The sequence below is a fragment of the Indicator indicator genome, chromosome 35, assembly GCF_027791375.1.
Source record: "Indicator indicator isolate 239-I01 chromosome 35, UM_Iind_1.1, whole genome shotgun sequence".
NCBI classification, from domain to species: domain Eukaryota; kingdom Metazoa; phylum Chordata; class Aves; order Piciformes; family Indicatoridae; genus Indicator; species Indicator indicator.
Window position 1 is genome coordinate 3593200 of NC_072044.1, and position 68582 is coordinate 3661781.

The 68582-nt window shown below is 50.0% G+C and overlaps 3 protein-coding genes across 4 annotated transcripts in view; 2 read left to right on the top strand and 1 right to left on the bottom strand.

Moving 5' to 3' along the window:
* Nucleotides 1-452: 452 nt before the first annotated feature.
* Nucleotides 453-8820, top strand: SLC45A3 (solute carrier family 45 member 3). The gene is made up of 4 exons (XM_054395944.1): nt 453-600; nt 875-1708; nt 3795-4060; nt 8359-8820. Exons 1-4 carry the CDS (start codon nt 453-455, stop codon nt 8818-8820), a joined length of 1710 nt encoding a protein of 569 aa, XP_054251919.1.
* Nucleotides 8821-39575: 30755 nt separating this feature from the next.
* On the top strand, nt 39576-45543 carry ELK4 (ETS transcription factor ELK4). Of its 2 annotated transcripts, none has more exons than XM_054395865.1 (5): nt 39576-39603; nt 39732-39958; nt 41703-42626; nt 44443-44559; nt 45445-45543. In XM_054395865.1, the coding sequence occupies exons 2-5, from the start codon at nt 39752-39754 to the stop codon at nt 45541-45543; spliced, it is 1347 nt and encodes a 448-aa protein (XP_054251840.1). In that variant the 5' UTR covers nt 39576-39603; nt 39732-39751. The 2 variants fall into 2 exon arrangements, with proteins under 2 accessions (XP_054251840.1, XP_054251839.1); XM_054395864.1 differs by lacking the exon at nt 39576-39603 and having other exon boundaries at nt 39752-39958; nt 41703-42104; nt 42225-42626.
* Nucleotides 45544-59533: 13990 nt separating this feature from the next.
* The window catches only part of MFSD4A (major facilitator superfamily domain containing 4A), a 23275-nt gene continuing 14226 nt past the window's right edge, over nt 59534-68582 (bottom strand). The window contains exons 4-10 of the mRNA XM_054395824.1: nt 66812-66980; nt 66035-66150; nt 64698-64871; nt 62806-62953; nt 61816-61886; nt 61268-61388; nt 59534-60137 (exon numbers count right to left, since the gene is read on the bottom strand). Of these exons, the coding sequence (XP_054251799.1) occupies nt 60073-60137; nt 61268-61388; nt 61816-61886; nt 62806-62953; nt 64698-64871; nt 66035-66150; nt 66812-66980 (864 nt within the window). The 3' untranslated portion in view covers nt 59534-60072. The remainder of the gene's footprint in view (nt 60138-61267; nt 61389-61815; nt 61887-62805; nt 62954-64697; nt 64872-66034; nt 66151-66811; nt 66981-68582) is intronic.

Below are 68582 nucleotides of genomic sequence, written 5' to 3' on the forward strand. Positions count from 1 at the left end.
AGGTTTGTGTCTTTTGACCCTGCTGCTCTCCCAGATATCCTCTCTTCATTCTCCCCTGCCTGGAAGCCTGTTGGGCTGGGGACTGTGTCTTTCAGGGCTGAGGACTCTGTGTGGTACTTGGCTTTAACTCTTTCCCCTGCCCTGGTCCCCACAGTGTCTCACAAGCTCTCTCTTCTCTCAGACCACAGCATGTGAGCAGAAGGAGAAGCCTGGAGTGGGATCCCTGCCTGGACTCAATGCTGCCGGGGCCACATCTTGCAGTTAAGAGGAAAAGGAAGAAACATTTCATTCAGCAGTGTTAAAAATGGGAGACAGCATCTGTCCAGCAGCCCAGGAAGGGAAGCTCCAGACCTTGCCCACGGAGCATCCCTGGAAGCGTCCCAGGTGGAGTGACACAGCCCTGTGTCACTGAGGGGTGTCAGGGCAGCATGGCTCAGGGGGCCTGGGGCAGGATGCTCTTCCACAACAGAAAGACCCAGCTCCTGCTGGTCAACTCCCTGACATTTGGCCTGGAGGTGTGCCTGGCTGCAGGGATAACCTACGTGCCACCGCTGCTGCTGGAAGTGGGTGTGGAGGAGAAGTTCATGACCATGGTTCTGGGTAGGCAATTTTTTGTTTTCCTTTCCCCCCCCCCCGCATCTTGGAGGGGCTTGTTTCAGCCTTTGAGCCTGGAGGGCAGGGGCAAATAAGGACCTGGAGGTTTGTCCTTGTGGGGTGGTTGCAGAGCTACTCTTCTCTCAAGGGCAGCCTTGTGTTTGGAGGAGGGGGCTGTGACCCAGTGATGCTTCCTGAGGTCTTGAAGCATCCCAGAGGTGCATACAGAGCAGCATCCTCCAGATCTGTCCCCCTAACACCTCCTCTACCTCTTTACCAGGCATAGGACCTGTCCTTGGCTTGGTTTTCGTCCCGCTGATCGGATCTGCCAGTGACCACTGGCACAGCAGCTACGGCCGACGGAGACCTTTCATCTGGATGCTTTGCCTGGGAGTCCTGCTGAGCCTCTTTGTCATCCCCCATGCCAGCAGCCTTGCCAGCCTCTTTGCCACCAACCCTCGGCCTCTGGAGATCGCCTTCCTCATCCTGGGCATTGGCTTGCTGGATTTCTGCGGCCAGGTCTGCTTCACGCCGCTGGAGGCTCTGCTCTCAGACCTCTTCCAGGAGCCAGACAACTGCCGCCAGGCCTTCTCCCTGTACGCCTTCATGATCAGCCTGGGGGGCTGCATTGGCTACCTGCTTCCAGCCATCGACTGGGGTGGCAGCTTCCTGGCCCCGTACCTGGGAGGGCAGCAGACCTGCCTCTTCAGCCTCCTCGCCGTCATCTTCCTCGTCTGTGTGCTGGCCACGCTCTTTGTGACAGAGGAGGCAGCTCCCCAGCCAGATGTTCTGGATGGCCCAGCCTTGAAGGATGCTTCCCCTAAGCCCTCCCCTCCTGCCTGCTGCTCTTGCCAGCCCTCCAGGAGCTCCTGTCTCCTGCAGGCCAGGCACACGGTGCAGGCTGCGAGGAAGCTCTGCACGCTGGTGCCGCGGCTGCACAGCCTCTACTGCCGCATCCCCAAGGTCATCCGGCGCCTGTTTGTGGCTGAGCTCTGCAGCTGGATGGCCCTCATGACCTTCATGCTGTTCTACACAGACTTCGTTGGGGAAGGGCTGTACCAGGGCGTCCCCAGAGCCAAGCCAGGCACGGATGCCAGACGCCACTATGATGAAGGTGAGAAGCGACCCAGCTCCAGCTGCCCTCAGGCTCCAGCTGCTCTCAGGCTCCAGCACCCATTCCCCAGCACAGGAGCACGGAGTGGGAGCTTAGGAATGGGCTCAGCCCTGCCAGGGATGCAAACAAAGGTTACAGGCAACCAGATTCTGTGCAGATGGAACAGGAAGAAATGTTCCCCCGTGGCCCACAGAGCATTGCACAGTGAACCAAGCAGGGAAACTCCTCTGGCCGCCAAGCAACCCAGCACAGAGGCAGATCTGGCAGTGCAGCCCTGGCCTGGGGCTGAACTGTTAAGAGGCAGAACAGGCTGGCAGGTTGCAATGCTGAACAGGATGGATCCGGCTCTCTCTGCAGCCTGTGCTTGCTGCTGCCAGCTCCTCTCACTGCTCTTCCCTCCTTTTTCAATGAGGGGTGAGGATGCTCCCCCCTTCTTGGAGAGCAGGGCTTGGAAAGGCAGGACATGCTCCATAGCAGTGAGCTGGGCTTTGCCTCATCTTCCTTGCATGCTGCTGTCAGATTCCCATCTCACATCTGGTTCTGGGCAGCCCTGGAGCAGCTCCCCCAGTTATCAGCCCTCTCTCCAGTGGTTCCTGGCAATGGAACAGGTTGCCCAGGGAGGTGGTTGGGGCCCCATCCCTGGAGATAGTCAAGGTGAGGCTTGACAGGGCTCTGGGCAACCTGATCGAGTTGAGGATGTTCCTGCTGACTGCAGAGGGGGTTGGACTGGATGAGCTTTGGAGGTCCCTCCCAACCCAGACCATTTTATGATTCTAATGCTCACCACTGGAGCCTGTAGCTTCCACAACCACCTCATGGGGTACTGCAGCACATTCCCTGTTTGCTGCTGTTCCCTGCTGTCCCATTTTGGGTGCTGGGTTGTGCCAGAGCCTTGGCTTACTGCCCAGCCCTTCGTTTCCTCTCCTTGATCTAAGTCTTTTATTCTTGGGGGGTACCTTCCTGGCCCTCCTCTTCCAGCCCTCTGAGTTTTGCACTGCCTGCCTGGGTGAGCTCTGCAGCACACTGCCTCTTTGTGCTGGGTGTCTGTTTAACTTAGAGGCAGCTTAATTATTAGTTAACACTTGCTCTGTATAGCTTCCAGCAGGTCAGGACTCCTGTCAGAGAAACAGATGTTGAGTAATGATCCTTGCTCCAAAGAGTTAATGGTTTTAATTCCCTGCAATCTGATAGATCTTTGCAAGGGGGAAGGTCCTGATTGCTGCCGGATACTGCCCTGGCTTAGAGGATGTTGAATGCTTTACCTTGGCTGCAGCACAATTCCTTCTGCCTGTTGTTCCGTTGCTGCTTTTGGCACCTGTTGAGCACAGATCCTGGTTCATGAACAGGTGACAGCTCCTGGGTGCAAACAGCTCCCAAAGACCAGAATATCACTTGGGTTCTTAGCTCCCATTGCCCCTCTGGTTAGACTGGGGTGCTGCTGGTGGAGAGTGGGAGCTGCAGCCTGGCTGGTGCAGCCCTGGGAGATGTCAGGGATGCTGCTCTGCTCCTTCCAGAGGTGGCCACAGAGGTGATCCAAGGGCTGGAGCAGCTCTGCTGGGAGGGCAGGCTGAGGGAGCTGGGGGTGTTCAGCCTGGAGAAGAGAAGGCTCCAGGGAGACCTTAGAGCTGTCTTCCAATACAGGAAGGGATCCTCCAGGAAAGCTGCAGAGGGACTTTTCATGAGGGTGTCTAGAGATAGGCCAAGGGGAATGGTTTGGAGCTGAGGAAGAAGTTCTGCAGTAGGAAGGTGGTGAGATTCTGGCACAGGCTGTCCAGGGAGGCTGTGGATGCCTCCTCCCTGGGGGTGTTCAAGGCTGGACAAAGCCTTGAGCAGCTGAGTCTAGCTGAGAGGTGTCCCTGGCCATGGTGGGGAGCTTGGAGCAGATGATCTCTGAGGTCCCTCCCAACCTGAGCCATTCTCTGATTCCTCACCCAGCCTTGTGCTTGGCAGGGCTGCTTGTGGCTGTGCCACACTCTCTGAGCCCCCACTGAGTGGAGGTGGAAGGAGCCCCCAGGGTGGTTGGTTGGCTGTGGGCAGCCTGTGTGCAATCAGGGCTGTGCCTCTCACCACCTCTGCTCACCTGCAGGTGTCCGGATGGGTAGCTTGGGCCTCTTCCTGCAGTGCATCACATCCATCTGCTTCTCGACAATCATGGACAGGATGGTGAAGCAGTTTGGGACCCGGGCAGTGTACCTGGCCAGTGTGGTGTTCTTCCCCCTGGCTGCCTTCGTCATGTGCCTCTCCCACAGTGTCATCATCGTCACCATCTCCGCTGCTCTGACAGGCTTCACCTTCTCTGCACTCCAGATCCTGCCCTACACGCTGGCATCGCTCTATCATCACGAGAAACAGGTAGGGATCTGCTCCAGAGCTCAGGGTGAGGACACCTTGGTCAGCCACTTGGAGCTGGTACAGTCAGACCAGCCCCTGGAAGAGAAAGCTGTGCCTGTGTGCAAAGCTTTTCCACATGTGCCTTGACTCCAGGCTGTGTCTTCCTCAAGTGCTGGGTTCAGTCTGGGGACATTCACTCCAAGAGGGACACTGAGGTGCTGGAGCAGGTCCAGAAAAGGGCAATGAGGCTGGTGAGGGGTCTTAAACACAAGTCCTGTGAGGAGCAGCTGAGGGAACTTGGACTGTTTAGTCTTCAGAAAGGAGGCTGAGGGGAAACCTCATTGCCCTCTACAACTCCCTTATAGGAGGCTGAAGTGAGTTTAGCCTGGAGAAGAGGAGACTGAGGGGAGACCTCATTGCTCTCTACAGCTCCCTGAAAGGAGGCTGGAGCCAGGTGAGGGTCAGTCTCTTTTTCCTAGTAAGGAGTGATAGGACAAGAGGAAATAGCCTCAGGTTGCACCAAGGGAGGTTTAGTTTGGATATTAGGAAAAAATTTTTCACTGAAAAGGTCATCAGGCACTGGAACAGGCTGCCCAGGGTTAGAGGTGGAAGCACCATCCCTGGGAGTGCTTAAAATACGCTTGGATGAGGTGCTGAGGGCCATGGTCTAACAGTTGTGTGCAGGGAGGTGTTAGGTTGTGGTTGGACTCGATGATCTTAAGGTCTCTTCCATGCAGGCCATTCTGTGGTGATTCTGTGATTCTCTGAGGATTCATCTGGAGGAGATAAGAGAGTTTGGCATCTCCTTCTGAAGGCATCTCCAGCTCCCCACAAGCAAGATGCACATTTAACAAGCAGGGAGTGGGGAAGGTCCTAGAATCCTAGAATGGGTTGGGTTGGAAGGGACCTTCAAGATCATCCAGTTCCCATCCCCTGCCATGGGCAGGGACACCTCCCACCAGCCCAGGTTGCTCAAGGCCTTGAACACCTCCAGGGAGGGAGCATCCACAACCTCCCTGGGCAAGCTGTGCCAGTGTCTCCCCACCCTCACTGGAAAGAAGATAGGAGAGATCAGCTAGGACTGGTGTGCCAATGGGGATGGGAAACTGCTACAGGTTGTTTATACCTCTGTGTGCATTTTGCAACCAAGCCACATCTGCAGCACTGCCAACCCGAGGAGCTAAACCCCTCCATCATTTCCAGCCCTCAGAGGTCCTGCTTTCCAATCCCACCCCCCATAGCATGAGAGCAGTGAACTGAAAACTGAGATTCTTCCTATTCCCCTCGCTCCCAAGGAAAAGAAACGTTGTGGGACTCGCCACACCAAACACAAAAGCTGCTGGTGGTGTCCCACAGATGTTAGCCCTGTGGAGAGGAGTCCTAGGAGGTTCCTGAGTGGCACACTGGGTTAAGAGGAGTCTCTCTGGAGCTGCAAATGCAGAATTAATTTGTGGTTGGGGAGCAACTCTTTCATCCCAGCGGCAGGCGGTTCGCTGCGCAGCCGGAGAAGAAGGAGTTCTGACCACAGGCATCCAGATGTTCACATTCAACAAATGCTTCTAACCAAGCCATCCCAATTTGCACCAGGCACCCCTGTAAAGCAGGGGGAGGAAGGAATGTTCAGCTCTGGGATTTCCCATGGACAGGATAGCAACAGAATGAAAACCAAACCCCACAGGCTGGGAACACGCCGCATGCCCAACTGCCTGCCAAAAGCTCGATGGGGAAACACTCCTAGACAATGAGGTGTGGGGTTAGAGCTGCCTTTAGTCTCTCTGGTGCCCTAACTGGGTAGTCCCTCCTCCTTTTACCAACTCCTTTGCAGCAGGATGCAGGGAAGACCCCACAAGAAGTAAGTCCTTCAAGATGCCTTTTGCAGAAAGTGCTCCTCCTGCCCTGTTTCTCTTCTCTTCTCTCTTCCTGTTGAAATCTGTCATCAGTTTTGTTTGCCTTTCCTCCTTCCTGCTTCCTCTCTTCCTTCTCTTTTCTTTTTTTTTTTTTTTTTTTAAACTTTAAACACTCCTCTTGAAGTGAATCAACAGAAGGGGCATCCAAAGTGGCTTCCACGCTGTGCAAGACGGTTGGTGCAAGCCTGCAAGGCCACCTCAAGCTGGAGCTCCTTGCTTTGCACAGGGCTGTGTAAGTCTCTCTGTTCTCCTGCATGTCCTCTCACCTTCTGTGGCCACCAAACCTTGCCTGTAGCAGGAGGGAAAGGACCTGCATGTTCTAACAGCACCTGAAAGCTTGGTAAAGGTGAGATGCATGGTGGGCACTCACAGCTTCTGCAGGAGGTGAAGCAGGGCTGGGTTCCTCATTCCCACCACTCCATCAACTGCAGGGGGAGAGGGAGCTGCTGACTGAGGCACCAGTGGCTCCTGTGGTGAGGGAGATGGAGCTGCTGACTGAGGCATCAGTGGCTCCTGTGGTTGGATCCTGTCTTACTAGGGGTGATTTTAAAGCCTAAGTTCTCACTAATCTCCCTCCCACGAGTGCTGGAGCCACTTTCTCTCTATTTAAATGAGTACTCCACACCTAGTATCCAAACAGCCCTGCCAGGATGTGTCTCTCTGAAGTCCTAGCCTGGATCACTGTAGAAACCAAGAAGCTGTGGCAGGGACCTCCAGGGCAGCTGAGAAGGCTTCTGGGAAAGTCAATGTCAAAGAGGAAGGGCTGGAACTGAGGGGGACATCCTGGTTTGGCTCACACAGCCCTTTCTGTGCTGGGCTTTGAGCTGCTTTGAAGTCTGATGGCAATTGGAGAGGTGTGGGAGGATTTCTTTTAAGCTCCATGTAAGATAAATGATGGTCCTGGAGTGATGCATTTAAGCATAAATTCAGGAGCCTTGGCAGAGGAGTTGAAGGATTTAATGAGCAGCTGAGCAGAGCCCAGGTAAAGCTTCTGGGAGATGGTTGCTTTGGAGTGAAATTGTTCTCCTCAGGTTTCTCTTCTTCAATAGAATTCTGGAAACTGTGCTTCAGCTCTGTAGCCATGGGGCAGCAAGGACAGAGAATACCTGGTGCTGACATACACCTAGGGCAGGGCTGGGTGGAGCTGGGTGGGTGCCAAGACTGCTGAGAGCTTTGGGATGGCCTGCAAGGGAGAGCAGGAGTTGCCCACACTGCTGCACCAGCCCTTCCCTCCTCTTCATCTGTCTCCAGGTTCCTCCTGTAAAAGGAAGGGTAGCTCAGGCAGCTCTGCAGCTAAGTAGGGTGCTCCTGGCTCTCAAACAGGTGCTGGTTTGTTTGGTTTGGGTTTTTTTTCCCCCCTTTTTTATTTCCTTTGTTTGCCCAACCTCCCCACACAGATCAACGTCTCCTTCGTTATCTGCTCTGCCCTGTGCAGTGGAGTTTTAAAGCTGGAGCTCTGCAGCAGTTTTGCTCTCTGCACATCACTGCCCAGGATTTCTTGGCCTTAATGTGGAGAGCTCTTTGATCCCAGTGGTCTGTGTGAGTGCTGCTCGAGTGAGCTGTGCCCCAGAGATCTCACAGTTAGAGAGGAGAGAGGCAAAAAAGGGCAAGAAGAAAAAGATTTTTCTCTCCCCCCACCCCCAACCTTTTTCTAGCCTGAGTGAGAAGGCTCAGGTCAGGCAGATGAAGTAACTCAGCTGAGGTCATGCATGCAGAGTCTGATGCAGAGCTGAGAAAAGAGCTCTTTCCTGAGTTCCCAGCACTGTGTCATCCCAGCTGGCGTCACTGAAGTATCTCAGATATTAAGAAGTGGCCATGCATGCAGGGCTCTGAACTGTTTGTCTCCCCTCTGGGCTCTTCTGTAGGAGAGCAGAGGAAATCAGCCTTTTCTAAAGGCCTCCCTGCCAGCCAGAAGTTGCCTCACCAGCATGGACATGCTGGGAGCCTCTTCTCTTCTTCCTTCTCCTCTTCTCCTCCAGCCTTTAGGCTTTTCTGCAGGAAGAAGCCAAAGGGCAGAAGCTCTTCTTCCTGCTCAGCTATTTGCACTGGAGTGAGCTGTTTGACCTGGTGATATGTCCCAAAATGGGCTCTGACCCTTTCCTCCTGTCCTGCAAGTGTGCCTCAACTGATTGCAGGATAGGATGAGCTGTGGTTGGTGCCCAGATTCCCTTGGCACCAAGTGAGGGAGTGACAACCCAGAGCTCAGTGTAAAACGCCTCCAAGCAGAGCCAGGGCTGGCTTTGGGCAGTGTGCTGAGCCCCCAGAGCTTCAACACAACAAAAGCACCACTTGGCTGGATTTCCCCAGTGAGTCAGGGTTGCTTTGAGTCCCATGCCAGCTGGGAAGAGCCAGGCTGGCTCCTGGACCCCACCTCACCTGGCCCAGCCTCACCTGCCCTCCTCTTTCCCCTAGGTATTCCTGCATAAATATAAGAGCAAGGAGGAGGAAGTCACAGCTCGACTGGACAAGAAGTCAGCCTTCTCTAAAGGCCACCTCCCCAGCCAGAAGCTGCCTTACCAGAATGGACATGCTGGGAGCCTCTTCTCTTCCTCCTCTTCCTCCCCCTCCTCCTCTCCTGCAGCCGCCGGCTCGGCTCTCTGCGTCAGCTCCTCCTGCGACGTCTCTCTGATGATGATGGGAGGAGAGCCAGACTCAGTGGCCCCTGGGCGAGGGATCTGCTTGGACCTGGCCATTTTGGACAGTGCTTTCCTGCTCTCTCAGGTCGTCCCCTCCCTCTTCATGGGCTCCATCGTCCAGTTTACGCAGTCAGTGACTGCCTACATGGTGTCAGCTGCTGGCTTTGGTCTGGTGGCCATTTACTTTGCAACCAAAGTTGTCTTTGACAAGAGTGACATGGCCAAGTACTCAGTGTGATGTGGGAGGCACCAGGGCAGCACCTGACACAACGAGATGTGTGTGGATGTGTGTGTGTGTGTGTGGCCACTCGTGTGGCTCCTGCTGTCCCCAAGCCGCTGCTGTAGCCCTGGAGGGGTAGCTGTGGGGCTGGGAGCAGGAGAGGTGCAGCAGGGCTAATCTCAGGTGTGAATAGGAGGCAGCAGGGCATTGCTCTTCCAGCCTTCAGTGCTTTTCCAGAGGTGCCTTGATCAAAGGAGAGCACTGCACAGCCAGCACCAAAGGGGTTAGAGAGGGGACAGAAAGGAAATGGACTTTTTCTTTGATAAGGGGTGAGGCTTCTGACCAGAACAGGGAGAGGGAAGAGATCCTTGGTTCTCCTCTTCTCCAGTGGAGCTGCATCCTCTTAGAATCAGTCAGGGTTGGAAGGGACCACGAGGATCATCCAGTTCCAACCCCCCTGCCATGGGCAGGGACACCTCACACAAATCAGGCTGGCCAGAGCCTCATCCAGCCTGGCTGCAAACACCTCCAGGGATGGAGCCTCAACCACCTCCCTGCACAACCCATTCCAGGCTCTCACCACTCATGGTGAAGAACTTCTTCCTTACGTCCATTCTGAATCTCCCCACTTCCAGCTTTGTTCCATCCACCCTAGTCCTGTCACTACCTGAGGTCCTAAAAAGTCCCTCCCCAGCTTTTCTGTAGCCCCCCTCAGATACTGGAAGGCCATAAGAAGGTCACCTCAGAGCCTTCTCCTCTCCAGACTGAACAACCCCAATTCTCTCTTCCCCAGCTCGTTGTGGGTTTTCTTTTTCACTCAACTTCTTGAGCAATACTTCTGCAAATAGGACACTGGGAGGAGATTTCCTTTGAAGAATGTGTGTGGCTAAGGTTTGGCCAGGGAGCACAGGGGGTGTCTGTGTGTGCACACAGGCTGCCATCCTTCCCCACCTCTCTTCTGGCTGGGAGAAACCGTTGAGGAGAAAAGTTACTACGTCTTGTTTTGGAAAAACAAGGTTAGGCCCAGTTCCAAGAGGTGACTGAGCTTTTACCTATGCACCAATTTGCATCAGCTGGAAAGGACTTCTTAACATTTCTCTTCTTTTAATGATTGTTTTTCGCTTGCCTCACACAGTTCTCAGTAACTCCTGACCTCTCCCTCCTCACAGCTCCTGCCTGCAGACTCTTGTGCCTCTTCCAAACTTGGCCCCCCTGAAGGATGCTGCCATATCACAAGGAAAATCTCTTCTCAGAGGGTTTTATGTCCTGTGACCATGAAGTCCTGATCATTGAGGGTCTCTTCCAACCTGATGTTCTACTAGGAGAACAGGAGGAGCTCTCCTGCAAGGCTACCAGGGAGCAAATGTGCCATGCCTGAGGTCACTGCTGTAGCAGGGACCTAGCACTGGTGACTGGCTCTGTTTACCCTCAAAGATGTGTCCCCAAAGCCACCTTCTACAGCAGACTTTTCCTTCCAGACAAAAAAGGCTTTTGTTGTGTTTCCAGACTGGCAGGAGGGCACCTTGCAGAGCATCTGCAACCCAGTACCTGGCATGGTGGCTGAGTTAATACATTGCCCAGATGCTGCGATCAGCATCATAAAGAGGAGGTGGGCAGGACAAAATGTGCCCACAGCCACCCTGGTAGCTGCTGACAGGGCAGGGTAAGCCTAGCCATGGGTGTGCTGGGCAAAAGAAGGAGCAGGACAGGAACTCTTGATGCTGTTGTGCCTGTGGTTTGCTGATCCAGGTTACACATTGATTATGTTACACTTGTTTGGGCTCCTTTCAGTTTATTTTCTTTCCAGGCAGGAGTTCAGATTCTTACTGGGGCACAGCATAAACACAGTTACCTGTTAAAGCAAAGTGCCTCTTGCTCACGTGGCACTGGGTGGCCCCAGTGCTCCTGGATTTGTTCCCTTCTTGTTTTTTTTTTTTTTTTTAGCTCCCAGATATGAGTCACCTTGCACTGGTGGAAGAGTGGCTGCAGCTCTGTGTCCTTCTGGCCAGTCCCATTCCCAACAGGAGTGAAGCAGCTGGAATAATTCTGCTGGTGGCAGGTTTCTACCAAGGGGAAGTCAAGGTCCTGGCGTACAGGCAGCACTTATTAGACTTTGAAATGATCCAAACTCTGCCCACAGTGTGTAGAGGGAAAGCATGAAGTGGTCCTTTGGAGCCTGCAGAAGAAGTTCACCAGTCCTTAACTTGGGTTGGTCTAAACTGAGTGGTTGTGACTAACTCCTGCAGAGGTGTGTGGGCAGTGAGATGCACTCAGGAGGTTCTGCTGAAGGGCAAAATGTTGCTATTTTTGCAAGGTCTGGTCAGACTATTCCTTGGCATGGAAGCAAGGTCACTCCCCTGCTGTCTGCAGAGGGGCCCTAGGAGGGCTTCTCCTAAGGATTTTTTTTTTTTTTTAACATTTCTTTCCCGTAAAGGGTCACTGGTTTGGGTTTATTTCTACTCAAATTATATGTCTGCCAGCCTCCCTTTCCCACAGCAAGGTTTTGTGTGCTGAAATGCAGCTGGTTTGGGGATGGATTTGGCAGCTGCTTAACCACCTACAGGAAGTTCGGGGTTTTTTTTGTGTGTGCTTCCTACCCTGATCTCTGTCCACTTCAGGCTTCAGGAGGAAGTCATTAAGGCCAAATGTTATCACCAAAGGTGGGATGATTCTTGGCTTGATGCTCCTAGTGATCAGTAACCTCTGACCTGAGCTGTTGCAAACAGATCCCTACCTGAGTGCTGAAGAATCCTTTAGTCTTATTTTTAATGATGGAAAAAATATGAGGAACCTTCCCAGACGGAGCCTGCTCCATTGCCAAGTGCTTGTGATAATTGAGCCATTCACTGAAGTGCCTAAAGAGTGCTTTCCACACCGAACTTCAGGCAGGGGGGGGCTGATGATAAAAGCCTTGAGTGCTTCATTACAGACATCCAAGTGATAAAGCAGCGAGCTGGAGCTGGGGGGAGGTAGCCTTGGTTTGGAACATGACAGAAGGCATCTTCTGGTGCAGATGAGCACATCCCTCACACTGACAGCAGGGAAATCACTCCAGGATTTGACCACATCATACAACTTAGAGGGGTACAAGCTCTTCAGAGGCAGTTACCAGGAGCTTTTCTCTTGCAGCTAGTAGATGCACTTCTGTTTTCTTCTCCTGGGTGAATCGTGCTGGCCTCTCTTTCCCTTGGGGGAGGGGAGGATTTGAGTGCGGAGGGTTTGAGTGGCACAGAGGGGAGGAGGGGGAATGGCTTTTTTTTTTTTTTTTTTTTTTTTTCTGTGAGACTGGTGTGAAGCTCTAGGTCAGGGAAGGATGTCTGGATGCTGTTTGTTCTTTGGAGACCGTATGCTGTCTGCGAGGTGTTCGTGGTTAATTTATTCAGTAGAGTAAATATTTTGTATACGACGTCAGAGGAAGGCTTATTATAAATTTATATGAAAAGGAGGAAATTAAAGGTGTGGAAACGGGACGAGGATGGTGTCTGGGGGCTGAACGCGCGGGGCGGCCGCTGGGTGGCGCCAAAACAGCGGCAGGGTGGGGCTGGGCGGAGCTGAGGGGGCGGGGTTAGGGGCGTGGCCAAGAGTGGTTGGGCGGAGTTAAAGGCGGGACCGGAGATAAACAGGGCGGGACCGGAGATAAACAGGGCGGGACCGGAGATAAACAGGGCGGGACCGGAGATAAACAGGGCGGGGTCTACTCTAAAAGGGTGGGGCCGGGGGTGAGGGGGTGGAAAATGATTGGCAGGGTCGGCTGTGGATGGGCGGGACTGGGGCGGGTCCGACTATTTATGGGCGGGGATACATGAGTGGTCCAAGTTACGTGGGCAGGGGTTCGGTGTGTGGGCGTGGTCATAGTTGGGTGGGTGGGGTCAGGGGCGGGGTGCGGAGGGTGCCCGGCCGTGAGGTTCAGCGCTAAAGGGATGTCCTGGGTCCTTACCGAGCCTCGCCCTGCGTTGCGGCACCTTCTGAGCGCAAGATGTGTCCTGCGGAGGGGCTGCCCAGCACCGCCTGGGGACGGGGCTGACTCTGCCCCCACCGTGGGGACCGGGAGTGCGGAGCCGCCTCCTGCTCCCCGAGCCTTTAACGAGTTCCTCTGTGAACATCCCTCTGAATCCACCAGGTGCTGTGCAGAGCCAGAGGGAGAACTGCGGCCTGTGCTTATCCCCGAGGGCTCCGTGAGGTGGTGCTTCCAAAGCCCTAAACCCTCAGCACCACATCTACGCAGCTTTTAAACGCCCTCAGGGATGCGAACTCAAGTGAAAGGCTGTGAGGCTGAGACACAGTGTAAGCAACACCCAGAGTCGGGGGAATAGCCACGGGCTGCCCTTCCCAGATGACCACATACCTTCATTGTTGTTTTTTTTTGGTTGCTTTTGGGGTTGAAGCCTTACTCTGGTCCAGGAGTTTTGGTTCAGGCTCAAAAGCAAAGAAACTGATCTCACTTTCCTGGGTTCCCAGGGCTTGCTGTGGTAGACAAGAGCATGCTCCAGTCTCTTCTGAGCAGATTACAGCCAGAACCTCCCTTTTCCCTCTCACGGCCTCAGAATTTTCCTTCTGCTTGGAAACATTTAATCCCACACCACCGTCACCACCATCCAACCCTGCAGGTGGGTTGGGAGAGGTGAGGCAAACACGGTTCCTCTGCCTGGTCAGCGTTTGCCCCTTGCTGGGGTGAGAACAGTTGGGTTTGTGCTCCCATGCATTTTTCCATCACAAAATGCCTGGGTCCTGTGATGCCACCTGGAACACCGAGCATTTTAGAGTGACCCTGTGCTCCTGGAAAGCCACCACTGCTGGCAGAGGATGCTCCTTGTGAGCTTTTCTCGTCTGTGGGGTTTGGTGGGGCTCAGCCCATGCTGTCAGGTGCAGCTCCAAGGTCAGAAGCAGAAGACCTCCCTTAGGAAGCCACAAGCTTCCTGCAAAGCCGTGGTGAGGGCAGAAGGACTTCGTGGACCTCCTCATCACCGCAGCAGCACCTGAACGCTCTGGACCCTGCCACAACCATTCCTCCTGAGGTGAAAACCTGTTCCCAGCTGGATGCCAGCTGCCTCCTGCGAGGACTCCACAGGTTTTTCCTGATACGTTGGAGAAATCTGAACTGTTTCCAGCATAAATTAACAATGAAACGCTGGCAGGGTCCGAGGTGGGTCCCGATGGAGCAGCTCCAGCAGTCAGACCGGGGACAGATCCCGGCGTTCCGTGTGCCCTTGGCCGTGCCCTGTGCTGGCAGCCACAGGCGGCCGGCGGCCGGAACTGAGCCCGGGGCGGGGCGGGGCGGAATGGGCCGGGAGCCGCTCCCGTGCTGCGGGAACCGCCGTGCCAGCACGGACCGGAGCCGGGTAAGGGGGTACGGGAGCAAGGAGGGGGACACCCCCTCTGCAGCGCTCCCGAGGAGGATGCCCCACGGAGGGGCGGCTCAGCTCTGGGGGCAAGGGTGGCTTGGGGCAGGGGTGGGCTTCTTCCTTCCTCTCCCACCCGGGGCTGAAGGAAGCTGCAGGGGCTTCCAGCTTGTGCCCGGCTCTGCTCCCCGCGGCGGGGTTGGAGGGCAGTTGTTGTGCCAGGCGTTGCCCACACTCGCTTGTCCTTGGCCAGGTGGAAGCATGAAGGCATCCTGGTGTTGTTGAGGGATCTGCTACACGTGGCCCTGGTCACATCTGGCTTATTTAGCATGTCGTGGTTAGAATCATAGACTCATAGAATTGTTTTGGTTGGAAAGGACCTTTAAAATCATCCAATCCAACCATTCTCCAACTCTGCCAAGCCTGGTGCTAAACCATGGCCCTCAGCACCACATCTCTGCCTCTTTGAAACCCCTCCAGTGATGGGGATTCAATCACATCCTTGGGTAGCCTCTTCCAGGGCTTGACAATCCTCTCAGTGAAGAAGTTTCTTCTAATATCCAACCTAAACCTCCCCTGGTGCAATTTCAGGCCATTTTTTCTTGTCCTACCACTTCTTACTAGGGAGAAGAGACTAACCCCCACCTGGTTCTGGCTCCAACCTCCTTTCAGGCAGTTGTAGGGAGCCAGAAGGTCTCCCTTCAGCCTCCTCTTCTCCAGACTAAACACCCCCAGTTCCCTCAGCTGCTCCTCACCAGCCCTGTTCTCCAGACAGCTTTCAGTTGCCCTGAAAGGATTTGTGAGTCTGGGTTTTGCAGAGCCCCCTGGGTGCATTCACAGCTCTGAGGAGGTTACAGGTTTGTGTTTAAGTCACAAGAGGAGAGTTGTAAGCTGGGCTGAGTTCCCAGCTCCTGCTTGTTGGCTGACCTTGAGCAGATGACTCTTCTCTCCACGCACTCAAACTGCACATCTGCAGATTTCATACAGTAAAGGAATCCTCTCAGGGATCTGGGAAAGTAGGAATAGCGAAGTGGAACTGGAAAATGACACTGACTTTGTCTTGCAATATGCCTCCTTGAAGGCCAAAGCCAGGTCTCTTCTTGCAGTAGCTGATCTGGGATGACAGCAGTGCTGATATGCCTTCTGCAACAGAGCCTTGGGTTGGCAAGGCACTGCCATCTGCCACAGGTATCTGCAACATCTGGCAGCTATGGAGGACACCACCAGGCTACACATTTCTCCTTAGCATCACTCTGGATGGTAGGATACTTCTGTTGCCTCCACATAGATGGGAAACTGAGGACCAGAGCTAACCCAAGGCTCCTCAAGAAGTCTGCAGCAGAACAAGAGACCTTGTTCAGATCTCCTTGGTCCCAAGAGAGCAGCTTAGCCACCAGACCTTCCTGCCCTCTGGCTGTGCTTTTCCTTGTGGTGTTAATTCAACAGAATTCTTCCCCTCTTCCCCAGAGAAGTTTGCTTTTGGGAGGAACCTAGGTCTTTGCAGCCTGTTGGTGTCCTGCATAGGAAAATGGTTAGAATGTGGAGGTTTTGAGCAGAAGACTCTTGAAAAAACACCACTGACTGGTTTTGATGTTTCCTTTCTAAGGCACAGTTCATTTCAGTCAAAGGTTGAAGTTTTCTCCCTTTTTAATTTGGAAATAACCTTGGTGGTGTTCTCTTGCAGGTGAATGAAGACTTCCCCAGCCTCAAGAGGCCCAGCTGAGCTCTTACAGAGCTTTCTGACCCAGCTGAGCCAAGGGGTTTGTGTGGGTAGAGGACGTGGGTCAACAAATGGTCTCTGTGAGTTGCCAGGAGCTGCTACCTGCCCTGACCAGCTCTTCCCTGCTAGAGAGCTGTGCTAGTGCCCTGCAGCATGACATGCCACCATCCCTTCTGCCAGGGCACGGCAGTGAGAGGGCATCCAGCTACCAAGAAGGCTCTGATCATCTCCTTGCAGGCAGCAGCAGCCCCTCTGAAGTCACCTCACTCCCCCTGTCCAGGGCAAAAAGGGAAGACAGAAACCCCCAAGTCACTCTCTGCGAGGCTCACCTCAGGCTGCCCGAATTCTGCAGCAGCCTCTCCCAGGACTTCATTCCCACCCTGGAGGAGATTGAGGAGTTCCTAAGGCAGAAGGCTGAGTTCCTTAAAGATGAAGCAAGTGTGCTTCACCCAGCTGGAGATAAGGTTGAGCTCACACCTGAGACCAGCTTAGGTGGCTCTAAGGGACAGCCTATCCCCAGGGTGATGAGTGGATGGATGGATGAATGGGTGGGTGGATGGATGAGTGGATGGATGGATGAGGGGATGAGTGGATGGATGGATGAGGGGATGAGTGGATGGATGGATGGATGAGTGGATGGATGGATGGATGGATGGATGGATGGGTGGATGGATGGATGGGTGGATGGATGGGTGGATGAGTGGATGGATGAGTGGATGGATGGATGGGTGAGTGGATGGATGGATGGATAAGTGGTTGGATGAGTGGATGGATGGATGGATGGATGGATGGATGAGTGGATGGATGGATGAGTGGATGGATGGATGGATGGATGAGTGGATGGATGGATGGATGGATGGATGGATGAGTGGATAGGTGGGTGGATGAGTGGATGGCTGCATGAGTGGATGGATGAGTGGATGGATGGTGGATGGATGGGTGGACGAGTGGATGGATGGATGGATGAGTGGATGGATGGATGGATGGATGGATGAGTGGATGGATGGATGGATGGATGGATGGATGGATGGATGAGTGGATAGGTGGGTGGATGAGTGGATGGCTGCATGAGTGGATGGATGGATGGATGAGTGGATGGATGGATGAGGGGATGGATGGATGAGGGGATGAGTGAATGGGTGGATGAGTAGATGGATGGATGGATGAGTGGGTGGCTGGATGAGTGGATGGATGGATGGATGAGGGGATGAGTGAATGAATGAGTGGATGGATGGATGAGTGGATGAGTGAATGAATGAGTGGATGGATGATCGAATGAATGAGTGGATGGTGATGGGGGTTATGTGTGGTTGCATTGTGCAGAGCTGCAGAGGCTGAAAGCAGATGTCTGGGACACCTTTCCCAGTGTGCCTGAGGTGGTGTTGTCCATAACTCTGCTCTAGTGTGCTGGTGGTGTTCCACCTGGCTGGCACTGGTTGTCCTGGTGTCCTTGGGAGGTGTGACACTGTGGCTAGGGTTGGAGAAGTGCATCATCATCAGGGATGTCTGTGGAAAGGGGATCAGGAGAAAGGCAAAATCCTGCTTTCCATGCTGGGATGGAAGAGGAGCACTATGGAGAGCCACCAGGATGGACCAGCAGGAGAGCTGCAGGCTCCGGTCAGGCTGAGCAGCGCAGCCCTCGGGTTGCTGACGTCCTTCTTGTGTTTGACTTCTGGTTAATCAAAGGCCAACTCCTCACCACTGTGCCAGCTTCCCCAGCTTTTGCAAACGTCTGGGAGGGAATGAGGTGCTTGCACAAACAAAGAATGAGCGTCAGGAGCTGGAGGTGGGCAGCCTGCCCTTCCTGCCAGCATGCCTCGGGCTGATATTTGGTGCCTGCAGGCTCTTCGCACCTGGGGTGTGCTCCTGCCCTCCTGCTGTCACCTCACTGCTCTTCCACAGTGAGACTTCACACTCTTGTCTCAAGCTGCCCTGGGGCTGGCTTTGGGGAGAGGTGTTGGGTTGTACTCAAAACAAGGAGAAGGAAGTGAGCTCAGCTCTTTCCCCTGCCCTGTGGAGGGCATGTTTGTACAACAAAGAGGTTGTCCTTGGGTCCCAGCAGCCCTTTCAGAGTTATGACTCTGGGGAAGGAAAAGGTCAGGTGTGTGGGGATGGATGTGGTGTCCTGCTCCAAGCATCTTTGGATGAGACTCCAAAGCTCTGTGTGAGAAACACAAACTTGTAAAGCAATCCAGCCTAGTGGCAGCATGGTGTGGCTGGAGGTGTTTGCTGCTGGTGGCTGCTCCTCCCTCACTGCAGTGATCTCAGAGCTCTTCCAGCTTTGCTGAGAAGCTACCACAGGTGACATCAGGAAAAGAAGGAGCAAGGCAGCTGAAAATCCCTGGTTCACTCTTAGCCTGGAATATCTTGGGATGCTTGTGCTGCCCCTGCAGGAGATGCTGCTGTGGAGATTGGAGATGGCTGGGCTAGGGCACTTCCCACCACAGAGGTTCCCTGGTGTGCTGAGGGTCCCCATGATGGCCTTGTTTCTCCTGCTCTTTGTTGTCCCAGTGCTGCAGGACTGTGGTCCAGCCCAGGAGCTGGTGCTGGGGGTTGCTCCACAAGGACCAAAGAGAAGGCTCTGCTTCTCCCATGCCTTTGGCCCCTCTACACAACAAAAATGTCTCCAAAGTGGAAACTTCAGCCTGCAAAAAATGCTGTTTCTGGAGAGGAGAAATGTTCCTCAGGCTGGCTTGGGGTTTGAATTCATTACAAAACCAAGCAGGCCAAGCAGCTGAAGGAAGGACTGCTGGCCAGCTTCCAGCCACAGCATCCTGGGGAACTGACTGGAGGCTCCCCCAGCTGCAAGGCTGCAGCCTGAGGCATGGAGAATGGATCTGCTGGTGGCTTTCCAGCAAGCTGGAGTGTCTGGGTTGTGTGTTTCCTGCAGAACACCTGCACTGCTTCACTGCCCTGCTCCCCAGGCAGGAGAGCAAGGCTCACCACAGAGAGAGCTGGAGTCATGCTGCTCAATTCCAGATCCAGCCTTTCCCCTAAGGTCTGGGAGGGTTGGTTTGTGGATCCCAGCTTAAACTCCTTCATCCTTAGCTCATAAGTGGGTAGGTGTGGATAAGATGAGCAGAAAGTAGCTGCCTGCAGCAGGGATTCTTTCCCCTGTGTGTGTCCAAGTGGACTGTGTCAGACCTGCAACCCTCTCCTTGCCTCTTTGGAGAGAGCTCTCCCCTCCTGGGCAGGGAAGCAGCTTTTGCAGCAAAGAGCTGAAGGTCTGGGTCTGCCTCAGGCAGTGAGTGCCCTCCTAACACACCAGAAGTGTTCCCACCTCTGCCCTGGCATGGCCAAGCCTGACCAGATGCCAGCAGGAAACAGCCTGAGTGCCAAAGCTTGAAGGCTGAGCCAGAGCAGGCAGCTGTGCAGGAGCCTATTTTGGGCTGCCCTTTGCTTTGGTGCACTTTTTGCCTGGCTAGGAATTTACTTCATAGCCTCTTTGCTGGAGGGCTCTCTTTGGAGACCGTACACCAAGATGACTCATGCCCATCTCCTCCTTTTATCTCTTCCCCCCCACACCCCACATTGCTCCTCTCCCTCTCTCCAGACTCTTTCACAGCACTCCCTGCTCAGTTTGGACCTGCCCCATCCTGCCTCCCTCTGCTCTCAGCCCAAGGCAGTTGGGCAGGTTGCATGTTTCCAAAGTGTGGAGCAAGAAGAGCTGTGCCTTATCCCTACTCCAAGGCCCTTCTCTCTTCTCCAGCAGCTTATCTGCTGAGCAGCTCCTGCAGAGACCCTGCTGGGGTGGATCAGCCATGGAGGATGGGGATGGGGGTGCTGGCAGCAGAGACTTGGAGCTCACCTGGTTTGTTTTGCTACTCCTTTTGCACAACCCACAAAGGGGAGGGGAGGGATTTGTATAAAATCATCCACCCCAGATACATATCTCTGGTGCAATGTGTGCTAGAGCCTCACCTGCTTCCCCCTGGGGACTTGGGAGGAATGGTTAAGAGGTTTACTGAAGGCTCAGTAATTACCTGTCCTTTGCTCCAGTGGGGATTGGCTCCCCACAGCAGAAACATTCACTGTGGAAGTAGAGATCACAGCATCACAGAATGGTTTGGGCTGGAAAGGACCTTCAAGATCATCCAATTCCAACCTCCTGCCATGGGCAGGGACACCTCCCACCAGCCCAGCTTGCTCAAGGCTTCATCCAACTTGGCCTTGAACACCTCCAGGGAGGGGACATCTACAACCTCCCTGGACAACCTGTTCCAGTGTCTCCCCACCCTCACTGGAAAGAAGTTTTTCCTAATCTCCAGTCTCAATCTGCCCTTCTCAAGCTCAAAGCCATTGCTTCTCATCCTAGCACTCCAAGCCCTTGTCAAAAGTCCCTCCCTGGATCTCCTGTAGCCCCTTCCAGGTACTGGAAGGCTGCTCTAAAGTCTTCTTGGAGCTGCCTCCTCTCCAGGCTGAGCAGCCCCAGCCCCCTCAGCCTGTCCCCATAGGGGTGGTGCTCCAGTCCCCTGATCATCTTCATGGCTTCCTCTGGACCCTCTCCAACAATTCCATGCCCTGCATCTGTGGCATCAGGAGGGATCAGGACACTTCTGTCTTCCCTCAGCCAAAACCACACTGGAGCTGCCAGAGGTGGCCCAAGCTGCCCTCATGTCACCAAGGCTGCTGGGTTGTAGCTCTGGCTCTCTCTCTGATGGTGCTGTTCAGGGGATGAGGCTGCCTGCCATGGCTTCCCTGTTGGAGAGGTAGGGCTGGGAGGATCTGGTTGCTTTGTGCTGCAAGTACAGGGCTGGCAGGTTGCTAAGCAGTGCTTTTTAAGAACCTAAATGCAAGCAGACAGGAGTTGTAGCAGGGCAGGACGTGGGAGAGCACAAAGAGGAATTCAGGAGCTGCTTCTAAATTTGCAGCTGTGGCTCTGGATTTAGCCCTGCATGGTGCAGAGGCCTCCATCTCCAGCAGCCTCTGCCAGCACTGCTGTGCCCAAGCTGCAGCCCATGTGGAGCTCCTGCTGGCTTCTCATCCTCCAAAATGAGCCAAGGGTCAGGTTGGTTTACAGCACCTTAGAAGTATCTGAGGCCATAGGATTTCAGAATGCATCAGGTTGGAAGGAAGATTTGAGGGTCATCTTGTCCAACCCCCCTGCAGGCAGCAGGGACACCTCCAACCAGATCAGATTGCTCAGGGCCACATCAAGTTTGACCTTGAATGTCTCCAGGGATGGAGCCTCCACCACCTCCCTGGGCAACCTGTTCCAGTGTTCCACCACCCTCAGAGTAAAGAACTTCCTCCTGATATCTGAGGTGGATCATCTGAGGTTTATTTTCCTTTGCCCCAGTAAAATCAGAACTGGATTTTGATTAATTATTCTCCCTTCCAGAGCCCAGCTTTATTTGGGGCAAATTCTTGGTGTAGTTTCTGTTTCTCCTGGTGGTTTTAGCAGCAGAAAGTGGCTTGGGGCAGGGAAATTAAAACAAACAAACAAACAACTGGAGCTTGGAGTTTTCTCAGAACAATAAGAGAAGGCTTTTGTGGGCATGGGACCACACAAGCTGGAAAAGAGGCAAACATTTGGAGAAGCAAAGAGGGTTGGCTGCTAGCCATCAGCTGGGCCAGATCCTGGCCCTGACAGCTGGTGGTGGGAGCCAGGTGGAGAAGGTTTGCAGCTCCATCAGCAAGGTGTTAACCCTTGGGTGGCTCAGCAGCACTTCTTGGGCCTGAAGCTGGAAGCAAAAGGGACAGGGACCCCTTGCTGGTTTGCACGTGCCCCAGGATGTGGTTCAAGCTCCTCTGCAGCTCCAGCTGAGCACAGAACACCACAAAGAATTGGGCTACACCCTGGCCATCAGGTGCAGCAGCTCACACCTGATGCTCTGCTCTCATCTCCCTGCTGTCAGCAGCTGAGCAGGCTCAGGGGGGAGCTCCCCAGAGCCCTGGGAACAGAGGGGTTAAGGGCACAGCAGAGCTTAATGACCAGCAGAGCTCAATTAAAGCAGCTGGACGACCTTCTGCTCCAGAATCAGCTTTTGGAGAAGGCACAAACCCTCTCCCAGGATGGCTGGAGCAGAGGAGAGCATCTCTGTGTCAGGATAAAGCTGATGCTGGTCCTGTGGGGCTCAGTGATCCTCACCTCAGGTGGGATGTTTGATTTTAGGATGGGCTTTGGACAGGTTGCTTGCAGGGATGCACCTTTCCTAGGAGCTGCTCTCTGCTGCCTGTGCAGGTAAAGCATTTTGCTTTCTGATGTTTTCTGGGGGGAAGGTTCCTGGTTGATGTGATAAATTCCCTGGCTGGCCCTTGGGGAGAGGCTGGGGGTGATGCTGTGTGGTCAGCTGTGCCATTTTTGTGTGCTTTGATCCAGGAACTGGGCAGTGGTACAGCAAGGGCTTATCCTTCTCTGCTTCCCTGGAAAATCCACCCAGATAAAGCCTATTTTTTTGTTTTGGCTCAGCACATATGTGGTGGGAGTGGGGGGAAATCAGATCTAGGATTTGCCATCCACGGATCTGTGTTTGTTTTGGGCAATGTTGCCTTTTTTTTTTTTTTCCCCTCTCGGAATTGCACCAATTTCTCCCCTGGTGCAGTTTCACAGCTTCTTGTTAAGAGAGCTGAGCCTGCTGCAGTCTCCTCCTCACCTCTTCTGCTTCACAGCTTGGGCTGTTGGCACCACCAGCAGGCTCTGAAGTGAGATTCTGGGTGTCACTGCCATGGTCACAATGCATCCTGACTTTGCCCTGTGGTTCCCAGTTGTGATGGGGCTGTGGAGTCAGGCCAGGAGGAGAACTAATGAGGTTTTTATTTTATTCAGGATGTGGAAACTTCCCAAGAGGAATTGTGCTGTTAGCAGGAGAAGGGCTGTGTAGATAACAGAGTGGGAACTAGTTTGGCAGCGTTGTGTAATAACCAGAGATCCTCTGGTGCACAGCTTTAGGGCTTAACTTTCCCAAGCACCTGAAACCACCTCCAAGCCTACCTGAGTCAGTGGAGAGCAGCCCTTCTCCCATTCCCTTTCTGCAACTGCATCACTCTGCTGCTTCCTCTGAGTGTTAACAGCTGCTGTGTGCTCTGGGCATGGCCTTTAGTGTGAGCTGTCCCTGCCCATGGCAGGGGGCTTGGAACTAGATGATCCTTGTGGTCCCTTCCAACCCTGACTGAGTCTATGATCTTCTGTTTGGGGAAGGATTTAACTCTGGAGCATTTCCTACAGCAGTGACCTTCTCTGTGTGGCTGCCTGCTGATAAGCTCTGGGCTTGGGGAGGCCAAGGGGAGACCTCATTGCTCTTTACAGCTCCTTGAAAGGAGGCTGGAGTGAGGTGGGGGTTGATCTCTTCTCCCTATAGATAGGTGATAGGGTGAGAGGAAATGGCCTGAAATTGTGCCAGGGGAGGGTCAGGTTGGAGATTACAAACAATTTCTTTCCTTCAAGAGTAGTCAGAGATTGGAACAGGCTGCCCAGGGAGGTGGTGGAGTCTCCATCCCTGGAGGTGCTCCAGAAACCTGTGGCCATGGCACTTGGGGCTGTGGTTTAGTGGCCATGGTGGGGCTGGGTTGACGGTTGGACTCAATGATCCTGGAGGTGTTTTCCAACTGAAACAATTCTATGGTTATATGAAATATCTCCTGGGGAAGTGGAGGAGGCTCATGGACTGGATTAGCCACCCTGTGCCTGCTGAACTTCCCCTCTCCCTCTTATCTTGCCTGGTCCTTGAGCCTGGGGCTCTTGCTTTATAGACTGAAACAAGAAGGTTTTGAAACCAGCACAGATCTGTGGCTTTGGGGGCAGCACCAGCAACCACCACAGCAGAAGCAGAGCTGCTCTCTGCAGAGGAAACCTGGAGAACTGAAAAGCTGAGTGCAAAGAAAAGGCTTTATTAGGTCTGAGACCTACAAGATCATTGGCAGCTTGGGCATGAGAGAACACAAGGATGGGAACTGAGTTACTTCACCTTCTTGAAGGTGCTCCTTTAGCTTCAGCAAAGGCATCTGGTGTCTGTGGGCCCCCTCTGTGCCTTGTAATAGTCCACGGCCATCCTGCAGCATCTTTGGGACCTCTGTGAGGTGAGGACCTCCCACGTGAGCCAAGTGCCAGCACATCCTGGGGGTGCTGGAGGTGGCAGCTCTAGGAGGAGCATTGTGCTTGTGTGGGTTGTGACTGGGGAGGGAAGAAGGTGCTCTGCACCCAAGTGACAGCAGATTGCCTGCCATAAACTTGTCAGTTGATGACTAGCACCATCTAGGCCTGGAAGGCAAACTAGCACTCGTGCCCACTTCTTGGTACAGCTTCTGTAGGGTCAGGGGGTGGTTGGCAGCCCCAGAACCAGACTGTCCCACTGCCCATCCCTGCTGCTGCATGAATTGTGCTGCTGCTGGTGCCCAGCACCCCAGCCTTGCCACAGGGCACTTGGAATGACAAACCCTTCCAACCCCTACCATCCTGTGATCCTGTGAGTGGGGGGCTTGCCCTCCCCCTCTTTCACCACCAAGGATGGCTTAGGAGCTGTGCTGTAAGGCACCAATATTGGTACTTGAAGCCATAGTGATCCAAGAGGGTGTTGAACATTAAGGATTCCTGAAAGCATCTCAAGGGGGAAAGAGAGAGAGAGAGAGAGCAATGCCTGGATTTTTATTGGGGGAAATTTCCCAACCAGGCAGCTTTCCTTGATCTAGAGACAAAACTTCCCCTGGAGAGCACAGCCTCTTGCAAATGAGGCACAAAACCTCTCAGAGCTGTTCTGCTTATTTCATTACTTTTAGATTCCCAGACCCCTTGCAAAGGTCAGCCCTGGAGTCAGGAGCTCTGTGCTCAGGAGCAGGACCTCGTTAGGGTCTCATTAGCTGTTGCATCATTTTCTGGCTCTCTTCCTTGCTTCCCTGCTCCCTCCTGTCACTCTCTCAAGCCAACCACCACGTGATGGCCGAGTCAGAACCTTGCAGTAAAATTTCTCTCTTCTTTCTGCCTGTCTTTCTGCCTGTCTTTCTGCCTGTCTTTCTGCCTGTCTTAACTCAGTGCTTTCAGAAATCTCTGTCCTGTGTTTTCCTAGAACTGCCTTTATCCTTGCCTCAGAACCTGCAAAACCTATTTCTAGGTGCCAGCATCTGATCAACCTTCACCTTAAATTCCAACTGAAATGTGTTTGTGTGACTTTTTTTTTTCTCTCTTTTTTTTTTTTTCTTTCCCCCTGCTGCCTCTTTAAAATGCCTTTGTGTGTGAGCTGCTGGTTTAAAAGGTCTTTACACATCAGCTTTTCCCAAACCCTGCCTTGCTGCTTGCTTGGTTTTTGTTTCCACCCCTTTGCCTGTCCTATATTTTTCCCCCTTGTGATGTCGGCTAGGATAGGAACAAGCCCACGTTGGGTTGCAAGCCCACAGCAGGCAAAGAGGAACAAAGTGAGAGTTCCACGAAGTAGGAAATTCATTATCCCCCTAAAAAAAGGCACTTTGTTCCTCAGGGGAGTTACTCCAGCTGTAGCTGAAGTCCTTTGGATGGAGTGGAGGAGACTTTTGTGTGCTGTCCCTCTCCCCCAGCAACCTGTGCTGCCTTCGGGGTTCAGCTTGGGCATTGTGTCCTAACTGAGTGCTAAGGAAATGTTGGGATTTTGGGGGGTGCTGTTGGATTTGGCTGATGGCAAGTGGAAACAAAGCCAGGGAAGGACCTGGAGTGGTGCTTGGAGATGTTTGCCTTGCAGAACATGTTTGGACCCCACCTGTTTCATGTTGAAACATCAGGTTTGTGTCTTGTGAAATGCTCCTTTTTGAAGCTGTATCCATATGTAAGTCACAGAGAATGGCTTGAGTTGGATCATCTGGATCCAAACCCCCCCTGCCACGGACAAGGACACCTCCCACTAGGTCCTCATGCAGTTTTAAATGAGCACCTGAAGCTAGAGATGCTGCATGAAGGAAACAAGCTGCTGAGAGCAGAGCTATGGCTCACCAGATGGAGAATGGAGATGGCAGCATCTTAAAGCTGCAGTTGCTCCAATTCACACCCACTGGGCAGGCAGGAAAGAGCCATCCCAGTGCATCACTCACCACAGGAGCAGAGAGCTCTCTCCTCAGCATCATCACCCCTCAAGATGAAAGACCACTACAGGTCAGGACCTGTTGGAACAGGGCTGCTTTGCAAGTGAGTGGTGCTGGGTGCCAGATGAGGAGAAACTCAAAGGAAATGTGTGGGGTGCCCCAGTGCTGGAGGTTGGTCATCACCACAAAGGCTACAGCAGCTCTTGGAGAAACCAGCTGCTTCCAGGAGTGTTCCCTGAGCTGTGCAAAGCCAGGTGCTGGGCCCTTCCCAAACAAAGGGCTTTAGCTGTGCTTGAGGTGCACACATGGAGATGCTGGCACACCTCCCAGGTGTGCCTCTGCAGGAAGAATCTGAGGGAGCAGGGGGTTTTTCTTTATAATCCCCTGTGAGTTTTGATTTGGTGTGGAAGAAGGGAGTCCAGGCTCTAAATGGAGCAAGAGGCTGGGAGGGAGCAGAGCAGAAGATGTGAGGGATGGGCACAGGGAAATGCCTGAGCAAAAGCTTGTGGTGTGTTTGCAAGTCTGGCTGTGGAGAGTTGCTGCATCTGAGTCATCTGCAGCACAGCTCAGGTGGAGGTGAGGAGGCTCAATGCCATGGGAAAAGAGCCTGTTGAGCTTCAGAACTTTGCTCTGCTCCTGGCTTGAGCATTCCCCATGGGAAAGTGGACCTGATAAAGTGCTCTGTGGAAATAATGACTGCTGCTTTCCATGGGGAGATAGAAAACAGCACCTGCTTGCATTTCAGAGGGGCTTTAATTCTTTTGAAAGCTGAGGAAACCAACTCTGGACTTTCAGGGAGAATTTTCTTGTGTTTTTTTTTTTTCCCCCCTTATCTTTGCTTTTCTTCTACTCCCTCACACTTTTTTCTTTTTTTTTTTTTTAAGTGGAGGTAGCAGGAACAGAAAACATTCTCTTAATTTCCTTCTAAAATGTGGTAGTTAACTTCTGTGAATAAATAAATAATGGTCAGCATGGTTGAAAGCTTCCTTCCCCTGTCAGAAAACGTGCTCTGAGGGGAAACCCCTGATCTTCCTCCCTGGAGTCATAAGACATTTTGCTCTTTATCTCTTCTCTGATCCCCTGAGACTGTGCAGCAAGTGCTGATCAAGGATTATTCAAAGGCATTGTGAAATGCAACATTGGGTTCCTGAGTTTACAAAAACCTCCTTTCACTTCTCTTGGCGTTGTCATCTAGCTCCAGCTGAAGATGACCTGGGTAAGGATAGAGAAGCAGCATTGATGGCAGCCAGAGCTGCCCAGGATGCACTGGGATCTGAGCCACAACTGTTTTGGGGCTGATGGTGCTTCCCAAACACAACTGTAGCTGTGGTGCTGTGCCTTGTACCCAGGCAGTGAGCAGGATTCGAGCCTGTGAGAAGGCAGCTGGGTGAAATGTGCAGAGCAGACTTTGGACTAAGACAGCTTCACCTTTTACCAGCGCGTGTCTAGGAACCCCAAAGCTGCCTGCTTTGGCATGTGCAGTGTTTGACAGTGAAGTGCTGCTTCAGTTTGTTCTCTTCTCTGCCAATGGGTGGGAATCTGGTGGTGAGGCAGGGAGGGCTGTTTGCTCATGGCAGAGAAGTGGGGGAGAGCTGCCTTCTCAGCGTGCCACCTTCTGCTCCCCAAGCCTGAGCCAATGGAAAATAACTCTGCTCTCAAGCTGGTATGAAGAGTGGGGTTTTAATAGGTATCTATCTCAGGACTGAGGCCAAGGCAGTGAGGAGAGACCTCATTGCTCTCTACAACTACCTGAAAGGAGGCTGGAGCCAGGTGGGGGGAGGTGTCTTCTCCCTGGTAAGAAGTGATAGGGCAAGTGGAAATGGCCTCAAGCTGCACCAGGGGAGGTTTAGGTTGGACATTAAGAACAATTTCTTGCCTGCAAGAGTGGTCAGGAATTGGAACAGGCTGCCAGGGAGGTGGTGGAGTCACTATCCCTGGAGGTGTTTTAGAAACCTGTGGCCATGGCATGTGGGGACAGGGTTTAGTTGGCATAGTGGTGCTGGGTTAATGGTTAGACCTGATGATCTTAGGGGGCTTTTCCAACTGAAATGATTCTATGATCTTAGTACTAAACAAGCTGACTGCAGGGACTCAAGCGTGGGCATGGGCTGCTTTAAGGAGCTTTGGTGTGATTAAAGCTCCTGTAGCCAGCCTGGGATTGCCTCTCCCTCCCGCTCAGGCTGGTGAGCGTGAAGGCATCGTGCCTTTGCTACCAGCACGCTGGGATCAGGTGAGCCATGGCAAAGATCCAGGAGCAGTCGATATCCACAAAGCGTTGGCTGAACCCTGTGGCATTCTGCAGGGTATTCATCCAGGTGGATTTCGGGAAACGAGTGGCCCAGTGCCACCACGATCCCCAGGGAGAGCAGAAGTGCCTGGCAGTGCCTTTCTCCTGGGAAGAAATAATTTTTTTTTTTTTTTTAATGTGCCAGTTTCCTGGTCCAGGGCAAAGCAGTGAGCTCTGCTGAGCACATCAGCACCAGCGAGCACTGACATTGTTGGGATGTCTCTTAGTGAGCTCCAGCCCTTTGCCAAATAACTCCCAGGTTTTGCAGGGTTTATCTCTTTATTTATTTTTTACATCTTTAAATGTTTCTCGAACGTTTTAACGTTCCGCAACTCGCTCCGGCCTGAACCCCTTCTCCTTACGTGGCCCATGCCCTGCTGTTGCCTGGGGTCCCCATGCTGTGCAACCCCACTCCCACCGTGGACAGCAGGTCGAGGGTTCCGTGTCACTCGTGACACGCCACACAAGCGCCTACCGGGAGCTACCCACGCCTGGGGATCCCGTTAGGCCGGGACCGCCGAATCGCGGGGCTGGGCCGTGGGCACATGGCTGCGGGCGGGCGCTAGGCCCTACGCACTACACTTCCCAGAGGGGTTTGCGAGTGGTGGGCAGGCAGCACCGCCCCATTGGCCAGCGGCGCCCGTGATCTGCGCGGGGATTGGTGGTTGTGGGCGAGCGCCCCGCGCTCTTGCGGGGCCGTGGGCGGAAGTGTGGGTACGGCGGCCGCGGAGGCTCCGCCGTGTAGGGGCTGGCGCGCTGCGTCCCGCCATGTAACGCACCGCTGCCGCCGTTCTGCCCCCCCTCCCCCCCGCCGCCTCCGCGCCGCTGCCCTTCGCTGCTCGCCTGGCTCCCCCCGCCCGGGATGGGGGCCTGGCGCCCGGCCCGCCGGGGGGGCGCCCGGCCATGAAGGGCGGCGGGGGAGCCGCTCTCAGCACCTGCCCGCCGCGACGGGACCGCGACGCCCGAGTACCGGCGGGGCTCCTCCTCGGTGAGTGGGGGCGGCACTCCTCGGGACCGCGGCGGCCCGGGCACGGCGGGGGTGCCTTCCGGGTCGGGAGCGAACGGGCTCCGTCCTGCGCGGGGGAGGAACCGGAGGGGACCCTGCGGGGGCTGTGTGGAGGCCCGGGGAGGGGGAAACGGGACTCGGGCCGGGGCCAGCGGTCTCGGAGGGGACCGGTGGCATCTCCGGGAAGTCGCCGCCTCGGGAGCTTCTTTTGGCTGTGGTGCCGCGGGACCTCTCCGTGCCTGGCTGGGGGTGTGTTTGCGGGCGGGGGTCGGTCCGAGTGCGGGGCTGCGCTCGTGTCAGGGAGCCGGGAAAGGAAAGCGACGGCGGTGGCTTTGGAAAGGCTGATAACGCGCCCCGGGTCCGTCATCCGCGGGGTGCCCCACGTTGTTGCTCCCTACTGGAGCCGCTCTTTGCGTAGGGATGGAGGAGAGAAGGGAGAAGCCTTCCCCAGGGCCCCTCGATCAGTTTTGGGTTGCTCAGGCAGAGCTGCGCCGGGCAGGAGGCTTTGGCTGGAAGGGTTCCCTTCGAGCTGGTACCGCTGGGTGCTGGCTGAGCCTCCTCTCTGTGCCGCTGGGAGATGAGAGGCTGGCATCGAGTGGTTGGGTTTTTGTTGGTGGGTTTGTTGGTGGTGTTTTGTTTTTTTTTTTTTTCCTTCCTCACTCTGCTACTGTGTGTTTTTTTTTTTTTCTTTTTTAATCCATGTGTACTGCTCTCTGTGAAATGGGTGGATTCCTCCCCACATCAATAAGGCCATGGAGAAAGTATGCAAATGCTCCTTCTTTATTATTTTGTATGCACGTACAGATACCCACACATACAGGTACACATACGTGTACCTGGGCCTTAATTCCCCAATCCTTACCTTTATTTTCACAGCCAAACTTCTCACAATCCCTATTGTGTAGCTGCCTGGGGCGGGAGGGGAGTGGAATGCAAAGTTTTGGCTTCGTGGTGGTGGTTTTTTTGGTTGGTTTTTTTTTGGTTGGGTTTTTTTTTTTTTTCAGTAGCAGCTCCTGAGAAATCCAGGAATGGTTTTGTAGGCGGGTGCTCAGCTCAGTGGGGGCAGAATCTAGTCATTAGCATTTCTTTATCTTCATCATATTCAGAACAAACACGAGCCCTGCACCAGGCACGGCCTCCCTGACAAAGCTGCATGTTCCTGATTTTTATTTGATTTTATTTTGATTTTTTTTGGCAGCCTGTTTATTTTTAGGGTCTCAGCGCCTGTTTGTAGAGAATAGTTGTTCCATTGTCATAGCAACCAGGCAGAGTGTATTCTAAACATCATTAAAGGAAACCTTCCCCCCCACCCCCTTCTTAAATTTAAGAGACTTCCTTTTCATCGAGTTGGGATCAGCAGAAAACATTTTAACCTCTTGGGTCAGGGTATTGCTCCGTGGTGTGATGCCAGGGACCTGACCCCTCGCTCTTCAGCAGCTCTTCAAGGCTGCTTTTACTTTCAGCAGGCACATTGTGCCTCTCCAAGCTCATTTAATCTGCTGTTGGTAAACATTCCCCTCAGCCCATTGTTGGTGGCAGATAAGGAGGAAGCAAATGTAATCTGCTTAGAGGGGATCTTCTGTGGAAATAAGTATTTTTATGGCTTACTCAGAAACAATCACATCAGTGTCAGCAACCAAGCTAGTAACTGATCAAAGACTTCTCATTTTTCAAGTCTGCCATTCTCTCTCTTAGTCCTAAAGCTTCCCACTTTCTTTTTGGTCTCTTATAAAAGGAGAACTAGAGAAGGGACACTTTCATCACTCTGGACAAGAGGGAATGGATTGAAGCTTGGGGAGGGCAGATTGAGACCGGAGATTAGGAAGAAATTCTTGACAGTGAGGGTAGGGAGACACTGGAACAGGTTGCCCAGGGAGGTTGTGGATGTTACCTCCCTGGAGGTGTTCAAGACCAGGCTGGATGAGGCTTTGAGCAATCTGGGATGGTGGGAGGTATCCCTGACTATGGCAGGGGTTTGCAACTGGATAATCTTTCAGGTCCCTTCCAACCCAAACCATTCTATGGATCCACGAATCAAAGCACAGAAAAGCAGGGAAACGAGGTCTGCAGTCCCTAAAAGCAGCTCCTCTGGGATGTCAGTCATCCTTAGCCAGGGATGGAGGATCAGAGTGACTGTAGCAGCTGGAGGAAGTACGTGGACTGTGCTTTGAAGTCGCCTTATTGGCTGTGTTCAAACAGATTTAAGGCTTTTTTTCTTCCAGTGTCAGGGTGTGCTTGTCAAAACCATCTCAGATAACAAAGCAAGCACCCCTGTCTCTCTGTCAGGGTTTTTGTCTCCTCTGCTTCCAGCAGCTGGAGTCTTCAGCCATAAGTATGATGGAATCCTGATTCCACTCTTCTTCCTGGCTTGTTTGCTTGTACAGAAAGGGTGGAAAGAGTAGAAAATACTCAAAAAAAAAAAAAAGAAGGAAATAGGAGTAAATTGTTTTGGCTTTTGATTCTAACCCCCTCAAACGTTTGCCAACACCTTGATTTCATGTCAAGTAGCTGGAGTTTTGAGCCCAAGAACCCCCAGATTTATTGCAACACTTGTTTTAAGTAAATAAAAAAGAGGCAAGCTTGGAGTGGGGATTAGGCAATGAAAACTCTGGAGCTGCTCTTATCGTGAGGACATCCTCTGGCATTTCCTTCCAAGGAGCTTCCTGCCTCGATAACCACAGCTTCTCCTTCAGAACAAGTTGGTTTTCCTGACCACTTTGGAAACAAAGATGCAGGGAATGCCAGAGCCAAGGCAAACATGATTTAAAGGAACGATCCTGGCTGCATAAGCTAGTTTTGGGTTATCTTACCCCTGACAACACGGAAGAGGGCTCTGGGATGACTAGGTAGCTTAATATTTAAGAAAAGTCTAAATTTTGATTATTTACGTGGAAAAGACGCCACTTGGAATACTCTAAATGAGTCGTGTCAACAGAATACAGCGAAGGATGATACGACCTGCATCGCAGTCTTTTTAATTCCTGGAATATAACTTTAGTTTCCTCTGGGTCACCGTCAAGCTACAACAAGTTATAGTGATAAGTAGTTTCATCGTGTGCAAAGGCTCGAGATGATCCGCGAACACCGCCCTCAAACTAGCTATTCTTAACTCACACAAAGCTGTGCCATGTGGACTCGAAGAAAGAATTATGGATAACCACTCTATAGCGAAGGGTTTGAAATCTTATTAAGGACATCCACCTATTTGCACGCATACACGCTCAAAATGAATCAATCTCGTCTGAAATAAGACAATATCGAGGACGGGTTGAATAGGCGCAGACTCATTGAATTCTGAAACATGGACGTATATGAATGTTCTTGCCATGGATACGTGGTCGAGTACAACACAATATTTACACAATCTAGCGTCAGCCAGCCCCACCTTTAACACGCTTTTGAGCAACAAATCATCTCGGTAGGAGAGAGTGGTTGTTGCATTAATATCTTTTTTTTATAAATATAATTGCTGAACCCACAGACGCGAAGATACATAAGAAACCAAGACACCACCCATTAGACGGGACGTTCTTGCTATTCCTCACAAAGACCCATAAAAAAAGTTCCATAAGGACAGTCTAATCGTTTGAAAGTCGTAAGAATAGGTTTCATGAAGGGAGGTAATCCAAATACGCCCTATACACTTGTTATCAATTGCGAGATAATTATTTCCTCACCACACGAACTACGTAATAAAATGCAACAAGAAATGGGAATGTTAAAATTCATAAAAGAAGGAATTAAGACACAAATATTTCGGAGTAAGAATAGAAAACAATAGAATGAAGAAGATGAGAAGTAATTTGTAGAAGGAAAAGAATAAACTTAAAAGCGATGAAGAGTTAGTGTATATCACATTATAATAAGTATTTTGAAATTTTGAATAATATATAAGAGATATTTTAAGTTTAGAGGTGAAAGTAGAATAAAGATAAAAGATTAGTTAGTAAGTAATATAGATAAACTGTAGAATAGTGTGGAAGTTAAAAAAATAAAGATTAAACATATAAAAGTAAATTTAAGAGAGAAAGCAGAGGTTTGTTTTTGTAGTTTGTAGTGTGGTTGGTGTTGGGGTGTGTGGTGTATTGGGTTTTGGTATTGTTAGTGGGTGTGTTGTTTGGGTTGTTGTTTTTTGTTGTTTGTTTATTTTTTTTGTTTTGTTTTGTTTTTGTTTTTGTTTTGTTTGTGTTTTTGTTTGTTTGTTGTGTTTTTTTTTGTTTTGTTGTTGGTGTTGTTTGTTTTGGTTGTTTGTTGTGTGTTTTGTTTGGGTGGTGTTTTGTTGTTTTGTGGTGTTTTGTTGTTGTGTTGGTTTGTGGTGTGTGTTTTGTTTGTGTTGGTTTGTGTTTGTGGTTGTTTTTGTGTTTTGGTTGTGTTGTGGTGTGTTTGGTGTTGTTTGGTGTTTGTGTTTTGTTTGTGTGGGTTTTGGTTGTTGTGTTGTTTGGGTGGTGTTTGTTGGTGTGGTGTTGTTTTTGTTGGTGTTGTGTTGTTGGTTTGTGGTGTTTGTTTTTGGTGGTGGTGTTGTGTTGGGTTGGGTGTGGTGGGTGTGGGTGTTGGTTGTTGTGGGTGTTTGTGGTGTTTGTGGTGGGTGTGGGTTGGGGGTGGTGGTGTTTGTGTTTGGTGTTTGGTGTGTTTGTGGTTGGGTGGTTGGTGGGTTGTGGGGTTGTTGGTGGTGGGTGTTTGTGGGTTTGTTGTTGGGTGGTTGGTTGTGGGTGTGGGTGGTTGTGGTGGTGGTGGGTGTTGGTGTGTTGTTGGTTGGGTGTGTTGTTGTGGGTTGTTTGTGTTTTGGTGTTTGTGGTGGTGTGTGGTTTTGGTGTTTGGTTGTTTGGTGGTGTTGGGTGGTTGTGGTGTTGTGGTTGTGTTGTGTGGGGTGGTTGTGGTTGTGTTGGTGTTGTGTTTGTGGGTTGTGGGGTGTTGGTGTGTGGTGTTGGGTGTTTTTGGTGTGTGTGGTGTTTTGGTTGTTGGGTTGGTGGGTTGTGTTTTGTTGTGGGTGTTGGTGTGTGTTTTGGGGGGTGGGTGGGTTGTGGGGTGGTTGGGTGTTGTTGGTGGTTTGTGGTGGGTGTGGGGTTGTGTTGGGTTTGGTTGTGGGGTGTGTTGTGGGTGTTGTGGGGTGTGTTTGTGTGTTTTTGGTGTTGTGTTTGGTTTTGTTGTGGTTGTTTTGTTTGTGGTTTTGTGGTGTTGGTGTGTTTGTTTGTTTTGTTGTGTTTTTGTGTTGGTTGTTGTTTTGGTGTTTGTTGTTGTGTTTGTTGTTTGTTTTGGTGGTTTGTTTTTTGTTTGTTTGTTTTTGTGGTTTGTTGTGGTTGTTGTTTTTGTGGGTTGTTTTTGGTTTTTGTGGTGTTGTTGTGTGGTTTGTGTTTTTGTTGTGTGTTTTTGTTGTTGTTTTGGGTGGTTTTGATTTTTTTATAAAATTATAAAAAAAAAGAGTAGTGGTAACAATTATTTAGCTTTAGTAACATTATTCTATAAACACTAAATCAAAAAAAGAAGTATAAAAAGAGTAATAAGAGTCTATAACCTCTCAAAACCATTCATATACAATAAAAACATAATATACTAAATAAATAAAATCAGAAATAGCAATAAATAAAGAAATATAGAAGTCAGCGAGAATAAAAATTTTGAAGTTTCTGTTGATTATTTGTGATTTAATTTAATGATATAAATGTTTTAAAGTTTTATTTTTTTTGTTAAAATTATAATGTTGTTTTTTTTTTTTTTTTTTTTTGAGCGTTTGTTGATTTAATTATATATTTTTAAATTAAATATTAATTATTGCTTTAATATTATTAATTTTATTTACCATGAACTCCAACAACCCCAACCCCAACCTCCCCACCTCCACCCTCCCCCCCCTCTTATCACATCTCCCATCACCTCCCTCTCCACCCTTTATTTTTTCCCCCTCATTTTCAGGTAATCTACACCTATGCTTCCCAGTTCACTTCCCCTTACCCTTGTCCCTCCCAGGCACCCCTGCTGATAACCACATCCCCTGCTGTACCCAGACCTATAGTTGACTTGATCAGTCTTCTAGGTAGCAGCAGCCCCGCGCCCAGCAGTTATATAGTCACCACCGCCTCATCCACCCCCCCCCATCATTCCACAGTGCTCCTTGGCCAACAGCAGTTGTGAGCCCTGCAAAATCAGGGGGGTTGGGACTGGAAGACCAAGGTCCCTTCCAACCCTCCACCATGCTGGATTCTGTGAAATGCCAGAAACAATCACTAGTGACTTGATCAATCCAACACATCCAATCCAGGCTGGGGGAAGGAGCCTTCCAGCTGGGAAGCTCCAGCATTTGGGATTTAGGCAGCATGAACTCATTTCTTTTGGTAAATGCTCCTCACACTGGGAAAGGGAGTTGTGTAAAAGATGTCTTCTGTCTTTCATTATTTTGGTCACTCCTTGTGTGTCCCTGGAATGTTGGTCTCTCAGAATGTTGGTCTGTCAGCTTTGGGCATCTCCAACTCAATCCAACACCAGCAGCTTGAGGCCTGACCCAGCTGCTTGCTTCTTTTTGAGCTGGTGGAGGCAAGTTCTCCACACCCATGGGACCTTGTCAGAGCAACAGCTGTGTTGGAATCACAGAACCATTAAGGTTGGCAAAGACCTCTAAGATCATCAAGTCCAACCTTCTACCCAACACCTCCATGACCACTAGGACCACATCCCAAAGGTCACAGAAATTGCTGAGCTTTGAGATCACAGGAAGGTGAAGCAACCCAACCAAAGGATAACATTGAAATGCTGGGATGAAATCTGCATGGAAAATTTAGGAGGAGGTTAGGGGGAAAAAACAAAAAAGCCTTTGCCACTCCAAAATTCTGCTGCTAATCTAATTTTGCTGTGATTGCCTCCCATTGCATCAGTCAGTGCTGTTTGGTGCAGAGCTGCTTCTGAGCTTTGGAAAGTGCTGTAGATAAATGCAGCGTGGGAATAATCACTCAACTTGATTTATTTATTTTATTCCCCCCACCCCTCCCCTTCCCCCTGTTCTCTCTCTGTTAACACATCAGTGGTATTGACAGCTCTGCAGAATGGGGGAGCTGAGCCCTTCTGTCTACACAGCACCCCGTGCATGTGCATCATCCTGACAGGATAATGAGCTCTGCAGTGTGCCTGGCTTCTGCCTTCTCGTTAGGTAGATCCACCAGCAGCCTGGCTGCAGCAGCAGTGGTGTGGCCAGCAGGAGTAGGGAAGTGATTATGCCCTTCTGAGGTCCAGTTTTGGACCCCTGTCTCCAAGAAGGACATCGAGGGGGCTGGAGTGTGGCCAGAGAAGGGCAACAGAGCTGGGGAAGGGTCTGGAGAACAGGGCTGGGGAGGAGCAGCTGAGGGAGCTGGGGGTGTTCAGGCTGGAGAAAAGGAGACTGAGGGGGGATCTCATTGCTCTCTACAACTCCCTGAAGGGAGGCTGGAGCCAGGTGGGATTTGGTCTCTTCTCTCTACTGTTAGGTGATAGAATGAGAGGAAATGACCTCAAGTTGCACCATGGAAGGTTTAGGTTGGACATTGGGAAAAATTTGTTTACTTGAAGAGTGGTCAGGGATTGGAACAGGCTGCCCAGGGAAGTGGTGGAGTCCCCATCCCTGGAGGTGCTCAAAATTGTGTGGCCATAGCACCTGGGGCCATGGTTTAGTGGGCATGGTGGTCTTGGGTTGCTGGTTGGACTCCCATGATCTTAGAGCTCTTTCCCAACCCAAACAATTCTGTGCTTCTATGAAGTGTAAATATAAATGCAGGTCAGAGGGGAACTGCTGGGTGAGTTTTCATGTGGTTCCCATTGGGTCGTTGGTGCAGAGTGGGAAGTGTCTCCAAGCACCTCCTTCAAGCAGCTGATAGTTTCTTAGAGTACCAAGCAATTAATGTGGGCAAGCAGGGAGCTGCATGCATCCAGTAATTACCAAGGAAAGCACCTTAGGCCAGCATAACAAGGTGGTGGTGTGGGTGTCCTGCACTTTGAGATGGTTGCTTTTAATTGCAGCAATTTAGCTGCTTGGATGGAGGTAAGGAGTGAGCTGTGAGGCTGCCATTGGGCAAGGGAGCCTTCAAAAGAGGTGAAATGCAACCCATGGGCTCTGCCCAAAAAAGTACCTGCTGGAGGGCACCTTATTTAAATAAGAATGTGCAGTCCTGGGAGTTGTCAGCAGTAATCCTTTTACAGGGCTGACTAAATGCTGAAGCTCTGACATCTAGACCGTTCTCTTCCTTATATAGGGCTGGCTAAGTGCTGGGCAGTAATGAGATTGGAATAAAAGGCTTTGGTAACGAAGAGGAACTGGCAAGGCCCAGCTGAATCTTAAACTTATCCCTCTGTGTGCCTGGATTCAAGCAGTGCAAAGTGTGGGTCCTAAAGTTCAGGGCTTCACAGATTGCGCTGGGTGGGAAGAGACCTTCAAAAAGTCATCTTGTGCTACCCCCCTGCAGTCAGCAGGGACACCTCCAACTGGAGCAGGCTGCTCAGGGCCACAGCAAGGCTGATCTTGAATGGCTCCAGGGATGGGGCCTCAGCCCCATTCTCGTTGTGAAGAGCTTCCTCCTGATCTCCAGCCTAAATCTCCCTTGCTCCAGTTTCAAACCATTGCCCCTTGTCCTATTGGTACAAGTCCCTCCCCAGCCTTCCTGTAGGTCCCTTTCATATACTGAAAGGCAGCTCTGAGGTGTCCCTGGAGCCTTCTCCAGGCTGAACAGCCCCAACTCTCTCAGCCTGCCCCTGTAGCAGAGGTTCTCCAGCCCTCTGCTCGTCTCTGTGGCCTCCTCTGGACCTTCCCTATCAGATCTATTTCTCTCTTGGGCTGGGAGTCCCCTAGCTGGACACAGCACTCCAGGTGAGGTCTCACCAGATCAGAGTGGCAGAATCACCTCTCACTTTTGTTGCAGCCCAGGGTGTCTCTGTTCTGGAGCTTCTGGTTGTGAATGGTGTTTGGTCTCTCAAGCTGTGGGTTCAGTGAGATGGAAACCTCCTCTGTACACTTGAGTTTTGCCTTGATTGGGTGGGAAAGAAAAAAGAATAATAAGAGGAATCTAGCAGTTAACAGATATCAAAACCTCCTTAGTGTAATTCATCAGGATGGATCTTATTCCAGAGTGGTTGGGTTTGTTTTTCTTTCATTGGAAGCTGTTTAAGCTGCATGAAGAGAAGCTTTTTCTCTTCTGGAATAAGAGAATCCACGTGGGATAGTGAATTAATAGAATTTGATCTGGTTTAATTCATAGTGTATCTGATACTTCCCTTGTGCAGGCAGGGTTATTAATGTTCTGCTTCAAAGTGTCTGTTTGGTGTAGTCAGATATGGTCAAGGAGAGACATCACCTCTGCTGCTCTGTCTGGCCTTGAGGGTTTTATCCTTTGACAGCTTCAGTGCTTGAAAACCAGGTGACAGGACAAGAGGTAATGGGTTGAAGTTGTGCCAGGAGAGGTTTAGGTTGGGTATTAGGAAAAAATTCTGGGCTGCAAGAGTGGTCAGGGATTGGAACAGGCTGTGGTGGAGTCCTCATCCCTGGAGGTGTTCAAGAGTTGTGTAGATGTGGTGCTTCAGGACATAGTTTGGTGGTCATGGTTGTTGGATTATGGTTGGGCTTGATGATCTTAAAGGCCTTTTCCAACCTTAATGGTTCTGTGATTCTATGAAGTGCAGGAATCAGCTGGAAGGTGCCAGTGCTAGAATGTCTCAGCCTAAACGATGTGGGAAAGACACAGCAGGAATCAAGAGAAAAGCCAAGATTCAGAGAATGGTTTGGGTTGGAAGGGATCTTAAAGCTCATCCTGTTCCAACCCCCAGCTATGGGCAGGGACACCTCCCACCAGCCCAGCTTGCTCCAAGCTTCATCCAACCTGGCCTTGAACACCCCCAGGGAGGGAACATCCACAGCCTCCCTGGGCAACCTGTTAGTGTCTCCCCACCCTTACTGTCAAGAATTTTTCTAATAATTCAAAGCCCTTTTCTTTCCTTCCATGTTTGCTCACTTGGGGAAGACAGGGATGAAATCTGGAAGAGAAAAGGAGGTTGGGAAGAGAGGAGGCTGAGGGTTGGTGGAGAGGTTCTGCTTACCGAGAGGTGGTAGGAATGTGACTGGAAGGAAGATTGAGTTATTCAGCACTGGCATCTCCACAGAGCTTCTGCAGCTGATCTCTGGTTTGGTCAAGATGCTGAGGTTGGAGGTGGGTGTGAGTAAGGAAGGAGGAGCTGAGTGGTTGGCTTCATTTTCACCTGGGTGCACCTGAGCTGTTTCTCAGAGTGGGTGACACTGGAACAACATCGAAAGTTTTGGTTTTTTTTTTTCCTTTTTAATTTTTTAATTTTTTTTTTTTGGGGGGGGGTGGGGAGGGTGACTCATTGCAACTTACCCAAAGTGACCTGATTTAGTTAAATGAGGCTAAATATAACCCATGTGAAAAGTACTGACATGTGGGAGGAGACGACAGCAGTTGGCTCTCAGCCTCTCTGTTCTGCAGGGAACATCTTTCACGACTGGTGACTAATAATCTTTTTTACTCTTGGTGGCTTTGGAAAGAACATCTCTGCTCCGTTACCCCCTTCTAGGGTAGGGGAAATAAAATGAGTGGTTCTTAATCCTCTTGCTTGTCATCTGCCTTTCTGAATTGCAGCTTACTGCTATGGACAGTGCTATCACCCTGTGGCAGTTCCTCCTCCAGCTCCTCCAAGAGCCTCAGAACAAGAATATCATCTGTTGGACCTCCAACGACGGGGAGTTCAAACTGCTGCAGGCAGAGGAGGTGGCCAGGCTCTGGGGAATCCGCAAGAACAAGCCCAGTATGAACTATGATAAACTCAGCCGTGCTCTCAGATACTATTATGTGAAGGTAACAACATCTCTAAATCCACCTCCAATCCTCAGCCATCCTAATGAGCTTTGTTTCCTTTTTCATGCTCTTCAAGGGGGTAGGTGTCTCTCCTGCCTGCCAGGATTAAGTGAGGTGTGCTGGTTTATCCTCAGAGGGTTTTGTCTTTTTTTTTCATCCCTTTGTTGGTGCTGTGTTTCCTCCCCACTGGTTATTTTAGGAGGTTCTTAGATAGCTTTGTGCAAAATGTTCTCTCTGGTTTATTCCTTTGGTAACACCAATCTTGGAACACTAATCCTCACCTCCAAAATCTGAACCCTTTGCAAGGGTTAAAAATCTTTTGCTGACAGCAATCTTGGAGCACTAATCCTCACCTCCAAAATATGAACCCTTGCAAGGATTAAAAATCTTTTGCTGGTAGTAATCTTTGAGTACTAATCCTTATCTCCAAAATCTGAGCCCTTGCAAGGGTTAAGAATCTTTTGCTGATAGCAATCTTTGGACACTAATCCTCACCTCCAAAATCTGAACCCTTTGCAAGGGTTAAAAACGTTTCCTGACAGCAATCTTTGAGCACTAATCCTCACCTCCAAAACATGAACCCTTGCAAGAGTTAAAATAACCTTTGCTGATAGCAGTCTTTGAGCACTAATCCTCACCTCCAAAATCTGAACCCTTGCAAGGGTTAAAATCCTCAAGGCTCCACTTTAAGCAACAGGAGGAGGAGGAGATGGTGAATATTGCACCACCTCGAGATCTCCTCTGCAGTTGTCTCTGAGAAGGGAGATCAAAATGAGGATTTTCAGGGAAAAAGCCCTGAAGAAAGTTATTTTTCTTTTTCTCCATGCATTCAGAATTGTCCTTTTCATGTGGTCAGCAAGTTCAGTCCAGCAGAGGAAGATGCTCCTCTGGTGCAGCTGATACCTCCTCCTAGCTAGTGTTCAAAAGTGGAACTAGAATCCCAGTGTGGGATTTCTGCCTTCATTTCAATCAACCATTTACCCCAGGACTCTTCTTGTGTGGGGGTGCAGGAGATAAAATGAAGCTCCTGAGGAACCTGCCAGTTGGTAGCAGGTGGTCTTTTGCTTGGGGCTTTATCAGATAGCACCAATCTTACTTGTCTCTGTGAAATCTCATCAATAATGCTGATTGTCCAATAAATTAAGAACCTTCTCAGCTCCAAACCGTGCCTGGCATTTCGCTTGGGAGCAAAACAAGTTTGACAGCTGCTGTTTTGTGGTATTGAAATAGCTGATTAGCCTGAGTTCTGCTGACTAGTTCAGCTGCTTTCTTGTCTTTTATTACCATCTTCTTAAGAGCAAAGGTGGATTTGATTTGAAATATTAACTTTCAAACCTCTCAGCTGCAATTCTGCCAAGGTTCTCCTCTGAGCTTGCACTGAATGTACCCAGGGCAGTGATGGTTGATGGAGGTAATGGAGGATTGTTTGTTTGTTTGTTTCTTAGCTGATGTTTTAAAATACATTAAAGAGTTTCAAGGCTGGTGTTTAGTAGTTTTAAGGTCAGGTTAAGCTCCCCTGGTTTACTGTTCTGTCTGTGAGCTCTGGAAATGCTACTTTGGGAGCACAAAGTGAGTCGCAAGGATGCGGTGGGGAAGAAGGGAAGAAAAAAGAAACCATTCCTGTGGAGAGCTTACAGACTCTCTGTTTCCTCAGTCTATTTTAGGCAGTGTTTGTAGGAAGAAAATGAATCTGAAGAAGGTCTAAATATATATATATCTTTTTTCTACCTTCTTACCCCCACAGAATATCATTAAAAAAGTGAATGGTAAGAAGTTTGTCTACAAGTTCGTTTCTTATCCAGAGATTTTGAACATGGATCCGCTGGTGGTGGGCAGGATAGAAGGAGACCCTGAAATGTCTGGCTTTGCAGAAGTCAGCAGTGCTCCAAAGGATGTGGAAAACTGTGGGAAGGAGAAGTCTCAGTCCTGTGCAAAGTCCTCCAGCCGCAATGACTACATCCACTCAGGCTTGTACTCCTCCTTCACGCTCAACTCCCTCAACTCTTCCAGCGTCAAACTCTTCAGGTCCATCAAGATCGAGAATCCAGCTGAGAAACTGACAGAGAAGAAACCTGCTCAGGATCCAACCCCCTCTGTCATCAAGTTTGTCACCATGCCCTCCAAAAAGCCTTCCTCTGTCCCCCTGGTCTCTACCACTTCAGCAATCTCTGCCACTTCCACTGCTTCTGCCACTTCAACCGTGCCCTCCCTTCCCATGGGATCGGATGAGACTCTGCAGACCTTGGAGACCCTTGTACTACCCAAGTTAACTGTCCCTGAAGCTCCAGCACCTTTGCCAAACTTAACCACCAGCTTCACCCCCACCCCACCCATATCCTCAGTTTCTCCTACTCTGCAAGTTCCTTCCACACCCCCATCGCCTCCCCTGAGCTCCAATCCTGACCTGGACATTGACACTGACATCGAGTCTGTGGCATCTCAGCAGCTGGAGCAGGCTCAGAGCCTTCAGCATCAATCCCCAGAGCCCAAAGAGCAGGATTCATCTGTGCTGGAGAAGGAATTTGCCAACCACCTCTCCAGATCTAAAAAACCCAAAGGGCTGGAGTTGGCTCCTACTTTGGTCATTACAGGCAGTGATCCAAGTCCACTGGGGATTCTGAGTCCTTCTCTCCCAACTGCTTCTCTTACTCCAGCACTTTTCTCTCAGGTAACCTCATTCCCTTCCTGTTGAGTTGTGTTTTGTTGGGTTGTTATTATGGTTGTTTTTTTTTTTTTTTTAAACTAACAATAGTAGTTCTGTTGCATTCTAAAGCAGGAAGGGAAGTCGAAAATGAAGTAGTAGATTGTATTTGGAGTTCTGAAACTCAGGATGTCACTCCCTTTGCTGCCTCTTTTTTGTTGTTGTTGTTGTTCTGGTTTTTGATGCAACAGAATTTGTATGCAGCAGAATTAATCTTCCCAGTCAGGGTTAGCTTCCACCCCAAAGTGTGCCCAGGTGGTATCTGAGCTCTACATGTCTGTACAGTGGCAGCATGTGGAGGCAGAACCCAAACCAGCACCAGCAGGATCCTCTCTAGATCCTGCCAGGGTGATAGTGAATCATTTCCAAACCCCTAAACTTGCCTTTTATCCTTCAGGCTGATTCTGGAAATACTTGAAAATGAGAGAACCATGGAGGTGTCTGTTGAGCAGCTTTGATTCTTGAGCTTGATTCAGTGGGCATTGACTTCAGGCCAGAGTATTGAGACTCAACAGCAATCAGAACAGCTGCTTAATGTGGTTGTTAACTTTGTGTGGGAAAGGAAAGCTTCTCTGCCTCATGGAAAAATTGGGAGAGGTCTGAATCCAACCCTCCTGTTCAACTGTTCTCCATATATTTAATCTCTTTCCTGTCATAACTGGCTGAAAGTGTGAGGAAGCTGCTGATTGAAAACTGAAATGGCTGAAGACAGGGAGGTTGGGGGGGGGGAATCAATTGGAGTTGCTCTTTTTGGCAGCCTTTGGGATGTTTGGCTGTTGAACTTGGAACATCTTTAATATTCAAAATCACAGAGTGGTAGGGGTTGAAAGGGACCTCTGGAGATCATCCATTCCAACCCCCCTGTCAAGGCAGGGTCTCCTAGAGAAGGGCCCACAGGACCCACAGGAACACATCCAGGTGGGTTTGGAATGTCTCCAGAGATGGAGACTTCACCACCACTCTGGGCAGCCTTCTCCAGGGCTCTATCACCCTTAAATTAAAGAAGTTCCTCCTCATGTTTAGATGGAACTCCTGATGTTCAAGTTTGTGCCTGCTACCCCTTGTCCTGTCCCTGGGCACCACTGAAAGGAGCCTGGCCCCATCCTCCTGCCACCCACCCTTTAAATATTGATCAGCAGTGATCAGATCCCCCCTTCAGTCTTCTCTCCAGTAAATATTGATCAGCAGTGATCAGATCCCCCCTTCAGTCTTCTCTCCAGACTAAACAGCCCCAATTCTCTTGGTCTCTCCTCATCAAGGAGCTGTTCCAGACCCCTCAGCATCTCTGTAGCCCTTTGCTGTCCCCTCTCCAGCAATTTCCTGTCCTTGAACCAGGGAGCCCAGACCTGGACCCAGTATTGTGGAATTACATCCAGAAGCTGGGTGTATAAGTCACTTGTTGTGGCTTACAGTGCCACTGTCACCCAGCCTCTGGGTGTGCCCAGACTCAGAGGCTGAGCTTTCCAAAGCTGAGCTTTCCAAAGCCACTCACAGGTGCTGTGGACTGAATTGCAGGAGGAGCTGCTGGGCTCTGGGTTGCAGTGGGATTTGGCAGTGACTGGGATAAGAGGCCAATGGCTCAGCAAAAGGGGAAGCAGAGCTGGATGCCTGCTGCTGCTGTGGTGGGGTTTGGAGGGAGGAGGAGGGAATGGGAGTTCCTGGAATTTGGACCCAGCCCTCTGCAGCTGTAGGAGCTGAGATGATTGTGGCTGGATTTTCCATGTGCTGTGTGTTACTCCCAGTGCTGCTTTCACCCTGCTGACCATCTTCTTGTGTTTTGCAGACTCCCATCTTGCTGACCCCAAGCCCCTTGCTCTCCAGTATCCACTTCTGGAGTACCCTCAGCCCAGTTGCTCCTCTCAGTCCTGCAAGGTTGCAAGGTGCTAACACACTCTTTCAGGTAAGCTCCAGCAGCATCAGTCAATCTCTCTGTGCTTTACAGAACCTTCCTCAGTAAAGCTGCCAGAATCAACCCAAACAGCTGACAGAGAGGCAAAATAGTGATTTTTTTTTTTTCTTCTTTTCTATCCCCTGTATTAGCTTTCGAGAGCTTTAATTGTAGTGTTTACCTAGTTTTATCTAAGTGTGTTGTAAATGTTGATGTTCCAGAGATGTTCTGTGTTAATAACAGTCTGCTCTGTACTTAGGGATTGATTTTTTTTTTTTTTAGGTCTCTGCTTCCTGTCAATCTTTATTGGTGGCAGGGCAAGAGAGGAAATTCTGCCTCTTTACTCTGCTCTGGTGAAACCCCACCTTAAATCCTGCCTCCAGTGCTGGTGTCCCCAGCATAAGGACACAGAGCTGTTGGGGAGAGTCCAGAGGAGGCCACAAAGATGATCCAAGGGCTGGAGCAGCTCTGCTGTGAGGAGAGGTTGAGGGAGCTGGGGGTGTTCATCCTGGAGAAGAGAAGGCTCCAGGGGAACCTTAGAGCTGCCTGCCAGTACCTGAAAGGATCCTCCAGGAAGGCTGCAGAGGGACTTTTCATGAGGGTGTCTAGAGACAGGACAAGGGGGAATGGAGTGTTCCAGTTTGTATCCATTGTGTCTTGTCTTATTACTGTGCACCACCAGAAAGAGCTTGGCCCCCTCCCCAAGATATTGATAGACATTGATCAGATCCCCTCTCAGCCTTCTCTTCTCAAGACTAAACAGCCCCAGGGCTCTCAGTCTCTCTTCATAGGGGAGATGTTCAAGTCCTCTGATTCTATGATACCTGCACAGCTCTGAGAGGAACAGCAATGTTACAGTGACCTCTCCCCTAATCATTGCTTTGTTTTGTCTCTTAGTTTCCATCAGTGCTGAACAGTCATGGCCCATTTACTCTGTCTGGACTGGATGGACCTTCAACCCCTGGCCCATTTTCCCCTGATCTACAGAAGACATAGCACATGAACTCCTGGAAAGGACCTCTTGGCAAGCAAGGGAAAGGATGGGAACACTTCTCTTGAGCCCTCTTTTGTAAATGAGCAGTTTCTAACTCCACAAAGGTTCTCCGCAATCATTGGGTTTTTGCCCTTCCCTCTCCTCCCTCCTAAAAAAACAAAGTTGATTTTTTTTTTTCTTCAAAATTCCCTTATTTTTTTTGGAAGACCCAGGTTGGGAATGTTTATGCAAAGGCCTTAATGGGAGCTGAAGCTCCACAATCTCTTCTCTTCCCTCCTTGGTTTGGAAGACTTCAAAGGAATTTTGGTTGGTGTTGCAGTAACTGAGTCTGCACTGACTGCAGTCAAATGGTATCAGGGAAGTCTCTTTTTTTTTTTTTTTTTTCTCTGTGACTTTTGGAAAACCCTCTCTGCTCTTCTGCTTCCTGTGCTTTGCAAGAAGAAAAAAAAAAAAAACAAAACAAAACCCAAACCCCAACACAAACCTAATCCTGATTGAAGCTGGCATTCCAGGAAATGCTTGGGAAAGGGGTGTGTGCACTCAGCTTTGCCTTGAGGCTCCAGAACTTCTGCAGCAACCAAGCAGCCTGCATCTTTTCTGCTGTAAAAGCAACCAACCAACCCATCTTTGTCTTTCTGCAGGGAGAAATTTTCAAGGGATGTTCAATGATTGTGTTACTGAGAGACAGTTTGGCCATGGTGGTGTTCTAGCAGCAGCCCAGCCCCTCAGAGGAGCAGGCTTGGCAAGGCTCTTCTGGATGCTTCCCTGCCCTCCTTTTGGTGAGGAGGCAACAAAATGAATGGGGGGTGGGGATTGGTTCCTTTTCAGTTCTCAGAGAGTTTGAATGCTGAAGTCCAAACATTTCTTGTGCCAGAGACCTGTTACAAAGCCCTTGTAACCTCACTGCTAGATGAGCAGGGTGGTGGAGTTTTAACCTGTCTGTTTGGTGAGGTTGCTGCCTGATGCTGAAGGCTTGGACCCACCAGTGGGTGAGGACACTGAGGTCTGAGCATTAACTTTACTCTTTTCCCACAGTGGAAGGTGGAGAAGCTCCTCTTTTGCCAGCTCTTGTCTCAAGTTTGGCATTAGTTCTGTTGCCTTTTGCCTTTTTAATTTGAGGAAGCACTCAGACCCAAAATCAGTTAGGCTCAGACCCAAAATCAGGCAGGCTCAGACCCAAGTTAGGCTTGGACCCAAAATCAGTTAGGCTCAGTGTTTAGAGCCATCTGAGAGGGGTACCACCACATACCAAGCTCACTGTAAATTTGCACTTCCATTCCTTTCCTTGGTGGCCCTGTGTGCATGGATTAACACAAGATTAGTCCTGAGCCACTTTGAAACACTGATGAAATGAAATTTGCAGTTTGATTTTTTTTAGGGGTTTGTTTGTTTTTTTTTTTTTTGACAACTCAGGAGGCCTTTTAGGAGGAATGAAAGAAGAGAGGCTCTGCTCTCATGGCTCCTCAGAGGCTTGGATGTCTTGGGTCTGTTGGTGTTGTGTCCTTCCACTGGTGGCAGCTGATGTCAGGCAGCAGCTTCTCTTTTTGCTGCTGTGTGCATTGAGTTGGTGACATTGAGAGAATCTTCTCCATGAGATATACAGCTGGAGACCATCTCTTTGGGCATCCCCACTGGCTGTCTTCAAAGTTTTGAGGAGCAGAGGAGGATTGCACCTTTCCCAGCAGGAGGAGCTGCCAGTCTGTGCTGTATATACTGCACCTGCCCTGTGGATAAGTGGTGAACTCAAAACTTTCCAGAGTGTTCTTTCTGCCACTCCTGCAGACTCTGAATTCACTTTTAAAGCATCTGACAATACCCAAGGCTTCACTTAGAGCAGTGACATTGTCCTTCTACATTCTACTATTGAAATATGGAAACCACTTAGTGTGTTCCTGACATGACCCCGAGGCAGGTGGATGTAGTGGAGTTGCTTTTTGGGCATTTTGGGTTTTTTTTTTTTTTTCATCCCAAAAGTCCCCTGCCTGGTGGGGGGTGGGAGAAGAAGCTTCTGCCTTCTTTAGGTGGAAAGCAGGAGAGTGAGCTCCTGGAGTGAACTGTCTTCCTGCAGTTAGGTCAGAGGGATGATGCTTTATGTTTTTTAGACATCAGCAGATGCAGGATAAAAATTTCCTGTGCCAGCAGCTCTTAAAATGACAATGTGCAATATTTGACCTTTATTAATAATTTGTTTTTCCTTTTTTTAAGAATTAATTATTCTTATTGTTGACTGCAGAAAACAAGCTGCAGGTCAGAATTGAAGAGCAGGCAGCTGGAATTTCCTCCTTTGCACGATGGCTTAGGGAGTCTGCTCTAGAAAATTCTCTATAGCTGGATAAGAATAGCAGCACTTTGAATGGTTGATTTAGGTTGGGCCAAGTTTGTGCCCTAGGTTGGGCTGAGTTTGTGCCCTGGGTTAGCCAAATTTGTGCCCTAGGTTGGCCACTTTTATGCCCACCAAACGTGTGGACTTGAGAGCAGCCTTGCAGACTAGGAGCAGAGTTGACAAATAACGAACGAGCACTAAAAATTTGCAATTTAATTGCTTCCCTTTCCTCATCCCCTATGGAGAAAAGCCAAGTTTGTTTGTTTAGAAGTTGTGTGTGTGTGTGTGTGTGTGGTGCACACTTAGTTCATTGTAAACTTGATCACTTTTCAGCACAGGTATGCAAAAGAGAAGCAAGGGCTGGCACAGCTTCTCGGCCACACTCGGCCTGGTTTCCTGCTCCTCTCCAAGCAGCTCCCTGAAATTGCACTGCCACAGAGGAATGGCCTCAAGCTGCACCAGGTTAGGCTAGACATTAGGAACATTTTAATTTTTTTTTTTTTTTTTTTTTACTGAAAGAGCAGCTAAGCATTGGAACAGGCTGCCCAGGGAAGGTGGTGGAGTCACCATGCCTGGAGGTGTTCAGAGGTTGTTTAGCTGCGGAGCTCAGTGGTGAGCTTGGCAGAGCAGGGTTAAGGCTCGGACCTGGTGATCTCTTTTCCAACTTGACTGATTCTATGAAAGGGTTGATGATCCAGGTTTACTCTCAGAGAGAGAGAGTGGATAGGAAGGTGCAGCCTGAGTGTGTTGGATTCAGTCTGGAAACCCTCAGCTTCCTGCCAGGTAGCGCTGAGATGTTTTGCTTCTTGAGCACCTGCCTAGGACAACAACAAAAAGATCCTGATCTCAGGAGGCAGCTGGGAAAGCAGGGTGGGAGGGGGAGAGGGAGAGGAGCAGCTTGCTCACTTTTTCTCCATGACAACGTTCAGGTCACTTAAGGTAATACTCCCTTGTATATATGCTGCCTCATTAAACACAGATTAGCTAACAAGTGTCTAAGTGCCAGCTCGCTTGGATCACATTCCTGACGGAGCACAGCGTCCCTGTGACTTCTTGGAGCTTGGGTTCTGTGACTTGCTGATAATTCAACTCGCTGACTTCAGGAGCAGTTTGCAGCTCGTTGCAACTCGTTTTTAATTTAGGGGAGGGCAGCTTGGGGGTGGGGTGGTTGGGGGGAGGGTGGGATGTTAATTTAGGCTCTCTTTTAATTAGCAGTCTGTAACGTGGGGTATTAGTAGAGTGTTGGTTTCAAGTAACGCAGCATTACAGAAGCCTCTCGTTCCAATTCGTGTTGCCATGGTCTTGTTGAATGCTTTTGATTAACCTTTGCATTGGTTAAATTCATTAGGTGGTGGTGGTAGAATTAGACTGGATGAGCATGGTCTTGCTTCTGGAAGTCTTTTTTTTTTTTTCTTTTTTTGGTTAGGTGTGACTGCTGCTGTGTAGTAGTGCTGCAGGGTTAGCCAGCTTGCTGCTGCTGCTGCTGCGTGCTACCTCCGGTGCTTTTCTTTGAGCTCCTGAGCTGTTGGGATGCTGTCAGGATGCTACCAGCACCACATGGTGCTGGCAGAGGCAGTTCCATGGGAAGCAGAAACGTGTTCCATGCACCCTAGGGCTTATAGAACCAAACTTGTTCTGCCTTAGCCCTGTTCTGGAGAATGTGATCCTACTCCTGAGGGGGATGGAGAAACGTTGGGTTGGTTTCTTTTTTTATCTTAACAGCAGCTTAAGCCTAGCTCCTTGTTTCAGAAATTGATCTGCAGCAGTGAGGGCTGAATTGTATTTGCTATGCACTGCCTTTGGCACATTCAGGTTGCTAAAATCCCTTGAATTTGAGGAGTTGTTGTTTTAACTTGGAGCTGTTGTTTTAACTTGGAGCATCCAAAGGCTTCTCAGTATCCCCCACGTGGTCCTAGGTGTGACGGAGCCTAGGAGAGAGGCTTTGGCTGCTCAGTGCTTTGTTCAGGATAATTCCTCCCTCTGCTGTGTTTTCAAACCTCAGATTTCTAGCAACTAGATTTTTCTTGGGTTGAAAAGGTTTGTTTGAAGCACAGGGAAGGCTGCTTTGTGTGCAGCCCTTCCCTTCTACCGCTTGCCAAGGTGCAGCGAGATGCATTAAGGGCAGAGATTCCCTCCTGGCTCCACCTTTCACAGGAGAACTTCTGCAGGCTGAGATGGGATGGAAGAGCTGCTCCAGCACATCAGTGCAGCCTCTCAGGTGAGCACAGGCATAGAGTTCTGATCCTCTTCTGTAGCATTTTCCCAGTGCAAGGTCAGAGCCAGGCTGTTGGCTACCCCGGGTTTATTCATGTATTTTTTAGTTACTTTTTGCTACTGTTTTATAGCAATTTTTTTGGTATGTACTCATGTTTTACTACACAATTTAACCTCTTCCATTCTTTTTTTTTTTTTTTTTTTTTTTACTGATGCCTATTTGTTTACAAGACACATCTCAGTGTTGTATCAAGAGGCTGTCTTGGTATTGTCAGCAGTGCAAATGCAAACTGCACCAGTAGTAGTTAAGGAGCATTGGCAAAGCTGACAGGGAGTTGAAAACTTGATGTCTAAATTCTGGGTGTCCATAACAATCTTGTTCTGCTCCTTTAGGGTACAGCCATCACCTCCTGGCCTCTGGGGTTGTGGGGATGGAGAGTTTTCTTTTGGTTTAATAATCACAGAGCATGGTATGGTGCAACCAGCCAGGGACCCACAGGACCAGATGAGTTTGAGAACCCATTAGAGCTGCAGTTGTGTTGTTCAGAAGCCATTCAGGATGGTTTAATGAGGTTTAGGATGTGTGATGCCTAAACAGGAATCTTCATGCTTTGATTAAACTTTAATTAAGCTGTAATTGGCAATGGCTGCTGCTGAGCCTGAACTGTTAGCAGCAGATCTGCTTCATGTGGAGGCCGTGGGCTATGGGCATCAAGTTGAGTGGTGGTTCAAATGTGACAGGCTGGAGCTGAGCTGCTGAAATCAGAGGCTGTCAGAGGCAGATGAAAAGGGGAGCTGCAGTGACAGCTGTTCTACACAGACCTTCAGGGATACTGCTGCAGAAAGCTTTGTCTGGATCACCAGCTGTGGATGTGCCTTTCCGTGTGGTTGCAGTGTGGCTGTGGAGGAGCCCTGAAAAGTGTGTCCTGCAGGTCTGGGGAGGTTCTCCTCCATCTCTTCTCTGCCCTAGTGAGACCACACCTGTCCAGTTTGGGGCACCCCAGTTCAAGAGAGATAGGGATCTACTGGAGAGAGGCCAGTGGAGAGCTACAGGGATGATTTGGAGGCTTGAACATGTTCATGACTCCTGTGAAGAAAGATTGAGAGCTCTGGGCATGTTCATGACTCCTGTGAAGAAAGATTGAGAGCTCTGGGGCTGCTTAGCCTTGAGAAGGCTGAGAGAGGATCTGATCAATGTCTATGAATCTCTGAGGGCTGGGTGTCAGGATGAAGGTGCCAGGCTCTTTTCAGTGGTGCCCAGTGACAGGACAAGGAACAACAGGTACAAGCTGAAACCCAGGCAGTTCCACCTCAAGATGAGGAGAAACTTCTTTGGTGTGAGGGTGCTGGAGGCCTGGAGCAGGCTGCCCAGAGAAGTTGTGGAGTCTCCCTTCTCTGGAGGCTTTCCAAACCCATCTGGATGTGTTCCTGTGGGACCTGCTCTGGATGATCCTGCTTTGGCACAGGGTTGGACTGGATGATCTCCAGTGGTCCCTTCCACCCTCTACCATTTGATGATTCTGGACAGAGAAGAGTATTTTGCAAACAGAACCCAATTTTTTAATTCCATAGCCTGCTTTTAGTCATCCAACCCCTTGCAGTCTATGATTCTATGACACCATAGGAGCTGTGAAGCCACAGTGATGGCAGCACTGCCATATTTCTGCACTCAACCTTCTGTTGGCATTTCTGGCTCTCTGCGTGCCACCTGAAGCAGAAAGGTTTGCTTTTGGGCTTGGGTTTTAGTGGTTCTTGACCTGAGGGATGTTATCCTTGCCCTTGTACAAAGAACAAGCAGAAGGAAGGGAGGGATCTGTTCACTGCAGAAGGTTGATTCTTTTGGCAGGATGCAAGCTTTGACCATTTGCTATGCTTTGTAAAACCAAAAAAAAAAAAAAAAAAACATTGGTGACCTGGAGGTAAGAAAACTGGGCAGGGCCCAGTGGTTTCCTGTTGAATGTCTTTGATGTTTTCTTTCTGGGACAGCAAGATGTCCACTTTGTATCAATGATTCTACTCAACAAAAGGCAAAGCTGATGAGGATTTTTATTTACTCCCCTCCCAAAGAATGCAGTAGAAGACTCAGAGTGTGGGAGCTGTTCCAGCCATCTGCTAAAAGCATCCTTGGAGAGCTGGAAAACTCTTCACTGAGGCTGGACTTGCTCTCTCCAAGTGGTTGATACACAAGAGGATGGTTTTGTGGTTTGGAGCCTGGCTTCCAGCTCTGCACCAATCCCTCTTAACCATGCACAGAGTGAAGCCTGCACTCTGCTGTTGCCACTTTCCAATGTTTTGCACACCCTGGTGAGGTTTCCTTGGGATTTTATTGGTGTTTTGGGTTGGTTTTTTTTGTTGTGTTGGATTTTTTTTTCCTTTTTATTACTCAAATCAATTTCACCACAGTGTGAACTAATTAGCTGCCAGAGGTTGTTTGATGTTGTTGCATGCCACATCTCCTTAAAAAAAAAAATAATACATGTCTTGGACTGGTTTTGTGTTCATGGAAGAGAAATTTGGACTGCTTTGACTTGTGTTTCTCTGGAGACTGTGTGTCACAGAAGGTTTTCATCTCATGGTAGGGCTTTTGGCTTTGGATTTTCTTTTTTTGGGGGGGAGGAGGGGAGGGCAGGGGGTGTCCCAGGATAATTCTGAAGAGGTCTTCATGGAGACACTGAGCTGTAAGCACAGGGAAGAGAGGTTGGCAGGCAGGTTGTGTGTGCAGAGCCCATTTCAGTCCCTGAGCAGCACCTGCAGCAGTGCTGTACCAAGAACTGGAAGCTGTTGGGTTTGGGGTTTGTTGTTTTGTTTGTTCTTTTTTTTTTCCTTTTTTTTTTTTGTTTGGGGGCTTTTTTTTTTTTTTAATAAGCTTTCTGAGCACAGGAAAAGCTTTGAGGATGGCCTCTGCATGATTCCTAATGTGTGCTGTGTGCTGGGGGAAGGAGGGGTGGGTTTACAATACCTGGGTTTGCTCTGAGGCCCCTTGAGATGTGTTGGTTTTTTTTTTTTTATTCTATATTTTTATTATTATTAATTTTTTTTTTTTTGGCTAGCATGTCTTAAACCTCAAGGCTTTCAAACTGCTTTAGAGAATTGTGTTGATTGTTTTGTTTTGGTTTTGTTCTGCTGTTGTTCAGTTGCACAGAGGGGTGGGTTTTATTTTTTATTTTTTTTTAGGTATTACGATGTGCTCGCTTTGAATTCTCTGTGAACAAGGTTGAGATTTAGGCCTTGTAGAGTTTTGTTTTTTTTTTCTAAACAACAAACAGTTGTGTTCTTTAAGAAAAAAAAAATGTATCCCTTTAAAAACAAACCAAACCCAACCTCTTGTTTGTATTCTGTTGCAGTGTTACCAGATGGCCTTATGTACGTCACAGTGTTTGTGATGAGTACAGTAGCACATTTAATGCTTATCTTCCCCCCCCCCCCCCAAACCCAACCCCTTCTCCCTCCCCTCTGTTTTTTATAGCTGAGAAGTAGATTCTTTAATACTAGAGATGAAGCAAGGGGGACAATTCTAGCAACACAGCCAGGGAGGGTGGTGGTTGTCTCCTCTAATGGCTGTTAGGACAGCTGGGACTGACCTGGCTCTGAACCAGGGATGGTTAATCAAGGTGAGAGACTTTGTTTGGGGCATTCTGAGCCTCTCTGAGCAAGCTGATGGCAGATGTGAATCCTCTGCCAGAAGCTTGGGCACCAGAATCAATCCTCTTGGCTTCACTGCAGGTGCTCTGACTTTACACCAGGTGAGAATCTGCGCTTTGCAGCTTTTGATCCCTGGCTCAGAGTCAGGGGGAGGGAAGCTTAAGTGAAATTTTAGAGAGCTTGAGCAAGCTGTAAAGTGTGACTCTTGGTGTTGGCTTTGTTTATTCAAGTGCACATCTGTTTTGGAAAGCGACTTTCTGATGCCTTTAGTGTTTGCTTCTCAATTGTTCACTTCACCTGGGTTCTGCAGTGGGGCTGCCACTACAGCAGCTCTGCTTGGGGCAGCTTGAGCTTGGAACAAGGGAATGAATCCATCTCTGTTAGCTTGGAACTCTGGAATGAGTCCATTTTACTTCCCTGGTAGTGGGTTAAAAACTCCGCTGTGGTGTAGTTGAAAATCTCCATCAGTGGTTGCAAAGCTCCATCAGGATGTTAGGAAGAAGCTCTTCCCCATGAGGGTGGTGAGACTCTGGAACAGGTTGCACAGGGAGGTGGTAGAAGCCTCATCCCTGGAAGATTTTTAAGGCCAGGCTCGATGTGGCTCTGAGCAACCTGATCTGGTGTGAGGTGTCCCTGCTTATGGCAGGGGGGGGGTTGGAACTGGATGAACCTTGAGGTCCCCTCCAACCCTGACACTTCTATGATTCTATGGAAAGGCTCCACCAGTGGCTGCTGCAGGGCTCCACCAGTGGCTGCTGCAGGGCTCCACCAGTGGCTGCTGCAAGGCTCCACTGAAAGCAGCAGAGGTGATGCTTTCAGTTACTCTTTCCAGAACAGAAGTGCATTGAAAATATTTTCTCTCTGTATATTTCTGTAGTACCCAGATGAAACAAAGCAATTTATGTTGTAGTGAGTGTCTTAACTTCCTCCACTGGAGGCTTTTTTTTGTCTTTCACCACGGTCTTTTGGAGTCAGCTGTAATCTCACAGGGCTCTCTGGTGCTCTTGTTACAGTTGGGTCAATTTGCCTGGCAGAGAAAAGCTTCTCAGTCTAAACTTCTTTGGCAAAGAACCTTTTATAACTGAGTCTAGCTTAATGCCATTGTGGTTTTTTTCAAAAAAAAAAAAAAAACAAAAACACCTAACTGCTGGTATTGTAAATGCAAGTCCATAAAACCAGCCAAAGGTGTCAGCACTTGTTCAGTGTTACTCAATTTCCTTCCATCCCAAGGTGGTTAGGAAGACCTTCAGCCTGTCCAGATCATCTTCAATCCAAACCAAAATAAACTACAACAAGCCAGAGTTGAAGTTGGTGGAAGTGTTTCAGGCTCCACTTAAAATTTGGGAAGCAAAGTTTTAAGGTTAAAAAAAACCAAAACAAATCAAACAAACCCAAACCCCAAAAAGGTGAATTTTGGAAGAAGTAGTGCACTGGACTGGCACTTGAGAAATGCTGCTTTCCAAGTTGGCCTAATTGGGGCAGTTTTGTTCTTCACAGCATCACAAAGGTCTTTCTTGAACAATCAATCAGGTGACTTTTAATTTTTTTTTCACCCCCCTCCCCTTATTGCTTCAATTTCTGTGCAAAACAAAAACCCCAAAACCCCAGAAATTAAATCAATGCATTGCAATTTTTTTTTCTTAACTAAATAATGGGGTGGGACTAGTTTAAAGGAGAAAAAAAAAAATAACTAAATAAATAAGAAACCTATTTTATGTAAGAACTGACAGAGGGATTTTGCTTTGTATAAATGCAAGCTGGCTTTCAAAAAGCATTGTAGCAGATTATTCAAGTCAATCATATGTTAATAGTTATGTGCAACCAGACATGCAAAACAATTGTATTTTTTTAAATAAATATTTTTAACAAAGTTTCTGAGCTTTTTAGTTTGGTGGTGGTGGTTTTTTTGTTTGGTTGGTTTTTGTCTTGCAGTAGAGGAAAGCTTGCAGGGCTGAAGAAGGGACCTCAGCAGACCTTGAGGGCAAAGTCCTAGCAGCACATCTTGAATGGAGACAGAGCTGCTGCTGGTGTTGCTGCTGCACAAGTTGAATCTTTTGTTGGTGGTGTTGCCAAATCAGAGGCTATTCTAGATTTAGATTGGGTGTTAAGAAGAAATTCTGGGTGGTGAAAGATAGAGGGTTGCTCATGAGGGCTTGCAGGGGTAGGACAAGAGGGAATGGAGTGAAGCTTGAGGAGGACAGACTGGAGATGAGGAAGAAATTCTTTCCAGTGAGGGTGAGGAGACACTGGAACAGGTTGTTTAGGGGGAGGTTGTGGATGCTCCCTCCCTGGAGGTGTTCAAGACCAGACTGGATGAGGCCTTGAGCAACCTGGGCTGGTGGGAGGTGTCTCTGCCCCTGGCAGGGGGGTTGGAACTGGATGAGCTTTAAGGGGGCTACAAAAAGGCTGCAGAGGGACTGTTTGCAAAGGCCTACAGTGACAGGACAAGGAGCAATGGTTTGAAATGAGAGCAGAGCAGATTTAGATTGGATGTGAGGAACAAGTTCTGCACCAGGAGGCTGCTGAAACACTGCAACAGGTTGCTCAGGGAGGTGGTTGAGGCCACATCCCTGGAGCTCTTCAAGGTGAGGCTCAACAACCTGCTCTAGTGGAGCATGTCCCTGCAGGGGGGTTGCTCTGGATGACCTTTGGAGGAACCTTCCAACCCAACCCATTCTCTGGTTCTGTGACATCCTGTGGTGAGTAGCTCCATAGTGCTGATAGCACCCTGGGGGGGTTGGAGTTGTCAAGTACACTTCTGACAACAGAAATTATCCTGGCAGGAGCATTTAGCTGCCTATTAATCTGCAAGAGCAGTCCCTGGGGTGAGGGATCTGTAATCTGAGCAGCTTTCTTCCAAAACAACCCTCCCCATTGTCCTGTTCCATGCTCATTTCCTCTCCACAGGGATGGAGAGAATGCTCTCATGGTGGGAGGGGCTCAGTGAATGACAGATTTAGGGGGAGGGGAGGAGAGGGGTTGCTGCAAATGGGTTTTGCAGTACTCACTTTTTTCCCCGGGATGGCTATCTCAAGGAGAGAAGAGTGGCATCCTGTGGTGCTAGAGATTCATTACAGTCCTGCAGGAGGGCTCCTCCATCCAGATCAGCTCAGAATCCAGGTGTTTACCACAGGAGGGCTTGGGTGGGAAGGGACCTTCCCAGCTCATCTACTCCATACCCCCCTGCAGTCAGCAGGGACATCCCCAACCAGAGCAAATTGCTTAGAGACCCAAACAACCTGACTTGGAGTGGTTCCAGGGATGGGGCAGCTCCCACCTCTCTGGGCAAGCTGGGCCAGGGTCTCACCCTGCTCAGTGTCCAACATTTCTTCCTTCTCTTTAGCCCAAATCTCCCTCTTTTAGTTTAAACCCATCACCTCATCTCCTTCCTGCACTGCTGAGCTTTAGGAACACAAAGGCAATTCAACGCATCTGCACCCCTGAGCCTCTTTCTACAGAGCTACCCATCCTGGACTGGGAAGAAATTAAGCTGTGAAGGTATTTTCTCTGGAAGGTAAAAGAGGACTGCATGGGCAAACAGAAATGGAGTCTGGAGAAGAGAAAGCTCTGAGGAGACCTTCTTGTGGCCTTCCAGTATCTGAAGGGGGCTCCCAGAAAGCTGGGGAGGGACTTTTGAGGGTGTCAGGGAGTGATAGGACTGGGGGGAATGGAGCAAAACTAGAAGTGGGGAGATTCAAATTGGATGTTAGGAAGAAGTTTTACACCACGAGGGTGGTGAGACACTGGGCCAGGTTGCCCAGAGAGGTTGTGGATGCCCCCTGCCTGGAGGTCTTCAAGCCCAGGCTGGATGAGGCTTTGAGCAAGCTGAGCTGGTGGGAGGGATCCCTGCCCATGGCAGGGGGGTTGGAACTGGCTGAGCTTTCAGGTCCCTTCTAACCCAACCCTTTCTCTGAATCTCTGAACTGTTGAAGGTGGTAGCTGAAAGTTAGCTGAGCCCAGTGGTGCTGAGAATCTAGCAATCAATCACTCAATCACCTTTAATTAATTAATTAAACACTGCTTTCTATACACAGGTCCATATGTACATCCACATACAGCAGTTCAAGCAAAATTAGGCCCTGTCCAACCCCTCCAGAACAGGCTGGAGGTAGCTTTCCACTCCTCTAAAGCCAGTCCTCTCTTACCTTGGAACCAGGTCATGCGTAGGGGTTATGTGAGTACCTTGGAAGGCACCAGTTAAAAATATTGCACAGATCAAGCAGCTGGAGGTTAGGCTCCCAAACACCTCCTTGGTTTAAGCTTCAACTGGAAGCTAGAAATCAAACCACTCTTTTAACAAAAACCAGCAAAAAAAACCCAGAGGAAAAAAAAGGGCAAAAAAACAGGAAGAAAAAAAAAACAGCAAAAAAACCCCCACAAAACAACAAAAAAGGGAAAAAACAAACCCAGCAAAAAAAAAAAAAACAACACCCAGCAAAAAAAAAAAAAAAACCAGCAAAAAAAAAAACCAGAAAAAAAAACACCCAGAAAAAAAAAACAAAAAAAAACACCAGCAAAAAAAAACAAAAAAAAAAAAAACACCAGCAAAAAAAAACAAAAAAAAAAAAAACCAGCAAAAAAAAAAAAACAAAAAAAAAACCAGCAAAACAAAACAAAAAAAAAAAACCAGCAAAAAAAAAAACACCCAGAAAAAAAAACAAAAAAAAAACACCCAGCAAAAAAAAAAACAAAAAAAACACCCAGAAAAAAAAAAAAAAAAAAAAAACACAAAAAAAAAAAAAAAAAAAAAAAAAACACCCAGCAAAAAAAAAAAAAAAAAAAACACCCAGCAAAAAAAAAAAAAAAAAACACACCCAGCCAAAAAAAAAAAAAAAAACCACCCAGCAAAAAAAAAAAAAAAACCACCCAGCAAAAAAAAAAAAAACAACACCCAGCAAAAAAAAAAAAAAAAACCACCCAGCAAAAAAAAAAAAAAAAACACCCAGCAAAAAAAAAAAAAAAAAAACACCCAGCAAAAAAAAAAAAAAAAAACCACCCAGCAAAAAAAAAAAAAACCACCCAGCAAAAAAAAAAAAAAAAAAACCACCCAGCAAAAAAAAAAAAAAACAACCACCCAGCAAAAAAAAAAAAAAACCACCCAGCAAAAAAAAAAAAAACCACCCAGCAAAAAAAAAAAAAACCACCCAGCAAAAAAAAAAAAACAACCACCCACCAAAAAAAAAAAAAAACACCCAGAAAAAAAAAAAAAAACACAAACCACCCAGCAAAAAAAAAAAAAACCACCCAGCAAAAAAAAAAAAAACCACCCAGCAAAAAAAAAAAAACACAACCCACCCAGCAAAAAAAAAAAAACACACAAACACCCAGCAAAAAAAAAAAAACAACCCACCCAGCAAAAAAAAAAAAACAACCCACCCAGCAAAAAAAAAAAAAACACCACCCAGCAAAAAAAAAAAAACAGCAAAAAAAAAAACAGCAAAAAAAAAAACCAGCAAAAAAAAAAACCAGCAAAAAAAAAAAAACCAGCAAAAAAAAAAAAACCCCCAAACCGCTAAAAAATAGTGACTGAAAGCAAAAAAAACCAAGAAAAAAAGAAAAAAACCCAAACTAGCACAACTCATTCTTGGCTTAAAAAAAAAAAAAGAAAAAAGAAATGAACGAAAAAAAAAGCAAATTACTTTTAATAATCAGGAGGACCCTAGCATGCTGAGTAAGACACTGCCCCAGGGAAGGGGTCTGATGCTGTGTAACTGTACAGGAATCAGCTGTGCAAAGCCAGACAGGTCCCTGCTACCACCCTGCACTGGGTGGCTGCTGCCACTTGTGTCATTTCCCACCCCCACCCCCCACCCTTTGGAGGTGACATTGAGTCTGTTGTAGAAAAACCAAAATGAATTCAACCCCAAGGTTGTGCTGTGAGTTGTAGAGATGCTGTGGAAGAGGCCCAAGAGATCTCTGAAGTCCAGTGAGTGAGGGCAGGAGATCTTCAGTCAGATCAGAGAACCTCTTCTTTCCTGACCCCACTGGGGAGGAAGTTCGTTTCCAGGAGCAGCTGCTGCTTCCTTCTCACCCATCCATCCTGATCTGGTGAGGAAGTCCATTTCCAGGAGCACCTCTTCTCCCCTCCTCCCTGCCATGCCCTGCAGCCCTCCAGCCACAGGCTCCACCTGCTGCTGCCAGTCTCTGTTTGGTACCTGGGAGGGGGGCAGCTTGTGCTTAGCTCAACGCAGTGCTGGGGGATGTGGTCTTGATTCTGACTTACCCAAGCTGCTGTGCTTTTGATTGCAGAGAACTTGCATGATTCAGTCCATTGCATCTGAAATCATCCTTAACAGTGATGCTTAAAGTGGTGGCTTGGTTTTTATTGCTTGGCTGGAGCTTGGCCACTGCTTTAACGTTGGTACTGCCCAGTGTCATCCATGGCTGCTGCTTTGTCAGGTGAGGCTTCATCCACATCTGAAAAATGCACATGAAAGGTTTGACCTGGATGGCTCAGCCTCCATTGAGCTTTAACGAGAAGGTTCAAAAGCTCTGCCAAGCATAGAATCAGACAATGGGTTGGGTTGGAAGGGACAGCTAAAGGTCATCTAGTCCAGGCCCCATGGATGTGGCTGTGCTGTCACCCCCCATGTGAGGCTTCTCTGGTCATAGTCAGAGAGTGGTAGGGGTTGGAACTGGACTGAACCTCTAGAGATGATCCAGTCCAACCCCCCTGCTGAAATGGGATCGCCTAGGGCAGGGCACACAGGAACACATCCTGACAGCTCCAGAGAAGGAGACTCCACAACCTCTCTGGGCAGCCTGCTCCAGCACCCTCACAGCTAAGAGTTTTCTCCTCACAGGGAGGTGGAGCTTCCTAGGTTCCAGTTTGTATCCCCTGCTCCTCATCCTTCTCACAGGACACCACTGAAAAGAGCTTGGCCCTTCCCTCTTGACTCCCCATCATGGGTCATGGAGGAAAGGCCTCCTGGTCACATTTTTTTTGTCCCTTGTCACCCAGAGGTCCTTTTGTGAAAGGTGGTTCTAAAACAAAGCACCCTGGGAAGTGACCAACCCAGAGCCTCCCTGCAGAAATCCTTCCTCTGAGAGGGGGAAACCAAACAGCACATGCAGGCTGAAGTGATGCCAGAGAGAAATCTTTTACCAGGGAGCCTCTTCTCAGAGCCTGACAGCTGCCTTTGCATGGCAGACCTGCTTGTTCCCTGGATTGGAGCCAGGGAACACAGAGGGAATCTTGTGCAGTCTGTGCTAGGAGCACTCAGTCCTGCTCACCCTGCAGGCAGAGCTTTCCCTTTCCCAGCCAGCCTGCCCTGGGCTGCCTCCTTCCTCTGCAATCCACACAACCAGCCCCTCTTTTCCTTTTTCCCTTTCTTTTCTGCTTCTCCAACAGAAAAGAAAGCAAACCCCAAGCTGTGGCTGCCAAGGCTTTGTGGGCAAAGTCAAAGCAGGAAGAGGGGCCAGGAAGCAGCAGCAAAAGAAACATTTCCTTGCATTTTGCTGAAGGGCTGCACCCTGGTTGTGTATCAGAGCCCTGTGCCACTCTTCCTCTCATTAAAAAGCAGAGCTGAGGGCTGCTGGGTTCTTACCTGAAGAGGGCTTGGGGTACATCCTGTGGAAAAACAACAGCAGAGCATAGAAGGTAAAGGCCAAGCCTCCAAAGATCATCCCACAGACCAGGAAACTGTAGCTGCCCTGATCATGTATAATCTGCAATGGGAGGGAGGAAAAAAGAGAAGTCAGCTGGAGCAGAAATGTCCTCAGCACTCAGACACCTGAGTGAGAGCTTTGCTGTTTGCTAGCACAAGGGTGATGCAGTGCTTGTCACAGCTTCACAAAATGGTTTAGGTTGGAAGGGATCTTAAAGCTCATCCAGTCCCAACCCCCTGCCATGGGCAGGGACCCCTCCCACCAGCCTAGCTTGCTCAAGGCCTCATCCAGCCTGGTCCTGAACACCTCCAGGGAGGGGACATCCACAGCCTCCCTGTTCCAGTGTCTCCCCACTCTCACTGCAAAGAATTGCTTCCTAATCCACAACCTCCCTGTGCAACCTGTTCCCAGCAGCTGTCCAGCTCCTGGGCTAAGGTTTCTCCTGGGAGGTTGCAGTCAGTTTGGGGCAGGGCTTGTCCCCACTCACCGATCCCACCAGGAGCTGCAGCACCATCTCTCCAATCCCAGCTCCAGTCACCAGCACGGTTGTGGCACAGCCTGCAAAGGCAGTGGAGGTAATGTTGGGTGAAGCAGCCAGCAGGACCCACCTGCAGCTTCCTTAACTTGCCCATTTCCTAGCTCTCCCCATGCAAGGTTTACAAATACTCATGTTTGTTCCCATCTGGTGTTGGGAAAAGCCTCTTCCAAGCTGCTGTGGTGCAGAAGGGTAAAAGTTTTGAAGCTCCAAACCCACCTCCTGTCCTGGCACTGGCTGGTACAAGTGGTGGTTATTCTTGTTAGGAAGATTTTCATAATTCATAGAATGGTCTGGGTTGGAAGGGACCTTAAAGCTCATCCAGTTCCAACCCCCTGCCCTGGGCAGGGACCCCTCCCACCAGCCCAGCTTGCTCAAGGCCTCATCCAGCCTGGTCCTGAACACCTCCAGGGAGGGGGCATCCACAACCTCCCTGTTCCAGTGTCTCCCCACCCTCACTGCAAAGAATTGCTTCCTAATCTCCAGTCTAGATCTGCCCTCCTCAAGCTTCAATCCATTGCCCCTTATCCTATCACTCCAAGCCCTTGGAAAAAGTCCTTTCTTTTCTTGTCTCACTACTCCAGAGATGAAGGTTAGTGTAGACTCCTCAGAGCTGGCCACACTCAAGCAGTTTGAGTTCCCTGATCATCTGGATGATGTTTTCAAACCCAGCTCCACTGTGAGCCTCTACAGCAGATGTTGCTCTCAGCCCCTGAGAGCCCTAAAGCTGCATGAGACCAAGAACCTGCCTGTGGAAGCTATTAGGCCAATAAAGCTGGGCTTGGTGCAGTCTGGTTTGTTGACTGAACACCCTGTCCAACAGCAGATCTTCCTTCCAGGCCTCCTAAGCATCCCAGAGGATGAATTGCTAGGTGTGATGGTGTCTGAGCTCTAGTCTTCAACACCCACCTGCCCTCCAAGCCAGCCCCAGCCCCAGCTCACCTTTGTACTGCAGGATGTCCTCAGTGTATGCCAGCATGCTGGGGAAGGTGCTGCTGAGGAACAGCCCCAGGGATGCTGTCCCCACAAACAGGAAGACAACACTGTGGGAGAAGATGAGGAGCAGGAGGAAGGTAATCAGGACTCCAACCTGTGAACAGAGACCCAGAGAGTCAGTGGGAAGGCAAAGGCTGAGTTGCAGCAGGGGCTGGGTTTGGCTGAGTTTCAGTTTGGAAGAGAAAATAAAACCTCCCTGGAAAACGATCACAGGCTGAAAAGTGAAGTGAGAAACCAACTAACCTCCATCTGCCTTTACAGGGAGGGAGGTGGTGCTTTGCCACAGAATCACTGGGGCTGGAAAAGACCTCAAAGGTCATCCAGGCCACCCAGCAACCCAACCCCACCATGGCCACACGTTTCTCAAACCCCTCCAGGGCTGGGGACTCCACCACCTCCCTGAGCAGCCTGTTCAAACCCCTGTTTATTTGGAATAAATAAAATGTTCCTAATGTCCAACCTAAGCCTCTTGTGGTGCAACTTGAGGTCATTTCCTCTTGTCCTATCACTTCTTGGGAGAAGAGCCCAACCCCCACCTGGCTCCAGTCTCCTTTCAGGGAGCTGTAGAGAGCAATGAGGTCTCCCTCAGCCTCCTCTTCTCCAGGCTGAACACCTCCAGCTCCCTCAGCTGCTCCTCACCAGCTCTGTTCTGCAGACCCTTCAGCAGCATCCTTGCCCCTCTCTGGACCTTCTCCAGCCCTCAGTGTCCCTCTTGGAGTGAGAGGAGATAAAGTGACTCTCTACAACCCAACATCATTAGGTAGAGTTAGGGATGCAGCTGAAAAACCTCTTTTTTTCTCTGCAGATTCCACACTATTGACACATCTCAGCCACTAATCAGCCTTATTAAGCAGGTTAAAGAATTCAGTCTCTCTCATTAGCTGCTCAGGAAGCAGTCACAGGAGTAAAGCCAAAGAGCCAACAACATCTGAAGCAGCCTGCCTTATCCTCTGCCTCCTTCAGCCTACAACCAAGAGCAAAACCATCCCAGATGCACCAAATCCTACACAGCAGGAAGTCAGCAGAGGGAGCTCTGCAAAAGCAGCTCAGGTTATTTATTCTGACTCCTTGAGGTCCCACTTGTGGGTGGTTGGAGGTCCACCAGAGCTGTTGGGACTCTTAACTCCAAAGCTGAAATGACTCCAGGAGCTGGTGTAGCTTACTACACTGAGCAGCACCAAGGAACCAGCACTGCACAGAGGGTTCAGTGTCAGTCAAGGAAGGTTTTGTCCTTGCCTGACACCACTACTGTGGCCTTCAAGGGGAGTCACAGAATCATTGTGGTTGGAAAAGACCTCCAAACATCAACCCAACATCACCATGGCCACAAACCCTGTCCCCAAGGGCCATGGCCACAGGGTTTTTAGCACATTCAAGGATGGTGACTCCACTACCTCCCTGGGCAGCCTCTTCCAGTGCCTGACCACTCTTGCAGCATAGAAATTGTTCCAGATCTCCAACCTAACCCTCCCCTGGTGCAACTCGAGGCCATTTCCTCTCCTGGCTGCTTTCACAAATCTAACATTGGATTAGCTGAGGAGCAAGCTCAGGAAGGCAGCACCATGGAGCATGGAGCAGCAAGTCCTGGCTCCCTTCTGCCTCAGAGTCAGCTGGGAACATGCAGAGAGGGGGCTGCAGAGGAAGATGTGGAGCAAATCCAGCAGCTCTACACATCTGGCCAACATGGTCTAGCAGGTGGTGTCCCTGCTCACTGCAGGAACTAGAAGATCATTAAGGACCCCTCCAACCCAAACCCTCCTAGCACCCCAACCCTCCTAAGCACCCCAACCCACACAGGCAGCCTCTTAGGAATGCAAACACAGTTCAGGCAGCCTTACCACGTTGATGAAGACCATGGTTGCTGGCTTCATTCTGTAGGACACAGGGATGGAGATGAGCCTGCCCAGGGTGATGAAGCCCCAGAAGAGGCTGGGCAGGTAGCCAGCCACTTTGTGCACCACGGAGAGAGGCTCCTCCACCGCATAGCTGTAAACGAAGCCTGAGTACTCCCCCTGCAGGGAAAGCCAACCAGGATGTCACAGCCATGTGCTGACCTCCAGGCTTGGCAGCTTCAAGCCTGGCCCTCAAAAATCCACAGTATTGAGACTCCCACCTCTGGCTTTGCTACCAAGTCCCAATGAGCCTTGTTGCCAGCTGCAGACATGCTTCCAGCAGCAGCACAACACAGGAGTTAGGCTCTCCTAGGAGGGCAGGACTAAGCAGCTAAGGAGCCTGCCAAGAGCTTAACTGCAGAGATGTTCTCCTCCTCACAACCTGGCTCACCCTTCTGGAGCTGCAGGCTCTCCAAGCCTGTCACATGAAGCACCCACAGTTGATCATCCTTGAAGATGGAGGCCCTGGGAAGTTCCTGTACTTGGCAGCTGCCCTCACTCACCTTTCAGGACCTTATTTTTAGTGCCCTATTTAAGGCCCAGCAGTGTCTGACCATGAGTGAAAACTGCTGAAGGACAATGAGCAGCAAGTTGCCAGCCAGGAGCAAGCCTTCCTCACCTGGACAGTGCCACACACGGGCCAGGACATGCTGCCAGGCCAGCACACAATCACAGAATGCTAGAGGCTGGAGACCATCCAGTCCAACCCCTCCTGCTCAAGCAGGGGCACCCACAGCAGCTTGCCCAGGGTTTGGAAGCTCTCCAGAGAAGGAGACTCCACAACTTCTCTGGGCAGCCTGCTCTGGTGCTCTGCCCCCCTCAAGAAGTTCCTCCTCAGGTTTAGGTGGAGCTTCCTACGGTCAAGTTTGTTCTCCTTGGCCCTGGGCACCACTGAACATCTTGGGTGTTGAGGGCTCAGGAGATCCAGCACACAAAGATCCACCCTTAGGAAATCAAACAAGGCTGTTCTGGCCTCCTGGCTGAAGCAAGAAGGCTCTGCACACAAGTAGGCATCACAGCTCCAGCTCTCAAGGGGCCAAATTAGCAGCAGCAGCAACCAAGCTGCAACAGCACAGAGCCCAGGAGAAGCCACAAATCCTCCCTGGAAGCAGGGCACATAATCAGCCTGACCCTGACTAGCTTTGAAGGAGCTACCTCAGGCCCCAGACTGCTGCACAAGTGCAGCCCACTGCAGGCAGAGGACACCTGATGGGTTTGGGCTGGCAGGAGCAGTGTGGGAGGAAGAAAGCCATAGGCAAGATCCCTCCATCAGCTGGACTCACCACAATCCCATCAGTCATGAAGAGAACAAGAGCCCCAGTGATGTGCACTGCAAAGTAGGTGTAAGAAGCCCCTCTGAAGTTTTTGCTTTGGCAGCAGCTAAATAAGTCATCATGACCTGGTGGAAAACAATGCAAAGCAAACTTAGCTGGAAGGTCCCCCTGGGGCTGGGTGGTTGCCAGCCCACAGTGGGGATTTGGTTTATGCTCAGCTGCAGGACAGAGATTCACAAGGGATGGGGGACAAGGTGGAGCACTGCTAAGCTCTGCTGCACAACCTCTTGCTGTACACACCTGGGAACTCTCAGGAGGGAGATGGACCTGCAGTCCCAGGCTGGTTTGGGTAGGAAGGGACCTTTCAGGCTCATCTAGTCCAACCCCCTTTAACTAGAGCAGGTTGCTCAGAGCCTCAAGCAACCTGACCCAGAATGGTGCCAGGGATGGGGAAACCTGGGACAGGCTCTCACCACGCTCAGTGTCAAACCTTTCTCCATTCTCTCCAGTCTGAGTCTCCCTCTTTTGGTTTCAAATCATCCCCCCTTGTCCTGCAAAGCTGCAATAAGGTCTCCCTGAGTCCCACCAGCAGGACACTCATCCCTGTCCAGGCCTTCGGGTCCCACCTAAACCAAGGGCAAGTGGGCACCGAACTGTGTGGCTACATCCAGGCATCCCTCATGCAGAGCTCCCTCCTTAGCCAACAGTGGTGGATCTCACTTGTTAAACCCTGATGGGGACACTCCCAAAGAGCCTCCACAGCCATGGGAGGAAGCTGCAGCTCACCTGCTGCTGCCTGGGCTCTCTGCATGGTGGTGGAGAGGTCGTCCTTCTCCGTGGGCCGCGTCTCCATCGCCAGCTCGTCGGCCGACAGCAGTGGGTGGCTGCTGCTGCCAAAGCAGGGCACCATCCGCTCCTTGTAGAGCAAGAAGAACACAGCAATGGGCACTGGCAGCTGGGGAGGAGCAGAGAGGGGTAGGGTAAGGTCAAACCTGGCACAGAATACAGCCCAGGTCCCGCTCACCACAGCAGCCTCAGCATCTGCGACGGATCACAGATGGTAGGGGTTGGAAGGGAGCTCTGGAGGTCACCGAGTCCAACCCCCCTGCCAGAGCAGGGCTACAGAATCCAGCACAGGTCACACAGGAACACATCCAGATGGGTCTTGGAAGTCTCCAGAGATGTGCCCCCATTGGGTGGTTCTGAAGGCAGCTTGGCATCACTCTGCACTTCTGCCTTCCAGACAAACATTCCTGGCATCCTCCACTCTGAGGGAGAAACTCAGAGCTTAGAGACACAGGGCAGGGATCATCCCCCTCTACTCAGCACTGCTGAGGCCACCCCTCAAATCCTGGGTTCAGCTTTGGGCCTCTCACTCCAAGAAGGACATTGAGAGGCTGGAGCAGGTCCAGAGAAGGGTAACAAAGCTGGGGAAGGGTCTGGAGAACAGGGCTGGGGAGGAGCAGCTGAGGGAGCTGGGGGTGTGGAGTGTGGAGAAGAGGAGGCTGAGAGGAGACCTCATTGCTCTCTACAAGCCCCTGGAAGGAAGCTAGAGCCAGGTGGGGGTTGGGCTCTTCTCCCTACTATCAGGTGATAGGAGAGGAAACAGCCCAGATAGTGAAGCTTCTTTCCTGGGGAGAGCAGAACAGTTCCAACAGGAGAGCTTCTGGGGCTGAGATTCTTTGTGAGGGAAGAGCAAGCTGCTCCAAGACCTGCTCCAGCTCATCTCCAGCCATTAGCAGAGGTTGCTCAGCATCTCCTAAGAGATGAGCTCCTGGTTCCCAGGCCAACAATGACAACACCAATACAGCAAAGTGGCCTCAAACAGCCCCTGGGTACAGGCTCTGGTGAGGGACCTGGCATGGAAGAGCAGTGAGGTCCCAGCTGTGGTCCTCTTGGCTGCTTTAGAGCTCCCTGGACATGCAGAGATGCTGCTGTGCTGCAGCACACTCCCAGCACCATTCCCTGCAGTCAGAGCTTCCTCCCTGCTCTTAATGCACAGGGGGACCATGGGCTTGTACCTGCCCACTGGATCCATCATGTGGCATCTGCAGCATCACATCCCCAGCACCCTCCCTGCCACGTGCCTGGGGCCAAGCCTACACCCTGCTCCCACCCACGGCTCTGGGGTGCCTCCAAGCCCAGGGGGACTTTGTTCTTTATGACATCATCATTATTATTATTATTTTCTTTTTGACAGAAACCAGAGGGAAGCAAATGAGAGCTGCTCCCAACCAACCCTCCCTTCTCCACCAAGTGGTGTTTACTCTGCAACAAACTGGGGGGGTCAGCAAGCCAGGAAATCCCAAGTGACAGCTCCCTCATCAGCCACTGCTGGGAGCTTGTTTTCTCCATGGCTGTGAGCAAGAGTGAGCTCCAGCCCCGAATTTCCTGCTTTTTGTTGGCTCGTGGCTCCATTTACATGTATGGAGGAATCCCCACCCCACCCCTCTCCACCTCTCTTGCCTCAATTCATTTATGAGGACCTCATTGTTCTGGGAACAATGGGAATAGGAACAGTTAGTTCAGCCCCATGGAAGGAAAAATGCTTTTGCTT

Bases quoted from the DNA above. Each gene is read 5' to 3' on its own strand.
- ELK4 (XM_054395865.1), top strand. From the start codon at position 39,752: ATGGACAGTGCTATCACCCTGTGGCAGTTCCTCCTCCAGCTCCTCCAA. The intron at 39,959-41,702 runs GTAACAACATCT...TTACCCCCACAG, and splicing joins TCAGATACTATTATGTGAAG to AATATCATTAAAAAAGTGAA. The intron at 44,560-45,444 runs GTAAGCTCCAGC...TTTGTCTCTTAG, and splicing joins GTGCTAACACACTCTTTCAG to TTTCCATCAGTGCTGAACAG.
- SLC45A3 (XM_054395944.1), top strand. From the start codon at position 453: ATGCTCTTCCACAACAGAAAGACCCAGCTCCTGCTGGTCAACTCCCTG. The intron at 601-874 runs GTAGGCAATTTT...CCTCTTTACCAG, and splicing joins GTTCATGACCATGGTTCTGG to GCATAGGACCTGTCCTTGGC. The intron at 4,061-8,358 runs GTAGGGATCTGC...TCTTTCCCCTAG, and splicing joins TCTATCATCACGAGAAACAG to GTATTCCTGCATAAATATAA.